General features: G+C 47.0%; 4 protein-coding genes across 4 annotated transcripts; 1 reads left to right on the top strand and 3 right to left on the bottom strand.

Annotated features, from left to right (window-relative positions):
* Positions 1-17,402: 17,402 nt before the first annotated feature.
* On the bottom strand, positions 17,403-26,294 carry LOC127313601 (sulfite exporter TauE/SafE family protein 3-like). The gene is made up of 12 exons (XM_051344091.1): positions 26,118-26,294; positions 25,746-25,905; positions 24,230-24,430; positions 24,079-24,143; positions 23,950-23,977; positions 23,799-23,875; positions 23,622-23,708; positions 19,160-19,210; positions 18,212-18,433; positions 17,966-18,059; positions 17,744-17,884; positions 17,403-17,645 (listed from the first exon to the last, which is right to left on the bottom strand). Exons 1-12 carry the CDS (start codon positions 26,292-26,294, stop codon positions 17,560-17,562), a joined length of 1,389 nt encoding a protein of 462 aa, XP_051200051.1. The 3' UTR covers positions 17,403-17,559.
* Positions 26,295-28,461: 2,167 nt separating this feature from the next.
* LOC127316183 (uncharacterized acetyltransferase At3g50280-like) lies at positions 28,462-29,865 on the top strand. The gene has a single exon (XM_051346594.1). The coding sequence runs from the start codon at positions 28,462-28,464 to the stop codon at positions 29,851-29,853; it is 1,392 nt and encodes a 463-aa protein (XP_051202554.1). The 3' UTR covers positions 29,854-29,865.
* Positions 29,866-30,565: 700 nt separating this feature from the next.
* On the bottom strand, positions 30,566-31,909 carry LOC127318086 (uncharacterized). The gene is made up of 2 exons (XM_051348709.2): positions 31,604-31,909; positions 30,566-31,523 (listed from the first exon to the last, which is right to left on the bottom strand). Exons 1-2 carry the CDS (start codon positions 31,686-31,688, stop codon positions 30,763-30,765), a joined length of 846 nt encoding a protein of 281 aa, XP_051204669.1. The 5' UTR covers positions 31,689-31,909; the 3' UTR covers positions 30,566-30,762.
* Positions 31,910-32,129: 220 nt separating this feature from the next.
* LOC139833535 (uncharacterized) lies at positions 32,130-67,997 on the bottom strand. The gene is made up of 3 exons (XM_071823833.1): positions 67,896-67,997; positions 67,499-67,813; positions 32,130-32,146 (listed from the first exon to the last, which is right to left on the bottom strand). Exons 1-3 carry the CDS (start codon positions 67,993-67,995, stop codon positions 32,130-32,132), a joined length of 432 nt encoding a protein of 143 aa, XP_071679934.1. The 5' UTR covers positions 67,996-67,997.
* Positions 67,998-71,707: the final 3,710 nt, after the last annotated feature.

The following is a 71,707-nucleotide window of genomic DNA, read 5'->3' as shown; positions in this document are numbered from 1 at the left end:
GATTACACCAAACACCACTGCGTAAATGGGTGGCTATAAAGGTGGGATTAAGTATCCGGAAAGTATGAGTTGAGGCATATGGATCAACAGTGGGATTTGTCCATCCCGATGACGGATAGATATACTCTGGGCCCTCTCGGTGGAATGTCGTCTAATGTCTTGCAAGCATATGAATGAGTTCATAAGAGACCACATACCACGGTACGAGTAAAGAGTACTTGTCAGGAGACGAGGTTGAACAAGGTATAGAGTGATACCGAAGATCAAACCTCGGACAAGTAAAATATCGCGAGACAAAGGGAATTGGTAATATATGTGTATGGTTCATTCGATCACTAAAGTCATCGTTGAATATGTGGGAGCCATTATGGATCTCCAGATCCCGCTATTGGTTATTGGTCGGAGTGAGTACTCAACCATGTCCGCATAGTTCTCGAACCGTAGGGTGACACACTTAAAGTTGGATGTTGAAATGGTAGCACTTGAATTATGGAATGGAGTTCGAATATTTGTTCGGAGTCCCGGATGAGATCCCGGACATCACGAGGAGTTCCGGAATGGTCCGGAGAATAAGATTCATATATAGGATGTCATTTTATGTGAAATAAAATGTCGCGGAAGGTTCTATGGAAGGTTCTAGAAGGTTCTAGAAAAGTCCGGAAGAAACCACCAAGGAAGGTGGAGTCCACAAGGGACTCCACCTCCATGGCCGGCCAGCCCTAGATGGGGTGGAGTCCCAAGTGGACTCCACCATAGGGGCCGGCCACCCCCACATGGGAGGTGGGAATCCCACCTTTGGGTGGGAGTCCTAGTTGGGCTAGGTTTCCCCCTCCTATGGAAGGTTTTGGTTTCGGGTCTTATTCGAAGACTTGGACACCAACACTTGGGATCCACCTATATAATGAGGGGCCAAGGGAGGGGGCCGGCCACCCTAAGACCATAAGCTGGCCGCCCCCCATAGAGTGGCCGGCCACCCCCTCCCAAACCCTAGCCAAGCTCCTCCACTCCATATTGCCCGCATTGCTTAGCGAAGCTCCGCCGGACTTCTACACCGCCACCGACACCACGCCGTCGTGCTGTCGGATTCAAGAGGAGCTACTACTTCCGCTGCCCGCTGGAACGGGGAGGTGGACGTCGTCTTCATCAACAACCGAACGTGTGACCGAGTACGGAGGTGCTGCCCGTTCGTGGCGCCGGAACCGATCGTGATCAAGATCTTCTACGCGCTTTTGCAAGCGGCAAGTGATCGTCTACCGCAGCAACAAGAGCCTCATCTTGTAGGCTTTGGAATCTCTTCAAGGGTGAGACTCGATACCCCTCGTTGCTACCGTCTTCTAGATTGCATCTTGGCTTGGATTGCGTGTTCGCCGTAGGAAATTTTTTGTTTTCTATGCAATGTTATCCTACAGTGGTATCAGAGCCGTGTCTATGCATAGATGGTTGCACGAGTAGAACACAATGGTTTGTGGGCGTTGATGCTCTTGTTATCTTTAGTTTGAGTACTTTGCATCTTTATGGCATAGTGGGATGAAGCGGCTCGGACTAACTTTACATGACCGCGTTCATGAGACTTGTTCCTCGTTCGACATGCAACTTGTATTGCATAAGAGGCTTTGCGGGTGTCTGTCTCTCCTACTATAGTAAAGATTCAATTTACTCTTCTATTGAAAACATTAGTATCAACGTTGTGGTTCATGTTCGTAGGTAGATTAGATCTCTCTCGAAAACCCTAAACCACGTAAAATATGCAAACCAAATTAGAGACGTCTAACTTGTTTTTGCAGGGTTTGGTGATGTGATATGGCCATAATGTGATGATGAATATGTATGAGATGATCATTATTGTATTGTGGCAACCGGCAGGAGCCTTATGGTTGTCTTTAAATTTCATGTTGAGTAGTATTTCAAAGTAGTTGTAATAGTTGCTACATGGAGGACAATCATGAAGACGGCGCCATTGACCTTGACGCTACGCCGACGATGATGGAGATCATGCCCGAAGATGATGGAGATCATATCCGTGCTTTGGAGATGAAGATCAAAGGCGCAAGAACAAAAGGGCCATATCATATCACATATGAACTGCATGTGATGTTAATCCTTTTTATGCATCTTATTTTGCTTAGATCGCGACGGTAGCATTATAAGATGATCCCTCACTAAAATCTCAAGATAATAAAGTGTTCATCCTTAGTAGCACCGTTGCCAAGTCTTGTCGTTTGAAGCACCTCGTGATGATCGGGTGTGATAGATTCAATAAGTACATATAACGGGTGCAAGACAGTTTTGCACATGCGGATACTAAGGTGGCCTTGACGAGCCTAGCATGTACGGACATGGTCTCGGAACACGTGATACCGAAAGGTAGAGCATGAATCATATGGTTGATATGATGAACACTTTGAGTGTTCGCCATTGAAATCACACCTTTTCTCGTGATGATCGGGTTTAGGTGCGGTGGATTTGGTTCGTGTGATCACTAAGACAATGCGAGGGATATTGTTTTGAGTGGGAGTTCACTTAGGTTTTTAATTATGTTGAATTAAAATTTGAACTCAATTTGTCATAAACTTAGTCTAAACTATTGCAAATATATGTTGTAGAGATGGCGTCCCCAATCAATTTTAATCGGTTCCTAGAGAAAGAGAAACTTAAGAGCAACGGTAGCAACTTCACCGGGGTTCCGTCATGTGAGGATCTTCCTCTGCGGCGGAAATCTGCAATTTGTGCTTGATGCACCGCTAGGTGACCCTCTGCAGAAGATGAATCCGATGAAGTAAAAGCTGTTTACGCGACTCGGAAAACTCGGTACTCTCAAGTTCGGTGTGCCATCTGTGCGATCTGGAATCCGATCTTCAAAAACGTTTTGAGCACCATGATCCTCATGAGTTGATGAATGAGCTGAAAGCTATATTCGAGACTCATGCGGCCATGGAATGCTATGAAGCATCGAAACATTTCTTCAGCTGTATGATGGAAGAAGGCAGCTCCGTTAGTGAGCACATGCTCGCCATGACCGGGCATGCGAAGAAACTCAGTGACTTGGGAATAGTGATTCCTAACAGACTCGGGATTAATCGTGTCCTTCAATCACTGCCACCAAGTTACAAGAACTTTGTGATGAACTACAATATGCAGAACATGAACAAGGAGTTACCTGAACTTTTTGGCATGCTAAAAGCTGCTGAGATTGAGATCAAGAAAGAGCACCAAGTGTTGATGGTCAACAAGACCACCAGTTTCAAGAAACAGGGCAAGTCTAAGGGAAAATTCAAGAAGGGTGGCAAGAAAGCTGCCACGCCTCCTATGAAACCTAAGAACGGCCCTAAGCATGATGCTGAGTGCTATTAATGCAAGGAGAAGGGACACCGGAAGCGTAATTGCTCCAAGTATCCGGCTGATCTGAAGAAGCGGCCTTGTCAAGAAGAAGAAAGAAGGTATATTTGATATACATGTTATAGATGTTCATTTCACCGGTTCTCGTTCTAGTACCTGGGTATTTGATCTTTGGTTCGGTTGCTCATATTTGTAACTCAAACAGGAACTAAAGAATAAACGACAACCGCTGAAAGATGAAGTGACGATGCGTTGGAAACGGATCCAAGGTCAATGTGATCGCAATGGCACACTTCCTCTACATCTACCTTCGGGATTAGTTTTAAGCCTAAATAATTGCTATTATGTACTGTGTTGAGCATGAACATTATATCTGGATCTTGTTTAATGCAAGACGGTTATTCATTCAAGTCTGAGAATAATGGTTGTTCTATTTTTATGAATAATATCTTTTATGGTCGAGCACCACAAAAGAATGGCTTATTTCTATTAGATCTCGATAGTAGTGATACGCATATACATAACATTGATGCTAAGCGAATTAAACTTAATGATAATTCTACTTATATGTGGCACTGTCGTCTTGGTCTTATGTGAGTGAATCGCATGGGGAAACTCCATCTTGATGGATTACTTGAATCACTTGACTTTGAGTCACTTGATAGATGCGAAGCATGTCTAATGGGTAAAATGACAAAGACTCCATTTTCTGGTATGATGGAGCGAGCTCGACTTATTGGAAATCATACATACAGATGTATGTGGACCAATGAGCGTAGCATCGCGCGGTGGTTATCGTATGTTCTAACCTTCACGATGATCTGAGTAGATATGGGTATATCTATTTCATGAAACATAAATCCGAAACTTTCGAGAAGTTTAAGGAATTTCAAAGTGAAGTAGAAAATCAACGTAACAAGAAGATCAAATTTCTACGATCTGATCGTGGAGGTGAATATCTGAGTTATGAGTTTGGCATGCATTTAAAGAAATGCGGAATACTTTCACAATTGACACCGCCGGGAACACCTCAACGAAACGGTGTGTCCGAACGTCGTAATCGAACTCTCTTAGATATGGTTCGTAGTATGATGTCTCTTACTGATTTGCCGTTATCATTTTGGAGTTATGCATTAGAGACAGCCGCATTCACTTTAAATAGAGCACCATCAAAATCCGTAGAAACGACACCGTATGAATTATGGTTTAATAAGAAACCTAAGCTGTCGTTCTGAAAGTTTGGGGTTGCGAAGCCTATGTAAAGAAGTTACAACCGGACAAGCTAGAACCCAAAGCGGAGAAATGCGTCTTCATAGGATACCCTAAGGAAACTATAGGGTACACTTTCTATCACAAATCCGAAGGCAAAATCTTTGTTGCTAAGAACGGAACCTTTCTTGAGAAAGAATTTCTCACTAAAGAAGTGACTGGAAGAAAAGTAGAACTCGATGAGATTGATGAATCTATACTCGTTGATCGAGTAGCGCGATCGGAAGTTGTGCCTGTACCGCCTACACCGGCAACAGAGGAAGCTAATGATAATGATCATGAAACTTCGAACGAGGAAACTATCGAACCTCGCAGATCGACAAGGAACGTGCCACTCCTGATTGGTATGATCCTTGTCTAAATGTCATGATTGTAGATAACAATGATGAGGACCCTGCGACGTATGAAGAAGCGATGATGAGCCCAGATTCCAACAAATGGCAAGAAGCCATGAAATCCGAAATGGGATCCATGTATGATAACAAAGTATGGACTTTGGTAGACTTACCTGATAGCCGAAAGGCTGTCGAGAATAAATGGATCTTCAAGAGAAAAACAGATGCTGATGGTAATATTATCGTCTATAAAGCTCGACTTGTCGCAAAGGGTTTCGACAAATTCAAGGAGTTGACTACGATGAGACTTTCTCACCTGTAGCGAAGCTAAAATCTGTGAGGATTTTGTTAGCAATAGCTGCATTTTTCGATTATGAGATTTGGCGGATGGATGTCAAAACGGCGTTCCTTAATGGAGATATTGAGGAAGAGTTGTATATGGTACAACCCAAAGGTTTTGTCGATCCTAAAAATGCTGACAAAGTATGCAAACTTCAGCGTTCAATCTATGGACTGAAGCAAGCATCAAGAAGTTGGAACCGACGCTTTGATAAGGTGATCAAAGACTTCGGGTTTATACAAAGGTCATGGAGAGGCCTGTATTTACAAGAAAGTGAGTGGGAGCTCCGTAGCATTCCCGATATTATATGTAGATGACATATTATTGATCGGGAATGATATAGAACTATTAAGCAGTGTTAAGGGTTATTTGAATAATAGTTTTTCAATGAAAGACCTTGGTGAAGCATCGTATATATTAGGCATCAAGATTTATAGAGATAGATCAAGACGCCTAATAGGGCTATCACAGAGTACATATCTGGACAAGATTCTAAAGAAGTTTAGAATGGACGAAAGTAAGAAAGGGTTCTTACCTATGTTACTGTGCAAGGTATTGAGTAAAACTCAAGGACCGGCTACGGCGAGAAGAAAGAGAAAGGATGTGTAACATCCCCTATGCCTCGGCAGTAGGATCTATCATGTATGCCATGCTATGTACTAGACCGGATATAGCACATGGCCGTTAGTTTGACTAGCAGATATCAAAGTGATCCAGGAATGGAACACTCGGACAGCGATCAAGAATATCCTGAAGTACTTGAAAAGAACTAAGGATATGTTTCTTTGTTATGGAGGTGACCAAGAGCTCGTAGTATACGGTTACACCGATGCAAGTTGGAACACTGATCCTGATTACTCTAAGTCACATCTGGGTACGTGTTTATATTGAATGGTGCTGCAGAAGCTGGGCAAGCTCGAAGCGGTGCACGGTGGCGAAGTCTTCAACGTAATCGAGTACATAGCGGCTTCAGAGGCTTCATCGAAGCGGTATGGATGAAGAGGTTCATTGTAGAGCTCGGTGTGGTTCCTAGTGCATTGGACCCATTAATCATTTATCGTGATAACATGGGTGCCATCGCCAATGCACAAGAGCCAAGGTCACACAAGAGGCGAAGCATATCAAGCTGCGTTACCACTCGATTCGCGAGTACATCGAAGATGGAGAAGTAAAGATTTGCAAAGTACACACTGATCTGAATGTAGCAGATCCGTTGACTAAAGCTCTCCCTAGGGCAAAGCATGACCAACACCAGAATGCCATGGGTGTTAGGTATATTACAATGTAATCTAGATTATTGACTCTAGTGCAAGTGGGAGACTGAAGGAGATATGCCCTAGAGGCAATAATAAAGTGGTTATTATTTATATCTTTATGTTTATGATAAATGTTTATATATCATGCTAGAATTGTATTAACCGAAACATTAGTACATGTGTGATATGTAGACAAACAAGAAGTCCCTAGTATGCCTCTTAAACTAGCTTGTTGATTAATGGATGATTAGTTTCATAATCATGAACATTGGATGTTATTAATAACAAGGTTATGTCATTGTGTGAATGATATAATGGACACACCCAATTAAGCGTAGCATAAGATCTCGTCATTAAGTTATTTGCTATAAGCTTTCGATACATAGTTACCTAGTCCTTATGACCATGAGATCATGTAAATCACTTATACCGGAAAGGTACTTTGATTACACCAAACACCACTGCGTAAATGGGTGGCTATAAAGGTGGGATTAAGTATCCGGAAAGTATGAGTTGAGGCATATGGATCAACGGTGGGATTTGTCCATCCCGATGACGGATAGATATACTCGGGCCCTCTCGGTGGAATGTCGTCTAATGTCTTGCAAGCATATGAATGAGTTCATAAGAGACCACATACCACGGTACGAGTAAAGAGTACTTGTCAGGAGACGAGGTTGAACAAGGTATAGAGTGATACCGAAGATCAAACCTCGGACAAGTAAAATATCGCGAGACAAAGGGAATTGGTAATATATGTGTATGGTTCATTCGATCACTAAAGTCATCGTTGAATATGTGGGAGCCATTATGGATCTCCAGATCCCGCTATTGGTTATTGGTCGGAGTGAGTACTCAACCATGTCCGCATAGTTCTCGAACCGTAGGGTGACACACTTAAAGTTGGATGTTGAAATGGTAGCACTTGAATTATGGAATGGAGTTCGAATATTTGTTCGGAGTCCCGGATGAGATCCCGGACATCACGAGGAGTTCCGGAATGGTCCGGAGAATAAGATTCATATATAGGATGTCATTTTATGTGAAATAAAATGTCGCGGAAGGTTCTATGGAAGGTTCTAGAAGGTTCTAGAAAAGTCCGGAAGAAACCACCAAGGAAGGTGGAGTCCACAAGGGACTCCACCTCCATGGCCGGCCAGCCCTAGATGGGGTGGAGTCCCAAGTGGACTCCACCATAGGGGGCCGGCCACCCCCCACATGGGAGGTGGGAATCCCACCTTTGGGTGGGAGTCCTAGTTGGGCTAGGTTTCCCCCTCCTATGGAAGGTTTTGGTTTCGGGTCTTATTCGAAGACTTGGACACCAACACTTGGGATCCACCTATATAATGAGGGGCCAAGGGAGGGGGCCGGCCACCCTAAGACCATAAGCTGGCCGCCCCCCATAGAGTGGCCGGCCACCCCCTCCCAAACCCTAGCCAAGCTCCTCCACTCCATATTGCCCGCATTGCTTAGCGAAGCTCCGCCGGACTTCTACACCGCCACCGACACCACGCCGTCGTGCTGTCGGATTCAAGAGGAGCTACTACTTCCGCTGCCCGCTGGAACGGGGAGGTGGACGTCGTCTTCATCAACAACCGAACGTGTGACCGAGTACGGAGGTGCTGCCCGTTCGTGGCGCCGGAACCGATCGTGATCAAGATCTTCTACGCGCTTTTGCAAGCGGCAAGTGATCGTCTACCGCAGCAACAAGAGCCTCATCTTGTAGGCTTTGGAATCTCTTCAAGGGTGAGACTCGATACCCCCTCGTTGCTACCGTCTTCTAGATTGCATCTTGGCTTGGATTGCGTGTTCGCCGTAGGAAAATTTTTGTTTTCTATGCAACGTTATCCTACACCTGTCGATCGGGGTGGGCCTCGACAAGACCTTCTTCTTCGACCTACAGGAAATCGATGTGAGCTCCTCGCCAGGCCGCTAGATGGCGGAGCAAGAACCAGGGACGGATACTTACCTCACCGTCGGGATCGCCCTTACACCTGGGCCGACTCGGGCCCCGGCCTCGAGGGCGTCCTTCAGGGGGTGCTGAAGCTCGGTGGGGCCCTCGAGGATGGTCTGACGCGGCCGCTTAGACCGCGGCTCGTCGCCCCCCTTTGCGGGCCCTTTTCCCTCAGGGGGCGAGGTCGCCTCCTCTTCCTCGTCATCTTCCGGGGGGCTCGCTCCCGGCGCGCCCTGTGATGAGGAGGTCGCCCCTCTCTTCGTACCGCGTGGGAGTCGGACGAAGTCCCTCACGTCGGAGTCCGACTCGGTGCGGTCCCCTTCATCCTCGGCCTCGTCGTCCTCGCCCTCGGTCATCTCCGGAGGCTCTTTCCCCGTGAGCGGGGGGAGATGGTTGGCGACCTTCTGCCACCGCTGCATTCCGGCAGAGGTGCGCGTCAGCAAACTCTAAACTTCAACCAAGCATCCGAAGTTATTGACAAAGACAATAAGATACCTGGGGTGCCGGCTTGTCCTCGGAGAAGGGCTGCAACCCATCGTCGAAGGAAGTGAAGGCGACCGTGGTGACTTTGGCGAGCGCCTTCCGGTACTCGGCTTCGTCCCATTCAGTCGCCGTCGACCGGGTGCAATCGTTTTGCCCCCGATACTCCCACATGAAGTGGCCTCGGCAGCGCAGGGGAATCAAACGGCGGCCGAGCCAGCAATTGTACATGTTGGCCGCTGTCAGGCCATCGTCCTTCAGCGCCTAGATCGCCAGGCGCATCTCCTTTACCACTTCCTCCTGGTCGTGCGGCAGCGACTGCACGTTGAGGCGCCGAGGGACGCTTGGCTCGGATGTGTAATGGGGAATGCGAACCCCACCCGGAGGCGTGTACTCCAGCGCGTAGAACCAGAACCGGCGCCACTGCGACTGCGCCTTCTTGGGAAGTGCCATGTCGATGAAGCTCTCCCCCGACTTCACCTGGAAGGTGATTCCGCCATTCGGGATGAGCGCCGGGTTGCCCTTGCTGGCCCTGGTTGCCCGCCCATGAAAGATCGATACCCACAAGGGGAAATATGGCGGGCAGCCCAGGTAGCACTCGCACAGTGCCACGAACAGTGAAATCTGTTGGACAATGTGCGGCCCGAGGTCGGATCCCTTGATGTTGTAGAAGGCCAACAACTGCTGGAGGAAATCGGAGGTGGGGAGAGCGAACCCGCGGTCGAGGAAGCTCAAGAAGATTACGAACTCCCCGGGCCGCGGGAGGGGTTCCACCTAGTTCGCCGCCGGGACTCGCCACCGCTCTTGCTTGAACTCCGGGATGTTCCCGGAGGCGATGTACGAGAGGAGAGATTCCCGTGTGACCTTCGACTTGCCCCAGCCTTTCGCCGCCATGAACGCGCGTGGAGCTCGAAGTAAAGTGGAGATGAAGGGGAGAGAGGTGCGCGGTGGAATGGCTAGCCCTAACCTCAGGGACTGCCCTTTATACCCCCGCACTCGCCCGGATTAAGGATGAGATCTGTCCGCTAAACCGTTCCGAGATCGGCGCCCCGTAATCAATGGTCGAGATTGGCACCGGCTCCGGCTGAATAGCCGTTAAACTAGCCGTTAGCGGTCACGTCAAGCCCAACGGTCAGCAGCATGCAAATGATCAGTGCCTTGGTCAACGTGAAACTTAGCCGTTGGTTCTTCCACGTGGCTCCGTAAAGGATATGCGCCGACTGGCAAACGGCGACTGGCCAAAATGCCGACTGTCATACGCCGACTGGCTGATCACGCTATGGCGACTGGAGACTGGTGCTAAACCTGCAACTTTATCTCTGGGAGCCCGATGGCGATTCATCCCGATCCATCGCCGCGCCTCTACAAGACTCGCCTTGATTCCACGCTTCGTCACCACCGCGCTCGGGGACTACTGATGGGGATATACCCATAGGGGGTGGGTCGCCAGTCCCACTCGCCATGAAGATGAAGACCTGGGTGGACCGCCAGTCGCCCAAGCGACTGGGCCTTAGGGACGACTGGGCCGTGAACCCGGGGTGAAGATCTGTGCGACTGGATAAGGAGTTTGCTTGCGGGAGGGGTGGCAAATCCCGGATTAGTAGCAGTTGTTATGATTCGGAGTTATCTCCATGTAACCCTAGATCGGGGGTGCCTATATAAACCCCTGACCTTAAACCCTAGAGGACACATTACTCAAGATTCAATCTCCCCCTGTAAGCTCTTGGCGTAGCCGCCGACTGACCCCCCCCCCCCCCCATTGTAATTCTCCACTGAGCAATAAGATCTAGCAGGACGTAGGCCTTTTACTCTCCGGAGGGGCTGAACCTAGGTAAACCCTTGCGTCTTGTGCACCTCGACCCGCAGATGGCCGTGTCTCCTTGCCCCCGTATCAACGAAGTGCTACCCCCGGTAGTACCTGCCGTGGTCACATCCACGACATCCATCATTGTAATCATCATAAATTGGAGGCATAGAATAATCATAATGAACTTTATCCTCCATAGTAGGTGGCACCAAAATACCACTATCATTATAATCATCATAAATGGGAGGCAAAGTATCATCAAAGAAAATTTTCTCCTCAAAACTTGGGGGACTAAAAACATCACAACCAGCTTCCCCAAGCTTAGACTTTTCCATAGCATTAAAAATAATAGTGTTCAAAAAATTCATGCTAAAAACATTGCTACAACTATTTTGCAAACAAAGTTCCATGGGTTTTTTTAATTCTCTCTTCAAACACATCATGTCCTAATTCAAGATAAAGTTCATAAAGATCTCTAATTTTTGTTGTTGTTTTCCATTAAGCCTAACTAGTGAAAATAAAAATAAGAGACAAAAAGATAAAATTGCAGAATCTAAAGGAGATACCTTCGAGCACTCACACACCGGCAACAGTGCTAGAAAATAGCTTAGTAGTCGGAGGATGTGAATACCTTTTACCTTACCTCCCCGGCAACGGCGCCAGAAAATAGCTTGATGTCTACGCACGCTTCTATTCCTGTAGACAATGCTGGGCCTCCAAGAGCAGAGGTTCGTAGAACAACAGCAAGTTTCCCTTAAGTGAGTCACCCAAGGTTTATCGAACTCAGGGAGGTAGAGGTCAAAGATATCCCTCTCAGGCAACCCTGCAATTAAGATACAAGAAGTCTCTTGTGTCCCCAACACACCTAATACACTTGTCAGATGTATAGGTGCACTAGTTCGGCGAAGAGATAGTGAAATACAAGTAATATGGATGATTATAAGTAGTAATTGCAATCTGAAATAAAAATGGCAGCAAGCGAACATGTAGCAGAACTTGTTGGAAACGGTGTTTCAATGCTTAGAAACAAGGCCTAGGGATCATACTTTCACTAGTGGACACTCTCAACAATGATCACATAATTGAATAAATAAATGCTACTCTCAAACACTCTCTTGTTGGATAACAAACACCATTCATTGTGTAGGGCTGCAAAAGCACACCTCAAGCCGGAGTAAACAAGCTCCACAACGTCATAAAGGAATCACACACGATGCGCACACTGTCACCATCACACCGTGGAGAGTGACTTCGGAGTTCATATTAAAGTAACCTCTAGAGTGCATAATAGACAAGAGTAACATCTACATATTCAACTAGATTACAAAGCTCATGATCACATAAAGATCACACCATGGGAGAGAGAGATGAACCACATAGCTACCGGTAGAGCCCTCAACCTCGGGGGAGAACTACTCCCTCCTCATCATGGGAGACATCAACGGCGATGGAGATGGCTCCGGGGGCAATTCCCCATCCCGGCAGGGTGCCGAAACAGAGACTTCTGTCCCCAGAAACTTGTCGTCGATGGCGGCGGCGCTGCGGAACTCTTCATGGAAATTGGCAGGACGATCTAGGGTTTTCGCGTCTGGGGCAATATATAGGCGAAGGGGCGGCGTCGGTGGAGTCCCGAGGGGCCCACCTCACCTGGCGGCGCGGCAGAAGGTGGGGCCGCGCCACCCTATGAGGTGGCCAGCTCGTGGCCCCCCTTCGTCTCTCCTTCAGACTCCGTGAAGCTTCTGGAAAAATAGGGACGTGGCCTTTTGTTTCGCGCAATTCCGAGAATATTCGCAGAAGTAATTTTCTGGAACCAAAAACAGCAGAAAACAGGACTGGCACTTCGGCATCTTGTTAATAGGATAGTCCCTGAAAATGCATAAAAATGATATAAAGTGTATATAAAACATGTAGCAATTGGTATAATATAAGCATGGAACATCAGAAATTATAGATACGTTGGAGACGTATCAGTCATCTTCCATGGTGGCCAAGTTGGTCAGCATGATCCTTCTGTCCTCTGCCCGAATCTTGGCCTCGGCATCGAGCCTTCTGGCCTCAGCGTCCATCTTTTTGGCCTCGGCGTCGAGCCTTCTGGCCTCAACGTCCCTCTTTTTGGCCTCTAAGTCCATCATTTGGACCTTAATGGCCTCTTTGGCGAGGTTGAGGTAGATGGCAGTATAGGCCTCTTTTTTTAGGCGCATCTTCTCGTTCCTTCTTGCCTGGGCGACTTGAGAATGGCCACGGTCTTCTACAAGGCATGGCTCAACGCGAGGGCTAATGCCTCCCGAGCAAGATCGGCTTTGGTAAACTTATGGCCCTGGGGACGAGGTGGAAGAGCATTATGCCCAGGTTCATCATCTTCGACGTCAACGACCACCGTGGTTGTGCCATTCTTGATTGCTTCTTGGTAGGCCGCATAGCTAACAATCCACTTCATCGCCTCCTTCAACTTATCCCAACAATGGACCATATGAAATCCCTTCTTATGTGTTGCCTTGAACTTCTCCAAGGCCCTGGGTACCTAAAATTGCTAAAAGTTAGGCTTATGGTATGCTAAATTTGCCGCCAACAAAAATCAAGCAAACGCAAACAAGGATAACTTTTGCGTAGGGACTCCGATATTATAAAACTTGGGCTTTATGAAAAGTTAAGAACAAGATCTATCTAATAGAGACTATAAACCCCAATAAGGATCAAGATATTAAATACCAAAAGTGGGGAGATATGAAACCTCCCAAAGCAAAGAACCGATAAAACCTCCAACTTCGAAAACACAATAGAAGATGCATGTGAATTAAGTTTTCGATGAACTTGGGCTTGTTGAGAAGCTACAAACAAGATTAAGAATCTTGCAAAGATAAACATCCAGCATAAAGGATTGAGCTTCCTATGACGATGATGTGATCAAGTTACTCACCGAAAACCCCTCTTGATAGTGAGGCTATCTATACTATAACCCGGTCTCCCAACAACCGCCTTGAGACCGGTTAAAGGAAAACCCTAGAAAAGCTATATCTTTACCTTGCGCATCCCACTCGACCTTGATGACGAGGCATCACGCTTTATTCAAGCCTGAATGGTTCACTTGTTCATCGTTGTTTCGTGAAGACGAATAATTTGCTTGCCCATACACTACTATGGGATAGCTTTATTAAGGCACATCTTCACATGTCCATTATCACCAAATGGACGGCAAGATTCAAGCATGATCTTGTCTATATGCTTATCTTGAATTTTATCTTATCAACCTTGACGACGATCACTATTTGATGCCATCCTCTCACGGGCTATAGGAAATCTTTACTTTTGGTACATGCCCATGGAAAAATACCTAACCCACATAGGAAAAAAAATGCATATATATAATGGGTTAGTTCATGAAGTATAATTGAAAAAGCTTACCCTACCAAAAGATCACATGATCCAATGTGGTACATTCTTTATGCTTCATTTGTTGACCAACTTGAATAAAATCTTCACTCTTAGTATTTGTCAACCTTGCATCTCCTCATGATCTATTACAATATCTTGAGGTACATAAAGAACTATTCATTTGATTGCATGCTCTAAATCTTGGTCAACCATATCTCAACTTATGAGTCTATCAAGACGCCTACTTAGAGCCATATCTTAAATTTTTCTCTTGAAATGGAACTCTCAAGATCTTGATCATCCATTACTTAACACATAAGCTAGAGCATGGCTAAATTGAGTTCCACACTACAACTCCATCATCATTTCTTGTTCTTTATTATATCATATTCTTTTCTTCAAATCGGTGATCTTGATGATAATACTCAAGGTATATCTTTATATTCACGGCATCCACATTTGAGTCTAACACATGGACTACAAGCGTTACCTATTGAATATTCCTTTATATAAACTCAAGGAAAACATTAGTCCATAGGGATTATCATTAATTACCAAAACCACACATAGGGGCAATATACCCTTACACATGTGAAGAAGGATCTGAGATCAGAGCTACAGAGACACTGAAAAGCCACGAAACCTCACCTCCGAAAGGGATTTGGAGGGGGAACCCACCAAAGGGGATCCATCATGCAATTGATTGGATCTTGTAGGCTTGGCAATCATCTCCATCAACACCATTACAACCATCATTTTATCCACGAGGAAGGGTACCAACAGATACCATATCCGAATGGGCAATGGTATGGACACATTTTTATAAACATAGGTATTACCCAAACTCTACCCATTAATTCACACGAAGGGCACATGTATAGACTTGTACCTATGGGTATACCAATACACTATCCATTTATTCTGACTTTTGGACATATGTAGTCAAATAGCCTAGTTATTGAGTTTGTGAATGTTATTTTGATCCAAATTCATAAGGCTAACTTCTGACGAGCGGAGCAAGACCCGTCGTCGGGAGGCTTGGTCCGAAGTGGAGCCGAGTCTGAAGTTAGCCCACAATGTGCCCAACAGTATGGATTTTCGCCACCGTCTATATATACCTATTGTAAACGTTTGGGGGTGTGGGGTGGGGGGCGAAGCATCCCCACGGTATGGATTTTCGCCACCGTCTATATATACCTATTGTAAACCATCGGCTAGGGTTTATCGCTTTATAAGATAACCCACAATGTTTGTGAACACTACTCGATATAGTGAATTGTTGGTGGTTGACGTCCTTGGTTTTTTTCCTTCTATGTTGGTGGAGTTTTCCATGTGAAATCGTCTCCTGCTGTGATTTCCTTTTTTTTCTTCGTTATTGCTTATCACGTTTTTCATAGTGAACCTATCTAAGTTGACATCAATTGTCAGTATGTCAGTATGTCGTGTGAGTTGTGTACTCTTGTTGACTTATGAGTTATGGGTATATGATTGTAGTTTTTAAATTTTGATAGTTGGCATATACTCAATTATGGATTATTGAGTTAAGATATCAAATATGCCATCGATGAATGTACAATTGTGAATAAATTGTATACTATTTAATCTAATTGTTGGGTATTGGGTATGGATGTAGGTAAAGTATCATACCCGCGGGTACGGGGATAGGTAGAATTTTCTACCCGCTAACTATACATGTATGAGTATGGTATTGCTCTACCGTACACTAGTAGAAAAATGGCCTTTAGTCCCGGTTCACAACGGGCTTTAGTCCCGGTTGTGCAACCGGGACTAAAGGGCCGCGACTAAAGCCCCCCCTTTAGTCGCGGTTGCTTACGAACCGCGACTAAAGGTCCGTCCACGTGGGTGGCTAGCGTGCACCTAGGCGAAGGACCTTTAGTCCCGGTTTGTGTCCCCAACCGGGACTAAAGGCTATTTCGTTAATTTTTTTTAATTCATTTGGGTTTCTAATTTTTTTTCACTCGGTTTTTTTTTCTATTTTTTTCCAGAATTTCTATTATTTCAGTTATTTGCATAGCTTAGTCTCTATCTCTAAATACACTTATCTCTAGTCAAATTACTTACTCGTGGTCAAACTTCCCGTTCGGTCACCCATCCTCCCACTACTCCACCTCTAGCACGCTTAACTTCCGAGTTTCATTCCGTCCCGCATCCAAGTGCTATGCGCACATGTATGTGATACTAGTATCATATCAATCCTATTAACATGTTGGTCGATGTCACATTTTTTTATTGTTTGAATTTCAAATAATTTTTTTCATAAACAAAAATAATGATGTAATAATAATCGTGAATAAATAAATAAACATTAACTTTTAAATTTTTATTATTCTTAATTTTTTTTATTTTTTAAATATTTTTTTGCCAAACCTAAAACCTAAAAATTTGAAAATCTAAAAATTGGGTAAAAGTAATAGTAATCTTTATGCTGGATGCAATTATTAATTTTATTTTTTTGAAACATTTAAAAAATATAAAATCCATAATTTATAGCAAAAACTAAAATCTTCCTGTTTTTGTATTTTTATTTGGAATTTTGAAAATCTAAAAATTTGCTAACCGGGTATACCCCGGTGAATTCGGATGTAACTTTTTCCCAGGATTTTTTTGATATATTATACGTTTTTTTCCGACGTCGTATGCAAAAGTTATTGCGGTTTTACCATTTTTTAAAAAAAATTTGCAAAAAAAGTGAAAATTCGAATTTCTTAATTTCTCCGAATAGTAGGTTGCATAACATACAACTATCTGAAAACATTTTTTTTTTGAATTGTCTATCATTTTCTTTTGTATTTTACAAACCAAAAAAGGCGATCCACGGGGGGGGGGGGTGGGTGTGCAGGGTGCGTGGGAGTAAAAAAACTCGGAAAAACCTTTAGTCCCGATTGGGGACACCAACCGGGACTAAAGGGGTACCCTTTAGTCGCGGTTGGTGTCCCCAACCGGGACTAAAGATTTTTCCGCCGGCCGCATCCCTCCATAGCCCTTTAGTCCCGGTTGGTGTTACCAACCGCGACTAAAGGGGTACCCTTTCGTCTCGGATGGAGCATTAGTCGCGGGTCGCCTCCCGAACCGCGACTAAAGCCCCTGTAGTCGCGGTTCGAATATTTCCGGGACTAATGGGGGTGGAGGGAAGCCTCTTTTTCTACTAGTGGTATCTATACCTTACCAATTGCCATCCTTAATCAAGAACCATATTAGTTCGATATTTGCATATCCGTCTACAATTATATGACATCTAATCATCGATTACATTGGTTAATTGCCACTTCCTGAAATTCTGATCTCGTAGCCCTCTGGTAACCGGCCATCTGCAAATCCGTGTTCGATCCACTGAAACTGCAAAATACGGTTACGCGGTAGTTGTATGTGTGCAGGCTAGCTGCATCTTTCTAAGCATCATATTCACAAATGTTGCCGAATCCCATGTACTTGTGCTGCGCCATCTTGTGAATGATGTTGGAGATGCCGACTTCACCTACACAGAGAGCAGATTTAAGAGGTTGTGCTGGGTTTGAAACCACATGACGCCGCAAATTTGTTGCAGTGAGGGTACCAAGGACAGAGAAACGGTACCTAGAGAAATCGCGCTGACAAAGATCATGAAGGACAATATAAAGATGATAAATGATGCCCGCCCTAATAAATTAATCACCTTCCTCGCAACCCGCTGGCCAACAATCGCAGCAAAAAATGCCAGACTGCTGAAGAAGAGAGCTGCACAAAATTCAGACAAAAATCATTAGTCCCACGTGGTTACCGTAGGAGAAGAAGAGAGAAAAAAGAGAGAGACAGTACCGTATGGTACAGGGAACCGTTTCAGGAGGTAGTATTCTACGACGGCTATGGAGGAAGAGTACATCATTACATAGGTGGCTGTAGCACTTGAGACCTGCAGCAGTTTAAGGGAATACAAACAGGTTAAATATGGGATGGAGATATGCAAGTAAAAAAAAGGAATACAATCAAATCATTGGCCAGTTAAAGAGTGAGAAACCAAGATTGAAGCATTTGATTCTTGCAATGAACAAACAAAGATTTTACCTGCGGAGGGATACCGAGCTCCAGGAAGAGAGGCCCCATGACGGTGCCACCACCGACGCCAAGCAGACCAGCGAGGATACCAGCAGTGACGCCAAAGAAGCAGTATACCATTAGCTGATGAGCTTTGGGGCTGCCTTGCTTATTTTCCCTTGATGATATCACTCTCTTCCCCTTCAGCAGACCTACTGCTTGGTACATGGACACTCCAACTGAGACTGGGATCTGCTTACATTCGAACAGGTATAGAAATTGTGTTAGTGATGATAGTAATATGGACTATTGATAATACTGGAAGGTCGAATCTCAGTTCTTGATGGTTCAAGATGGTAATGTTGAATATAATTGCCTATCTCTCCCCCATAAGATCGGTCTTTTGATTGAACTGGCTAGAGCATACAATTTCACAAGGTATCAGATCACAAGGTTCTGGGTTCAAATCCTAGCCAACGCAGTACTTAAAAACAAATATTTGCGGCCTCCCTAAAAAACAAATCCAAGGATACACGTCTAAGGACCGTGAGAGATCTAAAAAAAGGCCCACCGACCTAGACGTGAGGGAAGGTGTTGAATATAATTGCCAAGCTCTTCTTCATAAGATCGGTCTTTTGATTAAACTAGCTAGAGCATGCAATTCCACAGGCAACACTATGTGTGTTTTTGTTCCAGCCAAAATGCAAATTGAAAGAAACTGAAGACAAAAGGGCCCAAATTTATTTTGTTACAAACAGGGGATATGTAGTTAAGCTATAATAGAACATGGTATGTTCCCTTCACAAAAAAAAAGATAATGGTATGTTCAGGCAGTTCAGTCAGTGGCGTGGAAATTTCCTTGAACCATAACAATCTCAAATTCGTAACTACAGATCATTTTTTTGCACAAATATTCTGGTTAAATAAAGAGTTGACTTGTTCCAGCAAAATTAAGGGTGAAGAAAGGAAGTAAAGTACCTGGAGTAAGCTCAATACCCAGTACCAGGTGGAGCAAATTGCATTATAGTTCTGCAAACATGAATATCGACATAAGCCAGATGTTACTGTCAGTGTTATAGTTTATAGGGATGTCAGGGTATCATTCTATCAACGTGATAATTTGGGTTCTAAGTAAATGTATTGTAAAAGTGTGGACTAGAATTTTTTGGTGATCTTTCTTGACAAAATTTATTATTAATTACCTTATTATATGAACTATACGCTCTCTAGAAAATGAGGCGCTAGCTGGAGAAGGCAGAAGCCATTCTTCTCAGTAGACCGAATTATAAAGTAAAATGATCCAACTCCTCCTGAGCATAACACAACGCCATCCTCTACCTCATCTTCTCACCGTCTATCCTGCACCTCTCATTCTCTTTCCATCTATGCCCCTTTCTTCTTCAATCTCTTTTCCTACGTGTCTGAAATGGCTTACTTCGACCAAATCATGCCGCCGCTCTACCATCTCCACCTCCGGTCGCCGCAAGCCAGCGTCACCGTGGACGGGGTGGTGGAGCTCCAAACAATGGCCTATGAGGATTACAAGCTGACGCGACGGCCGCATGGATGCGGAGCCCCAGTGGTCGATGCTACAACAAGGGGAGGACGTGGTGTGAGGCGGAAGCCGGCGTTGCTGCAATTAGTTGTTGGGAAAGATGCATACATTGTGAGGGGTTCTACAAAAGAATGGTGACTCTGCTACTGTCCGTCATCGGTGGTGCTACCGGGCTTCAACCGTTGTGCTACCAACAGATTTTGCTGGATGGTGCAACCAATGATGGTGATGCTACTACCGGCGGTGGTTGGTGCTATCAGCTGAACACTGGGATGCTGCAAGGGTTGTGGTGGTGCTGCAAGTTTGTGAGCTGTAGCCGGAGCTCTCTATCGGTGCTACGGGTCGACGGGAGCTGTCAATGGTTTTGTGTTGTGCTAGAAGTAGCAGATACCTACTGCCAGTGGTTGTTGCCGATGCTTCGACGACTCAGCACCGGGGCAGCAAGCGGCTCGGTTAGAAGCGTTACTGGTGGCACTACCGGCGGTGGAGGCGTGGCCAGGGTGGAGACCGGGTTGGGGTTCTTGGCGCTTTCAGGAGAGAGAGCGATGTGCTTGCAGGAGAGAGCTAGGAGAAGGTAAAATAGAACAATGTGGCGGGGAAACAAACAAGCTCAACACTCACATCTATGAACGCATATGGGCACGACCGGCCCCATCGACGAAAATATCACCTCTCGTTGAAGAGTATTTCGCATTTATGAGACACCAAAGTGGCAAACCTAGAGTTTGATCTCTCATAACCATCAAAGTGGGTCCCTTCTAACCAACCAATCACATGTTGGCTCTCACAAAAGTTTTACCTTCTTATTAAAAAAAAACAAAGCATACCCCTCTCATCAAGTTTGTAACAGATGTCGGTAGTGAGGTGGCTTCAGATTGATCTTTTAATTTTCTTTGTAAAACTCAGAAATTCCTTTCGGCTTCCGGGTGTAAAAAAGACAAAACATGTCTCACAAAAGCTTAACATCTAATTTTGTTACTTTAACACAGCCTATACGACAAGTTGATTCTTCATGGAAAAACTTCATGTGCACGTAGCATGTAAAACTGCAAACATAAACATTTTTGTTTAGATTTTTTGATATTTCAAAATGTATTAAATATGCATTTTAAAATAAAAGAAACATGTTTACCCAAGAGCCAATACATCACTTCCTCTGTTAGGAAATCCAAAATATAAAAAGGTTACGCACATCATCATTTTGATGTAGAGGCAACCTCCTTTTGGAAAAAAAAACGATCTAAATTAGGAAATAAAAGTATCAAATCGTACGAATGACAAACTAACCTGTGGCGGAACAATACCCTCACCATTACATTATTATTATTGTTTTTGCCCGACAAAACAAAGAGCCGCAGCAATCTCCACTCTCTAATCTCTTTTTCCCTAAATCTTTGTACTCTTAGTTTCATGAAAGATGTCAGAGACTTTGTTAAAATTCAGATGTATATGGATACTATTTGGTGTTTAAATACATTTAAATCAAACAAAAATCTCAGATATATTTTATAGAATGAAAGGAATAAGTACACATTGATCCCACTAATACATCATGGCCTCCCACTCGCCCAAAACCGTCCATCGCGTAGGGGCATCGGTCTGTTCCACGCAAGCAACAAAAGGACATGTGACGTGCTAGTTCTTGCGGTAGGTTTTTTATTTGGTTTTGCCGGTTCTTGGCAAGTAATAATTAACTTACACTTGGAGCTACTGTTGATTTTCTTGCGCATGATATTGCTAGTGTAACCGAAAATTTTCAGTTGCACATAACTTGCAACTAAAATTAAGTGATGTTATTTAATTGAAAATTAAGTTAATTTTTGCCCGGATCGAGAATAAGTTAATCCTCGTGTCCTTTCTAGTTAATCTATTTGGGATTTTGTTCTCATGTTTGTTCCAATTTGATTCAATTTTCCGAGTAAAACAAATGTACGTTCGATAAAAAACAATTGTCAAGCATATTGTTGGGGTGGTGTCATAAGAGTCCACTAGCACCCACAAAATGCCCCCAGCGTATCCACAGGAATCAACATTTACATAGGTACACCGAGGATGACTATCAACATACATAATAGAAATGGAAAATAAAAAAATTTATGCAAAGGAGATGAAATCTTTCCGAATGAACATTGTTTTTCATCTCAATATGCACACATATGCACAATATAGGGTCATTTAAACAATCTATGTTATGATAGTGCTCATGACCCAGCTCATTTGGCTTTAAAGCCATAAAACTTGGTACATGGCATCTCGTTTGTGAGGAGGATTTTATATCGTATTAGAAGTTTGTATTTTTTCCATTCAACTAGGTCACATAAAAGACATTATGCGAAGGTTTTTCTTTTTTTTTTTAAAATTCTCATGCTCTACAATTATTGTCAAAATGGAGGGCTTGACCGTCTTTAGCTAAGGGTTGCGTCTTGTAGAATTGTTAGCGTATCTCTGATGAAATGATATCTTGTGTACCTAAAAATTATTGTAGAAAAAAAACATGATCAAGCTATGAATCATCTATAGTTTAAATTTGACTCACTTCATGTTGAATAAAAAAAATATCTTTTTGATAAGAGATGGATGGGAAGCTTTTGAGATTCAACCAGTTGGCGACTTGTCATAAAATATGGTCTACAATTATTTTTTAAATTAGGGTGGTACAATTTTGGAATGGATTCTTGGTAGGTTATTCACGAAAATACCCAGTTTTGGCACTTAAAAGATTGGAAAATGAGTTTTTTGTGCAAAGTAAATAAAAACATCCAAAACGAATGTTGTTTGCTATCCCAAGATGCACACAAGTGTAAAAATATGGGGTCATTTGAACAAACTATGACATATTCATCTAAAAAAAACTATGCCATGGTTGTGGTGACCTAGCTCATCTGACTTCAAAGCCATAAAACTTCGTACATGGTAGCTCATTTCTGAGGGGGATTTTGAGAATAAATACCATATTTAAGATTTTTATTTTTCCTGGAAACTAGGTCACATAAAACGACATAGTGTGAAGGTTTTCTCTTTTTGGGGTTTTTTTTTTTGAATTTCTTACACTTTTCTCAAATTATGGCCAAAACAGTGGGCTTGACCTTAGCTAAGGGTTGCATCTTTCAGAGGGTAACCCTCGGCATACAACTATCGCCAAGAGTCACCTAATGGTGCCACATGTTCGTGTATGTCAAGGGTAGCCATCAACAAACAACCATAGGTATGGCGGCCGTAGCCCTCGGCATACCAACGCCATTGGGAGGCGCCAGGCAACGCTACATGTCCTTGCTAAGTTGAGGGTGGCCCTTGGCATACGCACCGAGGGCAACCGTCGGCATATACGTATGCTGAGGGCTCCCTCTAGTGACTATCTTTTTTCGTATAAATCTTCTAGTTGCTAACCCGAAGTATTGATGGCGTGTTGGACGGACAAAGTTATGGCCATGCACGCGGTTTTCACGATAAACTTTTGGATTCCCACATAACCTATCCATACAAAAATAAAGGTCTAAGTTTACCTTTCTAAGATCATGTAAAATCCAAAGCAACATGGGCCCTATAAAAGCTACCCTTTTTTCGATGAAGATAAGGGTAAGACATTAGAAACTTTGACTACTAATATATTTGGAAAATAACATGTGTAATTATATTCCAATTTTATTCACAAAATTCATACATTTTTTTATTTTTATAAATGTATAGTAGCACAAATAAATGATTAATATTGTATTCTGAAGATCATGTGAATGTCTGTTGAGCTTTGTGTTACAAAAACAATATAGCATGGAAGTTGACAAATCTAAAATTCTAGAAAAAACAACTGATCTACGGAAGCTCAAAGGGTACTGGATAATTGTACACGATTGCATTTATATTTTGAAACTGTAAGTGTTTTCTCACCTTAGTGACCTGAAGCACAAGGAATGCTACCCAAACAAAGGCAAGAAGGCCAAACTCCTTCCAGTAAATGTTCTTCCAAATGGATACCTACATCATAAACCGAATTCAAGTCTTACAGCTGGAGATGATTTCCACTACCGCTAGGGAATGTAGAAATGTTCATGATTTTTAGTTCACCGCTTCGTCTGAGGATTTTGTTTTCTCAGCTGCAGCATCATGTTCTGTAGGCGGTAGCGTATAGCCATTTTCTTCACCTGTCAAATAAACACAATATAAACAACATTTTCTGCATTTTGTGGATGATTAATAATAGGTTTATTGAAGTTACTTGATTGCTCTGATTGTCTTGCCGCTGCCTCCTGAAATTAGAAACCAGATTAAGGAGCCTATCACACATCATTAACGATATGTACTGCAGAAAAAGCGTAATGATAAAAAAGGACCAGAGAATTATTACCTTTTTTATTAGGTTCTCTTTCTTCCATGTTTCAACACCCTTTCGAAGAGTTTTAGTAGCAGTACCTAAAATTTAAGATGGAATTCATTCTGAGGTCAGCTACAGGCTAGAAGAGGGTAAACCGTCACATTTTCAAGGCAAGTCTGAGAACCTATAAAGAGGATGATCAAGAGAACTGTGACAAGCCAGTCAGGGAATATGACATTGCAAATAACCCCAATGCTGACCCCCAGCATGAGCATGGGCTGTAAGAGAAGGGCTAGATCATAGTCTATCACTGGCATGTCCAAAGTTGGGTGCTTCTGCTTGAGGTTGCAGTACACGGTTGAAATAGCACCTCCCGTGATCATACCTGTGGAAGAGATTCTCAGAAACAATCACAAAACTAACATATCTTGGATATGTGCGTTATTTTGTGATGATTTTCCCATTTCTACTCTTTTTATTCTATGATAGATGTCAAATTAAAATATATGTTAAGTAATCAATGCAATACATTTCAAATGTATCTTGCATTTCAAAAAAAATGTGGTAGGGAAAACCCCTATATCGTTTTTAATAAGAAACCAAATCTGCGTCCGTCAGGACTCAATACTGGTTGGCAGGGTTGTACCTCCACTTCCCAAACCAAGCTCACTTCTTTCTTGCATTTAAAATTAAATGAGTGAAATTTTAGGATGCTCCTGAACTTGTGTGGATATTCCAATTACTTTGATCTGACTGCTAGGATAATCTAGTGCCTTGCAAAAGGCAACAGATAACTTTGATCTTCTCAAGACTGATGATGTCTTCGCACATCATCTTCACTGTATTGTCAAAAGCTGAGCTGTTTCACTTGAGTTCGTTCAAAAGATTTTTTTTGAGCTGAAGCTTCTAGTCAAATTTGGAAAGTGTCTCAAGCCATCATGTAGAGGTCTTTTGTGCTCTTTCTTATGGTTGATTCATGTAGCCACTTTGCGTGATCATTGAAACCTAATTATGATACTTGAAACTTCGCAATAAATTTAAGGCTGAGTCAGAGTCATACCCCCATTTCGGAAAAAAAAATCCCAGGTCATCAATACAAGTTACTACTCTTAATAAATAGACAGTGCTTCTGTCAGGGTTGTTTAGAAAAAAAAAAGTGTTTGTAAATACCTGACTTATTAGAAAGAGCTCTACCATTTTTTTTTTGCTTTGACTACTCCCTCTATTCACACGCTTTTCAAGACTTGTCTTTGACAATGTACATGGATTAATTCTTGATGTTACTCATTTCTTCCGGTCAATGTTCTTCTAGGAATGCACCTTATTCATAGGAACATAGGTAGTAATGAAAATGTTGTTAAAGCGCCGTGCCCTCGTTGTTTCTCGGAAAAGTCTCATTAGATTTTTCGTGGAAAATATTTTCATATTAAAAAATCCATACAGATATGTGCAGGAAGCAACATTCAAATATACAGTGAAGATTGCTTGGTTAGCTAAAACATCATCTACTTGACTTTTGCCCATCTACTTAGAAACGTGGATAGTAGTAATTAATGTCACAATGTGCAGAAGAACATTATAAATGGACGTGGATGGATTCATTGCAAATATTACAAAGTAAGTATAAAGACAAGGACCGGATTCTTTATAAGTTGAAACGTAAAAAATGAAATAGTAAAGCAAATGAACGGAACCCTCACATTTTGACATGGCCGCCGATGACTTTGGATCAAAGCCAATGATCAAGGTGAGCATCGGCACGAAGATCCCACCGCCACCTACGCCACCAATGCTCCCTAACATTGCCCCGAGTAATCCAACAAATGACCCCAGCACTATACGCCATCCAAATTTCATGGGCTACGAAGAAAGCAAACCAACAAAATACACCAAAGTTTAACATGGCATATCAATAAAGTATTCATGTGTTAGAAGATACGATGTTTTAACTACCCTACAATGTAATCCTGCAACTTGGACATATCAGTACTAAGACTAACATAGTCGAACAAACTGGGCAAATACAAGTAGAATCTCAAACAACAGAAGGGGTTCCTATTTTTTATCATTACCGGCCACACGTGGTGATAAGTTATTCCGCCTAAGCTTGCGACCTTGCCCAGGGAGCTCGCTTTCTCCGGTGCTGCAACGGTGCCGGACAACGAGAGGCCCTTGTCATCGACGGCGACAGCAGCGGCAACAATGTAGGCCATGCCCAGCGTCAGGACGGCGATCCATTTCCTTCCCATTTCTTGCCCCCTCGAAATTAAGAAGAATCAGCGAGGGATGAAGCATAGAGATTGCGATGGAGTTTGATGATTTTTTTCCTAACCTTTGCGTTTTATCTTGAAAGGAATAGGACCCAAGGGGGTTTTGAAGCCGTTTGAGGTTGGGCAGAGGGAGTGGGAGGTGGAGCTGCATGAACTCGGGTTACAAAATGATGGGAAAACGAAATTAATTTGCACAAGCAGGCATCGGATACGCACCTTCCAGCTGCCGACTGGTGGAATGCAAATTTGTCGAGTTCATGGGCCACCACCTTACAAGATCTTAGTACCTTACAGAATGATTACCACAATACAATTATTATAATCGTTCCAAATTATGTTTTCAAGAAACTAAAAGAAAACAGGAAAAGACAAATCTTGTTATGAAGCGTGGATCACATGTTGGATTGACAAAAGCACATCACTACTACACGGTAAAGATTTAGGAACACTTGTGCTACGAGCAGTTTTTAAAGTGTCCCTAAAACCTCCCAAATAGAAGCATTTTTAAACTGCCTCTAAGGGCATCTCCAAAATGCGCTATATAACGCGCTCGCACTGAAAAAACCGCCGATTAAGTGCCTGAGAGGCGAAATTTGCATTACATCAGATCTCTATGACCCCAACGCTGCTCGCACTGTAAAATTGCGCGCGGCATATCACGGCATTGCGCGCATTAAATTTGGTGCACCGGCTCCACCTCGTTCGAAAACGCGAGTCTGCGTGCGAACAACACACTGCCCACCCGCCTCGCGTGCCCGTCTACCTCCCGCCTTGCGCCGCCGCTGACGAAAAACAGGCAATGGTCGGCTACTCCGGCAATCCCCGTCTCCTCCCTTCTCGTATGACCACACCGTTGCCGGCGGGGGAGTTCCACCGCCGCTCGCAACGCCATCTGCCACCGCCGCAGCTAACCCTTGTGCCAGCCTCATCCGCGGGCTCTTCCTACCTCCATGACCAATGACTGGGCATGCCGACATCATGCCGCTGCCCGCCTACCGTGAAGGTGCGGAACGCTGTCCCAAAGTGGTCGGCAGCTGCGGCGGCGGTAGCCCCAAAGAGGGCCGACGGGCACGGGCGGCACTGCGTCTCGCCGTGTGCTCGCTCAATTCCAATGTTCTCCGCTGCAGCCGCCAGCGGCTGCAGACTTGGGCGCGCCAGCTGCTGCGCCCAACGTTACCGAGTAAATGACCGCAATGTATGAACTTGAATTTTGTGTGTGTTAATTTTGAAATATATGAATAGAATCGATGTAGTTAAATGACGTTGCAACTATTCCACCTTGCTGCAAGGTCTAGCAAGGTCTCCCACGAGGACGGTTTAGCTTGAATATCACAATTTTTTGCTAAGAAGTCGCCGACGAGTCTCCAGCGGGTTCCGAGTCAGCTGGTCTTTTTTTTTTATTTCTAGACGAATCATTTTTTGCTTTAATAAAATAAAAGCGATTTTTCTTTTATCTAAGACGAAGCAAAGTTTGGTTTTAGGGTAAAAATGAACCCGTGTCACACAGCCAAGCCAGAGGAGGATCCTCAGCATTCACCAAACCACAACCTTCTCAAGATGATTTGAGATGGAGTATGGAATCTCAACTTGTTGTGATTGTATGGATTGTATCGAGATATGTGCAGATAGTGCGTCGTGGGAGGGATCAATCTCGTTTCGTGGTCCTGTTGTACCTGTCGATAACTGTCATATATGTAATGCAGAGATGTCCGGCGCCGTTATGTTTAATCTCGCTTGTAATGTGTTCACATAATCGTATCGCTGTGTGTTCACAGATTACCCAACACTGGATCGGGCATCAACTTACGATGACCATAAGCAACCAGCTGTGCTGATACGGTATTGTAATGATTCTCTTATTTAAATACAGTATGCGGCAAATAATTTGGATTGGAGGGATAATATACAATTTCGTTTACCCTTTCAGAAAAAAAGCTGTGCTGATACGATATCCTCTCCAGCTACCTGTGAATCTTGTGCCTGTAATGAAAATGTTGGCACACGGGCACGTCGTAATTATGTTTTCCTATGGAAGCCTACATCGTACTAGTTAAAAAGCGGCGAGATCAGACCAGCTTGGGTAGTTGAGTTGAAGCAAGCTGATCTGCTCATTACAACAACTTCCACGAAAAGAAAGCAGACCGAGATGGTCAATGAGCAGAGGGAAGCAGGCGCCACTGAAACAGTCCGGATCGTGTCCCGGCGCATGGTCCAGCCGCCCTCGGAGGAGGCCGTGGTGGACATCCACCTCAAGCCCTGGGACCTCCGCCTCATCACCATAGACTACATACAGAAGGGCATACTGCTGCCCAAGCCTCTAGCCGGCGGAGTCGTCGACACCCTCGCCTTCTCCTTCGCTCGTGCTCTGGCCGGCAGGTTCTATCCATTGGCCGGCCGGCTTACCGTGGAGCATCATGCTGACGAGACCATGGCCGTCCTGTTGCGTTGCACGGGGGATGGCGCCGAGTTCGTCCACGCGGTTGCACCAGATGTCACCGTCGAGGACATTGTCGCCTCAGTCTTCACCCCTTCGGTGGTCCGGGACTTCTACCCGCTCAACCATGTGCTCGGCGCCGACGCCGCCATCAAGTCGCTGCCCGTGCTGTCGGCTCAGGTCACCGAGCTCAACGACGGCATCTTCATCGGCTTGTCAATGAACCACTGCGTCGGCGACGGCACCACTTTCTGGGAATTCTTCAACGCCTGGTCGGAGATAAGCCGAGGTGGTGCCAAAAACGAGGACCTAGGCGAGATATCCTTCAACTCCAAGCCGGTGCCGGCGCTCCAGGAATGGTTCGTTGACCATGCCATCCCTGTTTCAATCCGTCTGCCGTTCAGCAAGCTGCAGCACGTCCTCCGGCGATTCGAGCGCCCCACGGTGAAGGAATGCTTCTTCACCTTCTCCACTGCGAGTCTGAGGAAGCTGAAGGCTAGGGCCAACAATGAAATGGCTGGCACGGCCACCGCTACCATCTCCTCGCTCCAGGTCCTCCTTGCTCATGTTTGGCTGGCCGTGTCCCGCGCGCGGCGCCTCCCACCGCAGCATGAGACATCTTACTCCTTGTTCATCGGATGCCGGGGGAGAGTGAAAGGCATACCGCAAGGTTATCTCGGAAACGCTGTAGTGTTTGGCAAGACAAGCTCCACCATCGGCGAGATCCTAAACAAGGGTTTAGGCTGGACGGCATGGCAGCTAAACCGCTCGGTGGCATCCTTTGACGAGACTACCATGAAAGAGTGGTTGGATCGCTGGATCCGTGAGCCTGACTTTGAGTACATGGGGAACCTATCATCGGGAGGGGCGGCGATGATGACGGGGAGTTCACCACGGTTCGACGTATTCGGGAATGACTTCGGGTGGGGGAAACCAGTTGTCGTGCGAAGCGGTCCTGGTGACAAGATGGACGGGAAGGCGACAGTGTTCGAGGGGCCAGAGAGAGGAGGGAGCATGTCACTTGAGGTGTGCATTGCGCCGGATGCGTTGGCAAGGCTTGTGGCCGACGAGGAGTTCATGGAGACCGTGAGCATGCCAATGTGATCAGATTGGGGATTATTGTGTGATGCATTTATGAAATTGTGCATTTGTGTTCTCGACGTTGAGCAGACTTATATATCTCTTGTATTTTCATTAAATAGTGGCTCTGTAGAAAACTAGGGTTTCCCTCCATTATATGAACTCTCTAGAAAATCATGATCATTTTCGCTAAAGCTATCAATGTGAGGAATAACTTTAATGTTTTTGTTTTTTTAGTTTGACTCTGTATTATGAGATGAATGCGACGAACTCTAAATCATGTCTTCTAGTGTCTACCTGAACCTACAAAGTAAAGAGGAGGCATACTAAGGTTATCATAAGCCATTTGGTTTTATGAGTGATATATGTCTTGGCAAGCTCCCCATTGGGGTCGCTTCTACACGTGGTTGAACTGGCGTGAGATCATATCCCAACTCTTGTTCAACTCGATAGGTTTCTCATTAACAACGGCTAGAATGATTGCTTCCCTGCTTCCTCTCTGTTCTCGCCCGCGACACCTCTGATCTTGTTCCGATTGTCGACTTCTATCCCGTGATTATCCATTTTCTGTTATGACAAACATTGTAGGAGAGTAGATTTTTAGGGGCACTTTGCCAGCGGCACTTTTTAGAAAATCATCTCAAAATATAAATTTTAGGGGCATTTCAGTCGTCTCATTGTATAGTCTCTAATTTAGCATGTTGGAACTAAAATCTTTGTATGAACAAGTATAAAATGATGGGAAAACTATTTTCAATATGTTCCGTGCCAAATATGTACAATGTGCATGCAACAAATATATATGTAGATTTTTGTTAATTAGTTGTCACTGATAGACAGTTGCGGGCTTGTTGTGGCTGCACGTTTTCTTAATTACAATGCCACCCCGAGACAGTAATAATAACAAAATGAAAATGACGTGTACAAGTCAAGTCACCAGACCCTCCTCTTTCCGACGAGCTCCTGCACCTCCTCCCAGAGCCCGCCCTTGACGACGCTGGTGAGCCTGAGCACGGCGGGGCTGCAGGCGGCGACGCGCCACAACCCGGCGTTCACCTCGTCCCGCAGCTGCTCCCGCTCCCACCCGCAGAACCCGTCGAAGAAGCGGAAGTCCCGGACGCTGGCCACCCCGCGCTTCACAAGCTCCGCGGCGCACCCCACGCTCTCCCGCGTGCCGTAGTGCAGGCCCGGCATCACCTCGTCGAACAGCCCCGTCCTGCCGACCACGTCGTCGGCGCCGGCCTCCCGCGGTCCCAGCAGGAAGAAGCACTCCTCCAGCGGCCCGCCGAAGAAGAGCGGGCGGCCCGAGAAGGCGCCGGCGATGTCCGTCTCCGCGAAGATGGACTGCGCCTCCTTGATGGACATGAGCGACGGGCGGTTCAGGATCACGCCCACGGGGCCCAGCACCCCGGCGGAGAGTAGGAGGATCACCGTGCGCTCGAAGATGTGCGACCCGTCCAGCTTCTCCGTCGCGATCAGCAGGCACCCCTTCTCCGGCTCCATCAGCGGGTGCGCCCACTTGTCTGCGATCTTCGGCGGCGGTTGCGACGGCATGGCCGCGGCCGCCGGGTTGACGCTCTTCGCGTACTGCTCTTTAAGAACGAGCTTCGCTCGGAACGACCGCCAGTCGGCGGCGTCCGTGGACGGCGCCGCTCCGTCCTCGGGCTCAGATGACCGCCCGTTGTAGCTGCAGCCTGGAAAGAAGCGAAGAGCAAGTGAGCAAGAACTTCCACGTACACAGGCGGAGCTACAAAGTGATCGAGCGGTCACTCACAAGTGACGGACGAGCTAGCGCGTCTGTGGTTGAATAGCAGGTGAACCCTGGGCTTCGCGATGCCGGCCGGCGACGGGAGGGCCATTTTTTCCTGAGGATCGAAGCTCCGGAGACCTGGCTGGAAGCAAGAGCTTCCACTCCGGTTCCTCGGCTTCACCACCAAATCAATCAAACTCTGAAAGCACTATGATCGATGATCGCTAGTAGTGACAGGAGGATGGATTCAGGGAAGATGCAGCTAAATAGGAGGAATGGGTGGATGGAATCGGCCCGCCGGAGCATCTGCTCCACAGGTTTTCAGGCCGCGATCCGAAGTGGATATAGCTGGCTTTTTGCGGTGCTTTTTTCTGGTGATCCTGGCCTATGGTGACGCGGGAAGTGGTGTGACGGCATGGGCAACGCCGACGTGAGTGTGGACCAGCCCCGGTTTGTGGCTACGGCTTGGCACGGGAAGGTTGGGGGATAAGAGCACGAGGAGCGGCTACTTCATCGCCTCGCTACATGGTGTGGTGCTTGGAGTTTAGCATTATTGGCTAGTCATCGCTGTAGTCACAGCAGGTCACAACTTACTAAGTTTGATCAAATATGTAGAAGGGGATGTCGATAATTATAGAGAATAATAACTCAAAAGCACAACTTGAAAAGTTTGAATTTTGACAAAAATTTACATGTCATGTATGTGAACGGAGGAAGTACAAAAGTATGTTGATACGGTGCATCCAAGCCGATCCACCTAGGTTGATGCCCGATCTTTCACAGCGAGAATCTGGGGTAGAGAATCCTCCCAACAACGCGATGAACGCAGCCTGGAAAAGAGGGAACGAATCCAGCAAGCAACGGATCGATGAACGATACGCCTCAAACCAAGAGCTAGATAATCCTTGATGAACACAAGAACCTTCGCAGCGGATAATATAGATAAACGGCAACGCCGTACCCCCGGAGGGATGATACACGTGAACACACGCAATGGGGAAAACCCTAATCTTTAGACTAAACTTGTTCTGTCCTAAACCCTAGCCGTGCCATCTCCTTATATGAGAGGGAGAGCTGGCCGGCCGGCCCCCTTATTGGGCCTAACCTAGTTCGACTTGGACAAGCCCAAGTCAAACAGACTCTATTAAAACCCTAGATGGCCCACAGCATGACCTGGCTACATTATTATCTCATAATAACAAGATTATAATAAACTACTGGTACAACCTTAGACCCAAATATCATATCAATGGCTGTCCTAGAGTACCAGACCCGGATATCCATATCATCTCTCCCCTTCTTCAAGAAGCGTTGTCCCCAACGCGTGAGGGTCTTCTGGAAAAGGTGACGTGATATGAACATGACACGTCCTCACCGTCCTCAAGTCTTGCTTGCCTTCCACACCACATCCTCCCTCGCGGCCTTCTTGACTTGATACAGCACTTGGCGCCTCCTTTCTTCTCCACATGAGCTTGGACTTCGGCGCCAATTCCTTCTTCTTGCGAGGTTTTGATGGACCCTTGTGTCGCTGCACATGACCCTGCACAAGATGTGTAATTCCTGGGCCACATAGATGTCTCACACGTCCATCCTTGCCTCGATGCATCCGCGGTGTCGCGGAAAACTGGACAGTACTCATAGCACGGTAGTGCCGCTGCCCACCATCTCAACTGACGCGCTCCGCCACAGCCGGTCTAGACGCCGGTTGACCGGGTATGCGACCGGTCGGTCCGGTTATGACCGGGTCTGGGACCGGATCCTGACCGGGACGTCGCGACGTCTCACAGAATATGCTCCGGTCGGCATCAGCGCATAAGCCGGTCTGAACCGGGCTCACCCGGCGCCTGGTCCGGTTGGACCGGCCCTGTGACCGGGCTGAAACACCATCAGCACTGGCTTCGCTAACCTTCTCGCCTCCCACTCCTCCCACGCGCATCTGCGCCATATGTACTGGAACATCATCAGCACAAACATCATCAGTCTGTATACTAGCACAAACTGGAACTGTAGCACATACTTGAAAGTGCATGGAGCCCCCATGTGTGGTTTTGGTAATTAATGACAATCCCTATGGACTAATGTTTGCATTGAGTTATATTTGTAGGAGTTGTCCATAGGCAATTCTTGAACCATATGTTGGCTTCAAGGTTGCAATAAGAAGAAATTGATGAAGGATATCAAGTGTCAAGTATGTCTTGAAGATGAAGATGAAGTGAGCCCTCAAGTTACTTCAAGACATCAACATGATGAAGAATGAAGAAATGATGTGCAAGTTCAAGATGAGCCATCTCGAAGAGATCCTTTGCTTGAGTCTTGTCATCCATATGGTGATCATGGATATGTGAAGATGCGCCGAAGAAGAAGCTCTCCCATGGTGGATTATGGGGGAGCAATCCACATGGTGGTCATGTTTATGTGAAGATGCACCGAAGAAGAAGCTCTCCCATGGTGGTTTATGGGGGAGCAATCTACAAGACTTCGTCAAGCAAGCACAAGCAAGAAAGGCGTTCCATCTTGTTGGGGTCAAGATCGTCGTCATCAAGCTCAAGTGGAATGCGCAAGTATAAGGTTTGCTCTTGATAGGGTTTCTTTCTCACCGGTCTCATAGTGTAGTTGGAGACCGGTTTATAGTTTAGTTGCCGTACTATGAAGAGGGCTCTCGAGTGAGTAACTCGATCGTATCGTTCGGAGAGAGCTCAAACCTTTGCATCCTTGCATCATCTTTCTTGGTTGTTATTTGGACCTTATCCATGTGATGTTTTAGAGCTTGTGCTTATTCTCATGACAAGCTCTAGTTCATCGAAAACGGATTTTGCATAGATCACTTGTTGCGTTTTCGAGTTTGGTTCATCATCTTTCTTGGTTATTATTTGAATCTTATCCATGTGATGATTTAGATCTTGTGCTTATTCTCATGACAAGCTCTAGTTCATCAAGAATGGTTTTTGCACGGGCAACTTGTTGCATTTTCAAGATTGGAGGTTTTACCGGTATGTCTTTTTTAGATAGGTCAAACCTTTCATCATTTGTTTCTATCCTCCCTTGTTGGACTATGATGGTTTCCTGCATGATCTTGTAGATCTTGTTCCTAGCTTTAAAACAAGTCCAAGATCATCAAAATCGGAGTCCGGATGCTAAAGTTATGCCCGTTTCAGTTTGATGTTTCTGCCAGTTTTCAGGGGGGCGGATATTCCGGCCCAAGTTTGGGGCGGATAATCCGGCCCCCCGGAAAAATCCGGTTTTTGGACAAATCCGGGCAAATATCCGGGCAAATATCCGGCCCCCATCCTGGGGCACGTTTTTTCTGGTCCTTAGCCATTTTTCGGGGCCCGGATATTTTGCAAATATCCGGCCCGAAAAATCCGGCCTGAGCTGACCCAAACGGTCATATTTCGATGGGAGGGGGTATTTAAGCCCCCCTTCTTCCCCCTTGGGCAGCTACCTCTTCTCCTTTGTGCTCTCCACCATTGTTGACCTTGAGAGCTTCCCTTTCCCTCTACTCCTCCTATGCTTCTTGAATCTTTTTGAGGGAAAAGGAAGAGGAGATCTAGATCTACATTCCTACCAATCAAATCCCTCTCTTTGTGAGGGGAATCCACTAGATCTAGATCTTGGAGAAATTTGGTGTTCCTCCTCTTATTTGTTCTTCCTCTCTTATTCCCCCAATAGCTTTTGTAGCTTTGTTGGAATTTGAGAGAGAAGGACTTGAGCATCTTTGTGGTGTTCTTGCCATTGCATTTGGTGCATCGGTTTGAGTTCTCCACGGTGATTCGTGGAGGTGAAAGCAAGAAGGTTGTTACTCTTGGGTTCTTGGAACCCTAGACGGATTCTAGGCCTTTGTGGCATCTTAGTGGTGTTCTTGGGGACTCCAATTAAGTTGTGGAGAATCTTCAAGGGCAAGGCCTTTGTGGCATCTTTGTGGTGTTCTTGGGGACTCCAATTAAGTTGTGGAGAATCTTCAAGGGCAAGGCCTTTCTGGCATCTTTGTGGTGTTCTTGGGGACTCCAATTAAGTTGTGGAGAATCTTCAAGGGCAAGGCCTTTGTGGCAATTTGTTGGGAGCCTCCAATTAAGTTGTGGAGATAGCCCCAAGCTTTGTGCAGGTTCGGTGACCTTCCTAAGGTCCCATAGTGGATCGAGGACATCCCTTTTGGTGGGAATTCTCGAGGAGAATACGGTGGCCCTCGTGCATTTGGAGTGACTTGTCCTCCACACCGCTCCAACGGAGAGTAGCACTCGCAAGAGTGTGAACTTCGGGCTACATCGTTGTCTCCACGTCACTTCGGTTATTCCTATACCCGAGCTCTTTACTTATGCACTTTACTTTGTGATAGCCATCGTGCTTGAAGTTATATATATATCGTGCTATCACATAAGTTGCTTGTCTTGCTTAGCATAAGTTGTTGGTACACATAGGTGAACCATTGCTTAGAATAAGTTGTTGGTGCACATAGGTGAACCATAGTTTATAGGCTTTGGGCTTGACAAAGTAAACGCTAGTTTTATTCCGCATTTGTTAAGCCCATCTCGTAAAAGTTTTAAATCGCCTATTCACCCCCCCCCCCCTCTAGGCGACATCCGTGTCCTTTCAATTGGTATCAGAGCAAGGTCTCTCATTCTTAGGCTTCACCGCTGATACGCGTACAGCACGCGTCCGTTGGGAACCCCAAGAGGAAGGTGTGATGCGTACAGCGGCAAGTTTTCCCTCAGTATGAAACCAAGGTTTATCGAACCAGTAGGAGCCAAGAAGCACGTTGAAGGTTGATGGCGGCGGGATGTAGTGCGGCGCAACACCAGAGATTCCGGCGCCAACGTGGAACCTGCACAACACAACCAAAGTACTTTGCCCCAACGAAACAGTGAGGTTGTCAATCTCACCGGCTTGCTGTAACAAAGGATTAGATGTATAGTGTGGATGATGATTGTTTGCAGAAAAACAAGAGAACAAGATTGCAAGAGATTGTATTTCAGTATAGAGAATTGGACCGGGGTCCACAGTTCACTAGAGGTGTCTCTCCCATAAGATAAACAGCATGTTGGGTGAACAAATTACAGTTGGGCAATTGACAAATAAAGAGGGCATGACCATGCACATACATATTATGATGAGTATTGTGAGATTTAATTGGGCATTACGACAAAGTACATAGACCGCTATCCAGCATGCATCTATGCCTAAAAAGTCCACCTTCAGGTTATCATCCGAACCCCCTCCAGTATTAAGTTGCTAACAACAGACAATTGCATTAAGTATTGCGCGTAATGTAATCAGTAACTACGTCCTCGAACATAGCACCAATGTTTTATCCCTAGTGGCAACAGCACATCCATAATCTTAGAGATTTCTGTCACTTCCCCAGATTCACGGAGACATGAACCCACTATCGAGCATAAATACTCCCTCTTGGAGTTACAAGCATCTACTTGGCCAGAGCATCTACTAGTAACGGAGAGCATGCAAGATCATAAACAACACATAGACATAACTTTGATAATCAACATAACAAGTATTCTCTATTCATCGGATCCCAACAAACGCAACATATAGAATTACAGATAGATGATCTTGATCATGTTAGGCAGCTCACAAGATCCGACAATTAAGCACAATGGGGAGAAGACAACCATCTAGCTACTGCTATGGACCCATAGTCCAGGGGTAGACTACTCACACATCACTCCGGAGGCGACCATGGCGGCGTAGAGTCCTCCGGGAGATGATTCCCCTCTCCGGCAGGGTGCCGGAGGCGATCTCCTGAATCCCCCGAGATGGGATTGGCGGCGGCGGCGTCTCAGTAAGGTTTTCCGTATCGTGGCTCTCGGTACTGGGGGTTTAGCGACGGAGGCTTTAAGTAGGCGGAAGGGCAGGTCAGGAGGCGGCACGAGGGCCCCACACCACAGGTCGGCGCGGCCAAGGGGCAGGCCGCGCCGCCCTAGGGTTTGGGCGCCTCGTGGCCCCACTTCGTCTCCTCTTCGGTCTGCTGGAAGCTTCGTGGCAAAATAGGACCCTGGGCGTTGATTTCGTCCAATTCCGAGAATATTTCCTTACTAGGATTTCTGAAACCAAAAATAGCAGAAAACAAAGAATCGTCACTTCGGCATCTTGTTAATAGGTTAGTTCCAGAAAATGCACGAATATGACATAAAGTGTGCATAAAACATGTAGATATCATCAATAATGTGGCATGGAACACAAGAAATTATCGATACGTCGGAGACGTATCAGCATCCCCAAGCTTAGTTCTGCTCGTCCCGAGCAGGTAAAACGATAACAAAGATAATTTCTGGAGTGACATGCCATCATAACCTTGATCATACTATTTGTAAAGCATATGTAGTGAATGCAGCGATCAAAACAATGTATATGACATGAGTAAACAAGTGAATCATATAGCAAAGACTTTTCATGAATAGTACTTCAAGACAAGCATCAATAAGTCTTGCATAAGAGTTAACTCATAAAGCAATAATTCATAGTAAAAGTATTGAAGCAACACAAAGGAAGATTAAGTTTCAGCGGTTGCTTTCAACTTGTAACATGTATATCTCATGGATATTGTCAACATAGAGTAATATAATAAGTGCAATATGCAAGTATGTAGGAATCAATGCACAGTTCACACAAGTGTTTGCTTCTTGAGGTGGAGAGAAATAGGTGAACTGACTCAACAAAAAGGTAAAAGAATGATCCTCCATAGAGGAAAAGCATCGATTGCTATATTTGTGCTAGAGCTTTGATTTTGAAAACATGAAACAATTTTGTCAACGGTAGTAATAAAGCATATGTATCATGTAAATTATATCTTACAAGTTGCAAGCCTCATGCATAGTATACTAATAGTGTCCGTACCTTGTCCTAATTAGCTTGGACTACCGGATCATCGCAATGCACATGTTTTAACCAAGTGTCACAAAGGGGTACCTCTATGCCGCCTGTACAAAGGTCTAAGGAGAAAGCTCGCATTGGATTTCTCGCTATTGATTATTCTCAACTTAGACATCCATACCGGGACAACATAGACAACAGATAATGGACTCCTCTTTTATGCATAAGCATGTGGCAACAATTAATAATTTTCTCATATGAGATTGAGGATATTGTCCAAAACTGAAACTTCCACCATGGATCATGGCTTTAGTTAGCAGCCCAATGTTCTTCTCTAACAATATGCATGCTTAACCATAAGGTGGTAGATCTCCCTTACTTCAGACAAGACGAACATGCATAGCAACTCACATGATATTCAACAAAGAATAGTTGATGGCGTCCCCAGAAACATGGTTATCGCACAACGAGCAACTTAATAAGAGATAAAGTGCATAAGTACATATTCAATACCACAATAGTTTTTAAGCTATTTGTCCCATGAGCTATATATTGCAAAGGTGAATGATGGAATTTTAAAGGTAGCACTCAAGCAATTTACTTTGGAATGGCGGAGAAATACCATGTAGTAGGTAGGTATGGTGGACACAAATGGCATAGTGGTTGGCTCAAGGATTTTGGATGCATGAGAAGTATTCCCTCTCGATACAAGGTTTAGGCTAGCAAGGCTATTTGAAACAAACACAAGGATGAACCGGTGCAGCAAAACTCACATAAAAGACATATTGAAAACATTATAAGACTCTACACCGTCTTCCTTGTTGTTCAAACTCAATACTAGAAATTATCTAGACCTTAGAGAGACCAAATATGCAAACCAAATTTTAGCATGCTCTATGTATTTCTTCATTAATGGGTGCAAAGTATATGATGCAAGAGCTTAAACATGAGCACAACAATTGCCAAGTATCACATTACCCAAGACATTTATAGCAATTACTACATGTATCATTTTCCAATTCCAACCATATAACAATTTAACGAAGAAGAAACTTCGCCATGAATACTATGAGTAGAGCCTAAGGACATACTTGTCCATATGCTACAGCGGAGCGTGTCTCTCTCCCATAAAGTGAATGCTAGGATCCATTTTATTCAAACAAAACAAAAAACAAAAACAAACCGACGCTCCAAGAAAAGCACATAAGATGTGATGGAATAAAAATATAGTTTCAGGGGAGGAACCTGATAATGTTGTCGATGAAGAAGGGGATGCCTTGGGCATCCCCAAGCTTAGACGCTTGAGTCTTCTTAGAATATGCAGGGGTGAACCACCGGGGCATCCCCAAGCTTAGAGCTTTCACTCTCCTTGATCATATTGTATCATCTCCTCTCTTGATCCTTGAAAACTTCCTCCACACCAAACTTAGAACAACTCATTAGAGGATTAGTGGACAATAAAAATTAACATGTTCAGAGGTGACATAATCATTCTTAACACTTCTGGACATTGCATAAAGCTACTGGACATTCATGGATCAAAGAAATTCATCCAACATAGCAAAAGAGGCAATGCGAAATAAAAGGCAGAATCTGTCAAAACAGAACAGTTCGTATTGACGAATTTTATCGAGGCACCAGACTTGCTCAAATGAAAATGCTCAAATTGAATGAAAGTTGCGTACATATCTGAGGATCACTCACGTAAATTGGCATAATTTTCTGAGTTATCTACAGAGAAAACAGCCCAGATTCGTGACAGCAAAGAAATCTGTTTCTGCGCAGTAATCCAAATCTAGTATGAACTTTACTATCAACGACTTTACTTGGCACAACAAAACACTAAACTAAGATAAGGAGAGGTTGCTACAGTAGTAAACAACTTCCAAGACACAAAATAAAAACAAAGTACTGTAGTAAAAACCATGGGTTGTCTCCCATAAGCGCTTTTCTTTAACGCCTTTCAGCTAGGCGCAGAAAGTGTGTATCAAGTATTATCAAAGGGTGGTGCATCTTCAGCGGGGTGTGGAGTTTTCTCAACCAGGCATAGTATATTAGATATATAAGTTTTAGCGTCCCCCTTTTTATTAGTCTTGGGCTTGCTACTCTCATCAAACAAATTTTCAGGAACAAGCCAAGCATAATTATTTTCTAGTGCATCATTCATCGCTAGGAGCTTACATGGTATTGGTGCTTTGATCTCCCCACCATCATTAATATTATTAGTGTACTTTATTCTATCCATATCCATCTTTTCAAGGAGACTAACAAAATTTGTATAAGAACCAAGCATATTATATTTAGCAAAGACCTTTCTAGCCTCTCTTGCTATACCACCAAATTCTCTAAGAAGGGTCTCTAAAACAAAGTCTTTCTTTTCCCCTTCTTCCATATCACCGAGTGTAAGAAACATGTGTTGGATTATAGGATTGAGGTTAACAAATTTAGTTTCCATCATACGAACTAAAGCAGCAGCGGCAATTTCATAGGTAGGAGCAAGTTCTACCAAGTGTCTATCTTCAAAATCTTCAACGGTACTGACATGATTGAAAAATTCTTCTATATTATTTCTCCCAATTATAGACCCGCGTCCTACCGGTATGTCTTTCGTGGTAAAATTAAAAGGAAACATGATGAATCAAGTAAAGTAAATGCAAGTAAATTTTTTTTTTTGTGTTTTTGATATGGCAAACAAGGTAGCAAATAAAGTAAAACTAGCAACTAATTTTTTTCTGTGTTTTGATTTAGTGCAGCAAACAAAGTAGTAAATAAAACTAAGCAAGACAAAAACAAAGTAAAGAGATTGGGAAGTGGAGACTCCCCTTGCAGTGTGTCTTGATCTCCCCGGCAACGGCGCCAGAAAAAGAGCTTGATACGCGTACAACACGCGTCCGTTGGGAACCCCAAGAGGAAGGTGTGATGCGTACAGCGGCAAGTTTTCCCTCAGTATGAAACCAAGGTTTATCGAACCAGTAGGAGCCAAGAAGCACGTTGAAGGTTGATGGCGGCGGGATGTAGTGCGGCGCAACACCAGAGATTCCGGCGCCAACGTGGAACCTGCACAACACAACCAAAGTACTTTGCCCCAACGAAACAGTGAGGTTGTCAATCTCACCGGCTTGCTGTAACAAAGGATTAGATGTATAGTGTGGATGATGATTGTTTGCAAAAACAAAGAGAACAAAGATTGCAAGAGATTGTATTTCAGTATAGAGAATTGGACCGGGGTCCACAGTTCACTAGAGGTGTCTCTCCCATAAGATAAACAGCATGTTGGGTGAACAAATTACAGTTGGGCAATTGACAAATAAAGAGGGCATGACCATGCACATACATATTATGATGAGTATTGTGAGATTTAATTGGGCATTACGACAAAGTACATAGACCGCTATCCAGCATGCATCTATGCCTAAAAAGTCCACCTTCAGGTTATCATCCGAACCCCCTCCAGTATTAAGTTGCTAACAACAGACAATTGCATTAAGTATTGCGCGTAATGTAATCAATAACTACGTCCTCGAACATAGCACCAATGTTTTATCCCTAGTGGCAACAGCACATCCATAATCTTAGAGATTTCTGTCACTTCCCCAGATTCACGGAGACATGAACCCACTATCGAGCATAAATACTCCCTCTTGGAGTTACAAGCATCTACTTGGCCAGAGCATCTACTAGTAACGGAGAGCATGCAAGATCATAAACAACACATAGACATAACTTTGATAATCAACATAACAAGTATTCTCTATTCATCGGATCCCAACAAATGCAACATATAGAATTACAGATAGATGATCTTGATCATGTTAGGCAGCTCACAAGATCCGACAATTAAGCACAATGGGGAGAAGACAACCATCTAGCTACTGCTATGGACCCATAGTCCAGGGGTAGACTACTCACACATCACTCCGGAGGCGACCATGGCGGCGTAGAGTCCTCCGGGAGATGATTCCCCTCTCCGGCAGGGTGCCGGAGGCGATCTCCTGAATCCCCCGAGATGGGATTGGCGGCGGCGGCGTCTCAGTAAGGTTTTCCGTATCGTGGCTCTCGGTACTGGGGGTTTCGCGACGGAGGCTTTAAGTAGGCGGAAGGGCAGGTCAGGAGGCGGCACGAGGGCCCCACACCACAGGTCGGCGCGGCCAAGGGGCAGGCCGCGCCGCCCTAGGGTTTGGGCGCCTCGTGGCCCCACTTCGTCTCCTCTTCGGTCTTCTGGAAGCTTCGTGGCAAAATAGGACCCTGGGCGTTGATTTCGTCCAATTCCGAGAATATTTCCTTACTAGGATTTCTGAAACCAAAAACAGCAGAACAAAGAATCGGCACTTCGGCATCTTGTTAATAGGTTAGTTCCAGAAAATGCACGAATATGACATAAAGTGTGCATAAAACATGTAGATATCATCAATAATGTGGCATGGAACACAAGAAATTATCGATACGTCGGAGACGTATCAGCCGCCTTGAGAGTAAAGATGTCGGTTAGGGGATTAGATCACAATAACTTGTTTATATTTGATGGCACAAATTATGATCTATGGAAAATTTATGTGCTTAATATTTTGTGGGGTATTTCCCCGAACATGGAGCGATTTCTTGACATGGGTTTTTCTTCTCCTAAGGATCCCCAAAATTTATCTTATGAGGAGAAGAAAAACTCTTGTCTCGATGCTCTTGCTTCTCATGTGATTTCCAATGTTGTGAGCAATGTAGTTACTTCTTCAATCATGCCTTTTGGGAGCGCTCATGAATTATGGACAAAGCTTCGAGATAAATATGATGTGTCCAATATCATTGAGGATGATTGTATTGCTTCCACTTCCGGCCGTGATGAGTTCTCATCTTCATCCACTTCACCAAAGTGTTTCAAGACACAAGGTAATGATATGGTGAGTGGTGATGGAAATTGCAATGTTGGTATTGAGCTTACTACTGATGATCCTTCATCTATATCTCATTGCAATGGTTGATCTTTGGACTTAAACACATCTAGCACTAGAAATGATTTACATGCTTGTGTTGATAGTCCTTGCATATCATGTGTAAGTTGCTTGAATAAATCTAATGATGATATGCTTGCTTTGTCTTGTGGCCATGATAAAAATGCTTCTATTTCCTCTAGTTGTTGTGTGACTAACATTGTAGAGGAAACCAAAGATTCTATTGGTCAAGACAAGATCTTGAAAGGAGCCTCAAGTAGCTCCTCATCTTTATCTCACGGTCCTCATATATGCCTTATGGCCAAGGGTTCCACGGTACCTCCTACCATGGAACCTAATGTGTCTCGTGGTGATAAGGATGAGGATGAATATGAAGAAGAGGATTGGGTTGTCTCTCTACGCGATAAGGGTAAGAGCGTATTCAAGGTTATTTGCAAAGATAAAATTGCTAGCACTCACTTCTTTGAAATCTTGACTACTGCTATTGAGAGCCAAAAACTTATTTGGATGCATGAGAACACCATTGATAAAAAGGGTGCTCTTGAACGAGAGTATGCCAATGATGTAGCATCCCTAAAGAATTATCTTGAAGAAGAACAAGAGACCATAGCCTCTCTTGAAGAGCAACTTGAAACCCTTGAAGTGTCTCAAAATGAAATAGTTTCTAAACTCACTAAGGAAAGAGACCATGCTAAAGCTCAAGTAAAAATGCTTAAAAAGGAAAATCCCAAAGTTGGTGTTGGTCATAATAAACTTGTTAAGGATCTAGATGATCTAGACAAGGCCCACAAGGTCTTGGAGAGCGAACACTCTATCCTCACCAAGTCCCATGAGCAACTTCAAGCTTACTATTTAAAAGAGCATGCTATGTTACCTTCTCTTCTTAATATGTCTTGTGATGATGCTTGTGCTACTAACTCTACTTCTTGTGAAGCATCTATCTTGAAGGAGAATGTTGAGCTAAGGGCTCAACTTGAATTGCTAACTAGCAATTATGGGAAATTGGAAGAAAATCATGGAAAGCTTTCTAGCTCCCATGAGGATCTTCTAGCCTCCCATGATAGGCTAAAGTTAGCTCATGAGGCTATCATATCGAAGGCAACACCTTGTGAGCCTCATGTGGATACTAGCACTACTACCCAAAATGCTATATTGCCATGTGCTAGTCCTAGTAATTCATCCACTCATAGTATTGCTAAATCTTGTGATGAATTATCTTCCTTGCCTTGTTGCTCTAACAATGAAGGTTCTACTTCCTCTAGTACTTGTGTTGTTACTAACCATGTAGAGGAAATCAAAGAGCTCAAGGCCCAAGTCACTTCTTTGAAGACCGACTTGGTAAAGAGTCATGAAGGGAAATGCAAACTTGACACGATGTTAAGTGTGCAACAATCCCCCAATGACAAGAGTGGACTTGGATTCAAATCCAACAACAAGAACAAGTCCAAGAACAACAACAACAAGAAGGGCCAAGTACAAGTCAAAGACCCGGCCAAGATTGTTTGCTTCAAGTGCAAAATTGAAGGGCACCATGTTAGATCTTGCCCTTTGAAGAAGAAGCAAAAAGGGAAGTGGCCTCAAGCTCAAACTCATATTCGCTCCCATTGTGGAGAAATCTAGTGAGAAGAAGGAGAAGAAAAGAACTTGCTACATATGCCGTGAGAAGGGCCACATCTCCTCTTTTTGCACTATTGGTACCTCATCCAACTCTATCTCCATTGATGATGTTTATTCTCTTTGTAAGGATGAGGGTGGCAATGTGTTTGCCAAATATGTTGGTGCTCAAAGTGGTGTCAAGAAAAGAACCATTTGGGTTGCCAAGCCTATTGTGACTAACCTCTTAGGACCCAACTTAGTTGGGGACCAACAATCCAAAACTTGATCAATAGGTGCTTTTTGGAGGGCATTGGAGACTTGGCTACATCATGAAGAATTAAGGGATCTTCATCATTTATATTATCTCAAGCCAAGTCTTGGTTATCTTTCTTCTATCATATATTCAATGTTCCTCCTTGCGGTAACATGTGCTCAACTCATTTATATTGAAAGTTACTCGCCCCTTTGCATGTGTTAGTTTTGTTCCTAACATGTGTTTGTATATGTTGTGCTTCCTACTTGCTTTTTCTTGAGAAATCAAGTCTATGCATGTTGGGTTGCACACCATGTATTTGTGTTTGTGTTGGAGCCTCTTTGCATCTTGTTGTATCTTATATGGCTCTTATGAGCGATTAATGGACAATCCCATTTTGGGGGAGTGATATTCCTTTGGGAATTTCATTATCCTAAACAATGTGTGTACATGAGGAATATCACTTAGAATTGATATTGCGAGATTATCTAGTCGCTATGTGGTATGTCATCTTCATGAGAAATTCAAATTCTAATGTCCATTAATATCTCTACTTGGATCTTATTTGCCTCTTGTGAAAATAAATTCCTTATCACATTATGGGGGAGTAATAAGCTTTGTGCATATTACAAGCCTAGAAAATGTGAACATTTGAGGTTGTGTCACATAGAATTGATACCGTAAATTATCTCTCTCCTATATGGCATGTTTGCTCAAACAAGCTCCAATTTGCTTAAATGGCTTCATTGCTAATATCTTTGTGGATCTTATTTGTGAAAGTTTTTCTTGGCATGGTTTTTCCCAACGTGTCCCTCAATACATTTTTGGAAAACCATGTGCTTCAAGTCATACTATTAATTGCTTTGCATGTTGGTATGAATACTATTAATTGCTTTGCATGTTGGTATGAATACTATTAATTGCCTTGCATGTTGGTATGACTAAATGAAGCTATCAAGAAACTATCTTTGCATGATGGTTAACTCTTATCTTTTACCATATGCTTTATTTGTTGTAAATATGATCTTATGTATACTTACAAACTACCACCGGAAAATATTTCATAATACCTCTTGTCCTAGGACAAGTAGTAATCAATTATGAGGTAGATATTTATTGATCATATCTACATTGGCTCTTGTGTTTAAATTGCCTTATTTATTGCCATGAATTTGTTGTGCTTTGACTCCCATGTATCTTCCTTGTATCTTATGGATCTAATTTGTCTATTCAAACTTTCTTAGCATTTTAGTAGATATAGGTAGCGTGATGATCCTAGTTTTGTGCATTTTGTATTCATATGCCAAATCCTAGATAATGCACTAATCTTGGGGGAGCTCTCCTATATTTGTTAGAATGCTTAACATCTCTTGATCATTATAAAAAAATTGGTTTTGGGAGACATAAAATTTTCTTTTTGGTACCTGTGCCATCATAAAAAGTGTCGAGGGTTTGGTTTATTTGTTGGAACCTTGCTCTCTTGGGAGTTGGTTATCTCATTCCATTGTGTTTAGGCTTAATTAGCTTCTTATTATGAGATAAGTCTTTAGAGTAAATCTTGTGTTGATTTGATTCTTTGATATAATTTGGGCAACCATTGTCTCTTGATTTATTTTGTGTTTTGTCCAAATTGTATCTTCCTTTGGTTCTTGAAAGTATTGTGCATGCATATTTAATATATGTATATCTTATGGCATGTGTTACTTTCTTTGATCCAATATATAGGGTAAACTCCATCAAATCCTAATTTGATTAAGATGTGCATGAAATTCAATTTCATATCTATATGCACATAGTATTGTGGAGTTCGTCCTATATGTTGTAGTGTGTCTAACTACTTCGGACCCAATTAGTTTGGGGACCATTTTGTACTTACCTTTGTGTTAGGTACAATGGATATGCATTGGATGCTTGTCTCTCTCTTGGAAAGAAGTGGTGACTCAATGGTAACTTGAGGCAAGCTAGGATGGTCAACGAACACATATCTACTACATCCACACCAATGCTATCTCAGTAACAAGTATCTTCTCATGCATATTTTTCTAGCATCCAACCACGTGGTTGCATCTTGGCATGAATCTCTTGATTTGCAAATATTGTGCTTCTTGCAAAAAGTCTTAATGAAACCTCTTTATTGTGAATGTGAGTAATTTGAGATGAGCACATATGTTGGGAAGTATATAAAATCATGCTCATGATTCATCCATCCCGACTATGCCTATCTAGCAATTTTATTGCATATCAATTCCTCAAACTTATCACTTGTGCAATATCGATGAAAGTGCAATTTGAGTTATTTGTTTTGGTATTCTTTCTTTGCGATACTTGTTGCCTTTCTCAAATGCATCCCAACTATCTTCTATCCCTTGTTGATATTTGTGATGTATTTTAGATGTTTGTGGTTGAAGTTCATGAATGTACAATAAGATAAAATTGAGCCTTTGGCCATGCTATTAAGCAAAAATTCTTATTGGTATATTGCATGACTTCATTTTGGATATCATGCTATATTTCTTGGGTATCTATTTTGTGTGTGCATGTTTCTTTGTGGATAAATATCTTTGTGATATTGCCCACTTAGAGAAACTTATACACATAAGATATGATACATCTCCATTTGATATCTTATTTATTTATTGTGTGTTGATTGGTCATGCTAAGCAATATAATTCATTGAAGACTATGATGATGCTTTTTGCTCATCCTTGTAATAGTCTTACAATATGTTTTATCATGCCTTTCACATATCCTCTTGGTTGAGACTTTTATTATGGTGCCTCTTACTTGTTGCTCAACCATTTGTTTGTTGCAAGTGTTAAGCTTATTTTCCTTTCTATGATCTATTGCAAATATTTGTATTTTTAATGATAATGAGGGAGTGAGGATTCCATGTTATGCATATTGTATTCAAATGCAACATTTTAATTTATGCATGTACCTTGGGGAGCTTCCTCATTTGATTTAGATAATTATCTTGTGGTGATCATTAGAGTTTGATTCACTTGGTATCTTTTGTTTTTGAATGATATTATGGGAGTGATGATTCCATGTTTGTGCACTTTATACTCCAATGCAAATTGTCTAGTTTTGTGCACAAACCTTGGGGAGCTTCCTCATATTATTTAGAGCAATCTTCTTGATCTTATCATAATATCTATCTTTCTTTTGGTATCTTCTTTGTGGTTCATTTGGTTGCTTGCTTCATTTGTTGAAGCTTCTTGACTTTGTTATCTTTTTGCAATCTTTGATCCTATCTATGGTGTGATTCCTTCCGAATATTCATAATTGGATATGTGCATTTGATTCCACTCAAATTATGAGAAATGCACACGTTGTGGAGGAACTCTCACTATATTGGCCTTCTAAATTTTTCACCCATTTCGGCAATTGGTGCCAATGGGGGAGAAGTTTGGAGGGTTTAAGGGAATTTGGTTATGTCTTTGCTTTGTGCTTAAGCATGTGCCTTTATTGCATTGCATCTTGTTGCTTTGCATAGTTGAATATTTAGAGGAAACTCCACTAGGCTTTGAATGCCAATATATGCAATGAAAGTCAAGATCATTCACACATGCATATATTATGGGGGAGTTTGCTCTATAGATTCAACTTATTTGTTACTTAAATTCCTTATATAAACCCTCTCAAAGAGATTGTCATCAATTACCAAAATGGGGGAGATTGAAAGTGCATGGAGCCCCCATGTGTGGTTTTGGTAATTAATGACAATCCCTATGGACTAATGTTTGCATTGAGTTATATTTGTAGGAGTTGTCCATAGGCAATTCTTGAACCATATGTTGGCTTCAAGGTTGCAATAAGAAGAAATTGATGAAGGATATCAAGTGTCAAGTATGTCTTGAAGATGAAGATGAAGTGAGCCCTCAAGTTACTTCAAGACATCAACATGATGAAGAATGAAGAAATGATGTGCAAGTTCAAGATGAGCCATCTCGAAGAGATCCTTTGCTTGAGTCTTGCCATCCATATGGTGATCATGGATATGTGAAGATGCGCCGAAGAAGAAGCTCTCCCATGGTGGATTATGGGGGAGCAATCCACATGGTGGTCATGTTTATGTGAAGATGCGCCGAAGAAGAAGCTCTCCCATGGTGGTTTATGGGGGAGCAATCTACAAGACTTCGTCAAGCAAGCACAAGCAAGAAAGGCGTTCCATCTTGTTGAGGTCAAGATCGTCGTCATCAAGCTCAAGTGGAATGCGCAAGTATAAGGTTTGCTCTTGATAGGGTTTCTTTCTCACCGGTCTCATAGTGTAGTTGGAGACCGGTTTATAGTTTAGTTGCCGTACTATGAAGAGGGCTCTCGAGTGAGTAACTCGATCGTATCGTTCGGAGAGAGCTCAAACCTTTGCATCCTTGCATCATCTTTCTTGGTTGTTATTTGGACCTTATCCATGTGATGTTTTAGAGCTTGTGCTTATTCTCATGACAAGCTCTAGTTCATCGAAAACGGATTTTGTATAGATCACTTGTTGCGTTTTCGAATTTGGTTCATCATCTTTCTTGGTTATTATTTGAATCTTATCCATGTGATGATTTAGATCTTGTGCTTATTCTCATGACAAGCTCTAGTTCATCAAGAATGGTTTTTGCACGGGCAACTTGTTGCATTTTCAAGATTGGAGGTTTTACCGGTATGTCTTTTTTAGATAGGTCAAACCTTTCATCCTTTGTTTCTATCCTCCCTTGTTGGACTATGATGGTTTCCTGCATGATCTTGTAGAGCTTGTTCCTAGCTTTAAAACAAGCCCAAGATCATCAAAATCAGAGTCCGGATGCTAAAGTTATGCCCGTTTCAGTTTGATGTTTCTGCCAGTTTTCAGGGGGGCGGATATTCCGGCCCAAGTTTGGGGCGGATAATCCGCCCCCCCGGAAAAATCCGGTTTTTGGACAAATCCGGGCAAATATCCGGCCAAATATCCGGCCCCCATCCTGGGGCACGTTTTTTCTGGTCCTTAGCCGTTTTTCGGGGCCCGGATATTTTGCAAATATCCGGCCCGGAAAATCCGGCCTGAGCTGACCCAAACGGTCATATTTCGATGGGAGGGGGAATTTAAGCCCCCCTTCTTCCTCCTTGGGCAGCTACCTCTTCTCCTTTGTGCTCTCCACCATTGTTGACCTTGAGAGCTTCCCTTTCCCTCTACTCCTCCTATGCTTCTTGAATCTTTTTGAGGGAAAAGGAAGAGGAGATCTAGATCTACATTCCTACCAATCAAATCCCTCTCTTTGTGAGGGGAATCCACTAGATCTAGATCTTGGAGAAATTTGGTGTTCCTCCTCTTATTTGTTCTTCCTCTCTTATTCCCCCAATAGCTTTTGTAGCTTTGTTGGAATTTGAGAGAGAAGGACTTGAGCATCTTTGTGGTGTTCTTGCCATTGCATTTGGTGCATCGGTTTGAGTTCTCCACGGTGATTCGTGGAGGTGAAAGCAAGAAGGTTGTTACTCTTGGGTTCTTGGAACCCTAGACGGATTCTAGGCCTTTGTGGCATCTTAGTGGTGTTCTTGGGGACTCCAATTAAGTTGTGGAGAATCTTCAAGGGCAAGGCCTTTGTGGCATCTTTGTGGTGTTCTTGGGGACTCCAATTAAGTTGTGGAGAATCTTCAAGGGCAAGGCCTTTGTGGCATCTTTGTGGTGTTCTTGGGGACTCCAATTAAGTTGTGGAGAATCTTCAAGGGCAAGGCCTTTGTGGCAATTTGTTGGGAGCCTCCAATTAAGTTGTGGAGATAGCCCCAAGCTTTGTGCGGGTTCGGTGACCTTCCTAAGGTCCCATAGTGGATCGAGGACATCCCTTTTGGTGGGAATTCTCGAGGAGAATACGGTGGCCCTCGTGCATTTGGAGTGACTTGTCCTCACCGCTCCAATGGAGAGTAGCACTCGCAAGAGTGTGAACTTCGGGCTACATCGTTGTCTCCGCGTCACTTCGGTTATTCCTATACCCGAGCTCTTTACTTATGCACTTTACTTTGTGATAGCCATCGTGCTTGAAGTTATATATATATCGTGCTATCACATAAGTTGCTTGTCTTGCTTAGCATAAGTTGTTGGTACACATAGGTGAACCATTGCTTAGAATAAGTTGTTGGTGCACATAGGTGAACCATAGTTTATAGGCTTTGGGCTTGACAAAGTAAACGCTAGTTTTATTCCGCATTTGTTAAGCCCATCTCGTAAAAGTTTTAAATCGCCTATTCACCCCCCCCCCCTCTAGGCGACATCCGTGTCCTTTCAATACTGCAACATCCACATCAACAACAAGTGTAGCTTCATCTGGCTTGTCACCAACAAGAACTGTCTTGTCATCTACAGGCTTGGCTGAAACATCACCAACGTCAATGCTCGGAACATCATGCACTTCTTGCTGCACTTTAGGCTTGTGCAACTTCTTTTTACGCACCACTAACTCCACATCGGACTTGATATGATCATCACCCATAGACTTCAAAGTCCGCTGTTTGCCACCATGCATAAAAGAATATGTATTTGCTCGCCCAGCATGTGTCACATTGCGATCATACTGCCAAGGACGCCCAAGTAGCAATCCACACACCTCCAATGGCAACACATCGCAATCGATCTCATCAACATAATCACCAACTGCAAATGGCACACGCACCTTGTGAGTAATCTTCAGCATACCACAGCTATTAAACCACTCAAGACGCTTAGGTTCAGGAAGACGCCATGTAGACAACCCCAACGCTGTCACCATCGCCTTGCTAATGCCATTAGTACAGCTACCACCATCAACCATCAACTTGCAAGCCTTGCCCTTGATAATGCACTGAGTCTGAAACAAACTCCATCGCTGACCCTTGTCAACTGTCTTGCAAGCATCACCTTGTACCCTCTTGAGTTGCATATTCAGCCCTCTCAATGGTACATCCTCTTCAACAGTCACAGTAGTGCTCTTGGTATCAGAGCCAGGTTTCCTCTCCTCAGAAGATATCACCTTGTCCTCGGTGACTGTTGGTAGTGGAGCAACCTTCTTAATAGGAACTACGCACTTGTCCACTGCCTGTCTTACCTCTGCCAGACACTTGTTCACTTCCTCCAATGCATGCCCAACTCCGGATGACTGCTTACGATCCTTCAATGGTAACCCGAAACCACCACGAAGAAAATTATTGAAGTCCGCCCAAGTATAAGCATACTCGCCTCTATCAACGGCATTACACCAATATATGTCCAACTCCTCATCCACACGCCGGTGAGCGAGAATACAAGCATCATAACCGGTGAACTTTCCTTTGTAGCGACGACATCGTTGGAAACCTAATTCCATGTACTTCTCCCAATCCTCGTACTGCTCAATTGTCGCGTAACGGCGTAAATACCACGTCAGTTCTGACACGGGACGATGTACTCCCTTCCGGATGTCAAGGAAATCATTGAATATATCACCGGATTTCGTACCACGCGAACACCGTATGCCATGTACATCGTCGGAAAACGAAGCAACAACAGTAGTAGCATCAAGTAGCATCGCCGGAGATGAAACAGGAGCAGCAGTAGCTAGTATTGCCGAAGAAGCAAGCGCAGTAACAGGAGAAACCGCCCGAGGAAAAACCGCAGCAGTCTGAGCCAGTCCGGCCCAGGGCCCGGTTAGACCGGCCTCCAGACCGGCCAGTCCGGTCCCTGGTCCGGTTGACCGGTCGCCAACCGGATGCATCGTACCGGAACACAACCGGACGAATTTTTGCGAACTTCCCGGTTTGCCGCCCGGTTGACCGGATTTCACGCCAGGCTGCCCGGTCACAGGCCCGGTTGACCGGATTTCAGACCAGATTTTTCCTGGTCGCGAAATTTCGTCTTCTTCCCGATTCTGGTCGTGATTTTTCGTGATTTTGACCTCCGAAACAGCCATGGATGACCTCCAAACTGCACCAAACAACACCAAACTTCCTCCAACCAACCTCCTTCGACCGAGAGCCAAACTCCTCCGATCTTAGAGCTAATCTTCTCCGTAGCAAACCGATCCAAAGAGATCGATCAACAAAACCTCGCCATGAGCAACCCAGAAAGCTGATACCACATGATACGGTGCATCGAAGCCGATCCACCTAGGTTGATGCCCGATCTTTCACAGTGATGTCTACGGGTGCTTCTATTCTTGTAGACAGTGTTGGGCCTCCAAGAGCAGAGGTTTGTAGAACAGCAGCAAGTTTCCCTTAAGTGGATCACCCAAGGTTTATCGAACTCAGGGAGGAAGAGGTCAAAGATATCCCTCTCATGCAACCCTGCAACCACAAAGCAAGAAGTCTCTTGTGTCCCCAACACACCTAATAGGTGCACTAGTTCGGCGAAGAGATAGTGAAATACAAGTGGTATGAATGAATATGAGCAGTAGTACGGCGCCAGAAAAGTTCTTGCTGGCGTGCAGTTGATGGTAGTAATATTGCAGGAAGTAAAGATGCAGTAAAACAGTAAACAAGCAGCGATAGCAGTATTTAGGAACAAGGCCTAGGGATCATACTTTCACTAGTGGACACTCTCAACATTGATCACATAACAGAATAAATAGATAGATGCTAGACTCTACACCCTCTTGTTGGATGATGAACACCACTAACTGTGTAGGATTACACGAACCCTCAATGCCGGAGTTAACAAGCTCCACAATATTCAATGTTCATATTTAAATAACCTTAGAGTGCATGACAGATCAACATAACCAAACCAAGTACTAACATAGCATGCACACTGTCACCTTCACACTACGAAAGGAGGAATAGATCACATCAATACTATCATAGCAATAGTTAACTTCATAATCTACAAGAGATCACAATCATAGCCTACGCCAAGTACTACACGATGCACACACTGTCACCATTACACCGTGCAGGAGGAATAAACTACTTTAATAACATCACTAGAGTAGCACACAGATAAATTGTGATACAAAACACATTGCAATCATAAAGAGATATAAATAAGCACTTCACTATGCCATTCATAACAGTGAATAAGTATTCTGTGAAATATAGCCTAAGAGACCCACACGGTGCACACACTGTCACCTTTACACACGTGGGACAAGGAGTCTCCGGAGATCACATAAGTAAAATCCACTTGACTAGCATAATGACATCTAGATTACAAGCATCATCATATGAATCTCAATCATGTAAGGCAGCTCATGAGATTATTGTATTGAAGCACATAGGAGAGAGATGAACCACATAGCTACCGGTACAGCCCCGAGCCTCGATGGAGAAGCCTTCCGGGGGCACTTCCCTGTCCCGGCGGCGTGCCGGAACAGAGACTCCTGTCCCCCAGATCTTGGCTTCGCGATGGCGGCGGCTCTGGAAGGTTTTCTCTGGTTTCGTCGAACGTGGTAGGGTTTTCGCAACGGAGACTTTAAGTAGGCGGAAGGGCAAGGTCGGTGGAGTCCTGGTGGGGCCACACACTAGGCCGGCGCGGCCAGGGCTTGGGCCGCGCCGCCTGCGTGTCCCCACCTCGTGGCCCCACTTCGTTTCCCCTTCGGACTTCCGGAAGCTTCGTGGAAAAATAGGACCCCGGGCGTTGATTTCGTCCGATTCCGAGAATATTTCCTTACTAGGATTTCTGAAACCAAAAACAGCAGAAACAAGAACTGCCCTTCGGCATCTCGTCAATAGGTTAGTTCCGGAAAATGCATAAATATGACATAAAGTATGCATAAAACATGTAGATATCATCAATAATGTGGCATGGAACATAAGAAATTATCGATACGTCGGAGACGTATCAGCATCCCCAAGCTTAGTTCCTGCTCGTCCCAAGCAGGTAAACGATAACAAAGATAATTTCTGGAGTGACATGCCATCATAACCTTGATCATACTATTGTAAGCATATATAATGAATGCAGCGATCAAAACAATGGTAATGACATGAGTAAACAAATGAATCATAAAGCAAAGACTTTTCATGAATAGTACTTCAAGACAAGCATCAATAAGTCTTGCATAAGAGTTAACTCATAAAGCAATAAATCAAAGTAAAGGTATTGAAGCAACACAAAGGAAGATTAAGTTTCAGCGGTTGCTTTCAACTTATAACATGTATATCTCATGGATATTGTCAATGTAAAGTAATATAACAAGTGCAATATGCAAGTATGTAGGAATCAATGCACAGTTCACACAAGTGTTTGCTTCTTGAGGTGGAGAGAAATAGGTGAACTGACTCAACACAAAAGTAAAAGAAAGGTCCTTCAAAGAGGAAAGCATCGATTGCTATATTTGTGCTAGAGCTTTTATTTTGAAAACATGAAACAATTTTGTCAACGGTAGTAATAAAGCATATGTATCATGTAAATTATATCTTACAAGTTGCAAGCCTCATGCATAGTATACTAGTAGTGCCCGCACCTTGTCCTAATTAGCTTGGGTTAACACTGATTATCATTGCATAACATATGTTTCAACCAAGTGTCACAAAGGGGTACCTCTATGCCGCCTGTACAAGGGTCTAAGGAGAAAGTTCGCATTGGATTTCTTGCTTTTGATCATTCTTCAACTTAGACACCCATACCGGGACAACATAGACAACAGATAATGGACTCCTCTTTTAATGCTTAAGCATTCAACAACAGTTAATATTCTCATAAGAGATTGAGGTTTTATGTCCAAACTGAAACTTCCACCATGATTCATGGCTTTAGTTAGCGGCCCAATGTTCTTCTCTAACAGTATGCATACTCAAACCATTTGATTGTGAAAACCGCCCTTACTTCAGACAAGACGAACATGCATAGCAACTCACATGATATTCAACAAAGGTGAAAGAGTTGATGGCGTCCCCAGAAAACATGGTTACCGCACAACAAGCAACTTAATAAGAGATAAAGTGCGTAAGTACATATTCAATACCACAATAGTTTTTAAGCTATTTGTCCCATGAGCTATATATTGCAAAGGTAAAGAATGGAAATTTTAAAGGTAGCACTCAAGCAATTTACTTTGGAATGGCGGAGAAATACCATGTAGTAGGTAGGTATGGTGGACACAAATGGCATAGTGGTTGGCTCAAGGATTTTGGATGCATGAGAAGTATTCCCTCTCGATACAAGGTTTAGGCTAGCAAGGTTATTTGAAACAAACACAAGGATGAACCGGTGCAGAAAAACTCACATAAAAGACATATTGTAAACATTATAAGACTCTACACCGTCTTCCTTGTTGTTCAAAACTCAATACTAGAAATTATCTAGACTTTAGAGAGACCAAATATGCAAACCAAATTTTAGCAAGCTCTATGTATTTCTTCATTAATGGGTGCAAAGTATATGATGCAAGAGCTTAAACATGAGCACAACAATTGCCAAGTATCAAATTATTCAAGACATTTTATCAATTACTACATGTAGCATTTCCCGTTTCCAACCATATAACAATGAACGAAGCAGTTTCAACCTTCGCCATGAACATTAAAAGCTAAGAACACATGTGTTCATATGAACCAGCGGAGCGTGTCTCTCTCCCACACAAGGATGAACTTATTCAAACATAAACAAAAACAAAAGCAAACAGACGCTCCAAGTAAAGTACATAAGATGTGACCGAATAAAAATATAGTTTCAAGAGAAGAAACCTGATAAGTTGTCTATGAAGAAGGGGATGCCTTGGGCATCCCCAAGCTTAGATGCTTGGGTCTTCTTGAAATATGCAGGGATGAACCACGGGGGCATCCCCAAGCTTAGACTCTTCACTCTTCTTGATCATAGTATATCATCCTCCTCTCTTGACCCTTGAAAACTTCCTCCACACCAAACTCGAAACAACTCATTAGAGGGTTAGTGCATAATCAAAAATTCACATGTTCAGAGGTGACACAATCATTCTTAACACTTCTGGACATTGCACAAAGCTTCTGAAAGTTAATGGAACAAAGAAATCCATCCAACACAGCAAAAGAGGCAATGCGAAATAAAAGGCAGAATCTGTCAAAACAGAACAGTCCGTAAAGACGAATTTTAAAGTGGCACCAGACTTGCTCAGATGAAAATGCTCAAATTGAGTGAAAGTTGCGTACATATCTGAGGATCACGCACGTAAATTGGCAGATTTTTCTGAGTTACCTACAGAGAATTCTGCCCAGATTCGTGACAGACAGAAATCTGTTTCTGCGCAGTAATCCAAATCTAGTATCAACCTTACTATCAAAGACTTTACTTGGCACAACAATGCAATAAAATAAAGATAAGGAGAGGTTGCTACAGTAGTAACAACTCCCAAGACTCAAATATAAAACAAAAGTGCTGTAGTAAAATAAACACATGGGTTATCTCCCAAGAAGTTCTTTCTTTATAGCCATTAAGATGGGCTCAGCAGTTTTAATGATGCACTCGCAAGAAATAGGAGTTGAAGCAAAAGAGAGCATCAAAAATCAAATTCAAAACACATTTAAGTCTAACATGCTTCCTATGCATAGGAATCTTGTAAATAAACAAGTTCATGAAGAGCAAAGTAACAAGCATAGGAAGATAAAACAAGTGTAACTTCAAAAATTTCAGCATATAGAGAGGTGTTTTAGTAACATGAAAAATTTTACAACCATATTTTCCTCTCTCATAATAATTTTCAGAGGCATCATGAACAAACTCAACAATATAAGTATCACATAAAGCATTCTTATTCACATGCATAAAAGTATCATTACTCTCCACATAAGCATAATCAATTTTATTAGTTGTAGTGGGAGCAAATTCAACAAAGTAGCTATCATTATTATTCTCATCATCAAATATAGGAGGCATAACATAATCAACATAAACTTTCTCCTCAATACCCGGAGGACTAAAGAGATCATTTTCATCAAAACCGACCTCCCCAAGCTTAAATTCTTCCATAGCATTAGCAGCAATGGTGTTCAAAGCATTCATACTAATAACATTCCCATTAGCATGCATAAGTTCCATGGGTTTTTTAATTTTCTCTTCAAACACATCATGTCCTAATTCAAGATAAAGTTCATAAAGATCTCTCATTTTGTTGTTGTCTTCCATTAAGCCTTACTAGTGTAACAAGAAACAAAAAGATGCAATTGCAGGATCTAAAGGAAATAGCTTCGAGCACACACACAACGGCGCCAGAAAAGTACTTTACCTGGGACCGGAGTATGAGAGCCTTTTACCTTTCCTCCCCGGCAACGGCGCCAGAAAAGTGCTTGATGTCTACGGGTGCTTCTATTCTTGTAGACAGTGTTGGGCCTCCAAGAGCAGAGGTTTGTAGAACAGCAGCAAGTTTCCCTTAAGTGGATCACCCAAGGTTTATTGAACTCAGGGAGGAAGAGGTCAAAGATATCCCTCTCATGCAACCCTGCAACCACAAAGCAAGAAGTCTCTTGTGTCCCCAACACACCTAATAGGTGCACTAGTTCGGCGAAGAGATAGTGAAATACAAGTGGTATGAATGAATATGAGCGGTAGTACGGCGCCAGAAAAGTTCTTGCTGGCGTGCAGTTGATGGTAGTAATATTGCAGGAAGTAAAGATGCAGTAAAACAGTAAACAAGGCAATGGACGCGGAGCAGCCGGCTGGCCACTGGCCGGCTCGCGGCAAAGGCCGGCTGAGGAGCAGCCGGCTGGCGCCGTGGCCGGCTGGTCCGGAAGCCGGCTGGCTCTGGGTCCTAGTCGGCCTGGCTACGGCCACCAATGCTGTAGCTGGGCCGGCTTCTACAAGCCATATCCGACTGGGGGTTTGTACCTCAGACCGACTCGAGGCTGGCGAGTCTTGCACTGGAAGGAACCGGGTTGGTGATCCGGGTTCCCAAAGTCCACGCTGACTTCATCCTCCGTAAAGCGCGGGGCACTGTGGAGCAATAGTGCCACGCGCCGGACAGGCCATCATGGTCTACGTCGAGCCGTACCGGCTACAGTGGCTGACGGCGACATGGACACCTCCTCTCCATACCGCTGACCTTGGCAGCCGGATGGGACAGGCCATGATGCCTCAACGGCTCCTGACGTCACCGCCTCGGGAAGGAGCGGAAGCCGGAGCCGGCCAAGCCGGCCAGTAGACTATAGGGTCCTATATGTAAAGTGCCAGTGCCTATATAAGCCGCACTACCCCCTCTCGTGCAGGGGATCGATCATTCTCACTTCATTCTACCCTTAGTGCTGCCCTGTGAGAGAGACCATCGTCTCCCTTAGCCTCCCAGGAGCAGCCGGACACAGCTCTAGGAGCACCATTGTATTGTGTGATCATCATATACACTCTAGCAGGAGTAGAGGTTTTACCTCCATCGGAGGGCCTCGAACCTGGGTACGTCGCCGTGTCGCTCGCCCCCATACCCGCATCCGGATACCGCCGTGAGATCCCTCAGGAACCACTTCGATTAGCCACCCTATGGCATATGCCGTGACGATACCACGACATTTGGCGCCCACCGTGGGGCTTTCAGCATCCTCGGCCGGTGTCTTCATCCGGACGGGCCTCACCATCACCACCGGCGAGCGAGTCGCTTCAGGCTTGATCTGGAGATTTGGCTCCCTCGACTGCGTCAGCGACAACGCTGGCTGCTTCGCCGACCGGCCCTTCCTAGCCGGCGGCAGCGTCATCTCCTTCGGCGGCCACGACGTCTACGTCGCCACCGTCGCACCGCCGCGCTACCCGCAGCAGGTGCTGCGCTGCGCAAGCCCTCCTCCGCGAGCCGGCAGCAGCGCTCCCGTCAGCCCCGCCGTCGTGCAAGTCATGATGGCTGGCGACGAGCTCCCCACCAAGAACCCGCGCACCCGCGGCCCCAACCTGGAGCGCAACATCGACCCCAACGCCTCCGGCTCGGGCGCGAAGGCGCCACCACCACCGTCCCGGCTGGACGAAGTCCGGGCGAAACTGAGCACCCCGCTCACGCCTGGCGGCGACCCCACCGCCATCGAGGCGGATTTGGAAGCGCACCGCCAGCTCCTCCTCAAGCAAACAGAAGAACTGGCTGCTGCTAAGCGCCAGATGGAGATCACCCAGCGCGAGTACAACCGCGCCCACGGCCTCACTCCAGGCGGCGACGAGCCAAGCCGAGCCGGCCACATCCGCCGCAGGGGCCGCGATCTTGGCGCCGAGATCGCCCGCGACGGCGCTCCTTCGCCGGCTCCGTCCGCGGAGCTACCCGTCTACAACACCCCCGACAAGAACATGCGCGCGGCACAAGCCGCCGCAGAAGAGCTGAACCGCCTCGAAGGCGAAGAGTTACGCCGCCAGACCAAGCGGGTGACTGAGTTGCTCAACGCAGCCACCAGGCAGGCGGCCGACCCCAGGTATGTCAATGCCCCCAGAGCTTCCCACGCTCGTGGAGCCGCAGGCAACGACAGGGAAGGCGCCAGGGACACGGCCGAGTCCGCCTCCCCAGTACCAAGCCGGCACCGTGACTCCCGGGCCACGCACGCAAGCTCGAGCCGGCCGAGCCACCAGCCAGGCGGCAGCAGCCGGCCTCCTCCAAGCCGGAACCAGGAGCAAGACTCCGAGCCCCGCCGCCAGCACCGGCCGGCTCCAGAAGCAAGCGGCGCGCGCCAGCCGGCACGCTCCCGGCTGGGCCCGCGCATCGAGCCCGCCGACGCCCGAGAACGCCTCGACCGGCTGGTCGAATCCCGCATTGCGGAAGAAGAAGCTCCAGCCGGCCCAAAGTGCTTCGGGCCCCGCATCGCCAACGAGCCCACGCTCGAGGGCTTCGTGCTCCCCCGCGACACCCCCAAGTATGACGGCACTGCCAAGCCGGAGGACTGGCTGCAGGACTACTCCACCGCAGTCGGCATCGCCAAAGGCAACAAGCGCTGGGCTGTGCGCTACTCCCCCCTCATGCTGGTCGGCTCCGCCCGCACATGGCTCAACAACCTGCCAGCCGGCAGCATAAACGGCTGGCTGGACTTCGAAGCAGCCTTCATCAGCAACTTCACCGGCACTTACCGCCGGCCGGGTCGGCCCCAACAGCTGGAGATGTGTAAGCAGGGCCCCGACGAGACGGATCGCGCGTACCTTACGCGCTGGTACGAGATGCGCAACTCCTGCGAGGGCGTGCACGAGATCCAGGCCATCAGCTTCTTCATGGGAGGCTGTCGGCCCAACACCATGCTGTGGCACAAGTTGCGCCGCAGCGACCCCAAGTCGATGGCCGCCTTGATGGCCATCGCCGACAAGTACGCGCTGGCTGAGGAAGCCGGCAAGGCGCCGGCTGACATTTCGCCGGCCCCCGCCAGGCGGGACAACAACAAGCCGGCCGAGGGCGCCTCTCATGGCAGCCGGCGGGACAACTACCGCGGCAAGCGTCACAGCGACCAGCCGGACCGCCGGTACGGCTCCGCCCACGTAGCCGCCGTGGCAGACAACGCGGCAGGCGGTAGCCGCCGCCAGAAGCAAGACCGGCAGTGGAAGCCGAAGTACACCTTCGAGCAGATGCTCGACTCGCCGTGCAAGTACCACAGCGGCAAGAACCCCTCCAACCACACCACCCGCGACTGCCACTTCATGAAGCGGCTGACAAGCGGTGAACCTCTCCCACCTCCACCCCCGCCTCCACCAGCCGGCGGGCCGGGTGGCCAAGCCGACGCAAAGAACGCCAACCTCGAGCACCACGAGGCTAACCAGGTGCACCATGGCCGATATCTGGCCGAAGATGCTACCTACATCATCTTCACCTCCGAGCCCGAGGACAAGACGAGCCAGCAGAGCCGTTCCCTCGAGGTCAACGCGGTCATACCGCCGGTCCCCCAGTACCTAAACTGGTCAGAGCAGGCCATCACTTTTGATCGCCGCGACACACCGGCTGTCCTACCGAAGCCGGGCAGCTACGCCATGGTCCTCGACCCAACCATCGGCACAACCCGGCGCAGCGTGCGTTTTTCGCGCGTCCTCATCGACGGCGGCAGCAGCATCAACATCCTCTACCGCGACACCGCCCGCAAGCTGGGCATCCAGGAGGCCGAGTTGCGCCCCACCCCCACCGTCTTCCATGGCATCGTGCCAGGCCACTGCTGCCAACCGATCGGCCGGATCACGCTGGAGGTGATGTTCGGGAAGCCGGACCACTTCCGCACCGAGAGAATCGAGTTCGAGGTGGTGGACCTCGTGAGTCCCTACCACGCGCTCCTAGGCAGGCCGGCCCTGACCAAGTTCATGGCGGTGCCCCACTACGGGTACCTGAAGATGAAGCTGCCTGGCCCCAAGGGGGTCATCACCATAGCCGGCGACTATCGCCGCTCCATGGACTGCGCCACGCAGAGCTCCAAGATGGCCCAGACGCTGGTCATCGCCACCGAGAAGCAGCTCATCCACGACGCCGTCGCCCTCGCCAAGGCCGCGCAGACAGACATGCCGGCTGTAGGCAACCCGGCTGGGACGACTCATTTCCAGCCGGCCGACAACACCAAGAAGATCCTGCTGGACCCGGCGCAGCCGGACAAGCACGTCACCATCGGTGCCGGCTTGAGCAAGAAATAGGAAAGCGAGCTCACCAGCTTCCTCCGTGAGAATCGGGACATCTTCGCATGGACTCCAAGATACATGCCGGGTGTGCCGAGGGAGTTGGCTGAGCACCACCTCCACGTCCGGCCTGAAGCCAAGCCGGTGAAGCAGCCTCTCAGGCGCTTCGCCGAAGAACGAAGGAAGGCCATCGGTGAAGAAATCGCCCGGCTGCTGGCAGCCGGCTTCATCATGGAAGTGCTGCACCCGGACTGGTTGGCGAACCCGGTCCTGGTTTTGAAGAAGAACGGCTCCTGGCGCATGTGTATCGACTACACCAGCCTCAACAAGGCGTGCCCGAAGGACCCCTTCCCCCTGCCGCGCATAGATCAAGTTATAGACTCGACTGCCGGCTGTGAACTGTTGTCTTTTCTAGATGCCTATTCAGGCTACCACCAGATTCCTTTGAATCCGGCTGATCAAATAAAGACTTCGTTCATTACCCCGTACGGGGCTTATTGCTACACGACTATGTCGTTCGGCTTGAAAAATGCAGGCGCCACCTACCAAAGGTGCATGCAAAAATGCTTGCAGGATCAAATCGGCAGAAACGTTCACGCATACGTGGATGATGTCGTTGTAAAGACCAAGGAGACGACTACCCTCCTTGATGACCTGAGAGAAACCTTCACCAATCTGAGAAGATTTCGGATGAAGCTCAACCCGGCCAAGTGCACATTCGGCGTGCCGTCTGGCCAGCTCCTTGGCTACCTCGTCTCTCAGCGAGGGATCGAAGCCAACCCGGAGAAGATCAGTGCCCTGGAGAAGATGGAACTGCCGCAGTGCCTCAAGGACGTCGAGAAGTTCGCTGGCTGCCTGGCTTCCTTGAGCCGCTTCGTCAGCCGGCTGGGGGAGAAGGCACTGCCCCTGTATCAATTAATGAAGAAGGCAGACAAATTCGTCTGGTCACCGCAGGCGGATGAAGCCTTCCGTGACTTGAAGCGCGTGCTCTCAACCGCGCCAATCCTTTCAACGCCGGCTTCAATGGAGCCGATGTTGTTGTACATCGCAGCCACCAATCGAGTGGTTAGCGTTGTCCTGGTGGTGGAGCGCGAAGAAGACGGCAGGGAGCAGCTGGTCCAGTGCCCAGTCTATTACCTTAGCGAAGTGCTCTCCCAGTCGAAGCAAAACTACCCCCACTACCAGAAGGTCACCTACGGCGTCTACATGGCGGCCAAGAAGCTCAAGCACTACTTCCAAGAGCACCCCATCAAGGTGGTTGCCACAGCGCCCCTGGCGGAAATCATCGGCAGCAAGGATGCCAACGGCCGGGTTGCCAAGTGGGCCCTGGAGCTAGCCGCCCACACCATCCTCTACGAGCCACGCACAGCCATCAAGTCGCAGATCCTCGCGGACTTCTTCGTCGACTGGGCTGAGATGCAGTACCTGCCGCCGGTGCCGGATTCCACACACTGGAAGATGCACTTTGACGGCTCGAAGATGCGCAACGGCTTGGGAGCCGGCATCGTCATCACCTCTCCCAAGGGAGACCGGCTGGACTACGTCCTGCAGATCCACTTCGCCGCATCCAACAATGTGGCGGAATATGAAGCGCTCATCCATGGGCTGAAGCTGGCCAAGGAAATTGGCGTGCGTCGCATACTCTGCTTCGGCGACTCCGACTTGGTCATACAACAAGCATCTGGCGACTGGGACACGAAGGACGCCAACATGGCCTCATACCGCTTCCATGTCCAGCAGCTATCCGGCTTCTTCGACGGCTGCGAATTCCACCACGTGCCACGAGCAAACAACGAGGCGGCTGACGCCTTGTCCAAGATTGGCTCAACCCGGCAAGCCATTCCGCCGGGCATCGCCTTGGCGGTTCTCAAGAAGCCGTCCATCATACCGTCACCGGACTCGGATTCAATATTCGTGCCGGCTGACCCGGGGCTGCTCAGTCGAACCCGGGGGCTTCATCGCCCAAGTCGGGGGCTTCAAAGCCAAACCCGCCGGCTACCATGCCGAACCCGGGGACTTCTCAGTCCAACCCGGGGGCTTCATTGCCAAACTCGGGGGCTAGCAAGCCGAACCCGCCGGCTAGCAAGCCGAACCCGGCGACCACGCAGTCGAATCCGGAAGCTCCCACGCAGGAGGCCCTGTTGGTCAGCGTATTCGAGATAAGATGCGTACCTTCATGGGCACAAGAATTCCTCTCCTACCTCACCGACGGTGTGCTGCCTGATGATAGAGTCCAGGCCAGGCAGATTGAGAGAAGGGCCAAGGCCTATACAATCATCAACCACCAGCTGTACAAACGCAGCGTAAGTGGGGTGTTCCAGCGGTGCGTCGAGCCGGCTGAAGGGATTGAGCTCCTACGGGAAATCCACCAAGGAGAGTGCGGACATCACGCCTCATCCAGAGCCATAGTGGCCAAAGCCTTCCGGCACGGTTTCTACTGGCCGACTGCGCTCAGAGACGCAGAAGAGTTGGTGAAGAAGTGCAACGGCTGTCAACGCTTCGCAAAGAAGAGACACCAGCCGGCTTCCGCCTTGAAGACCATCCCCATCACATGGCCATTTGCCGTATGGGGTTTGGATATCGTAGGCCCATTCAGAACAGCGCGAGGCGGCATGACACATCTCTTGGTGATGATTGACAAATTCACCAAGTGGATCGAAGCCAAGCCAATCAAGAAGCTGGACGGCTCCACAGCCGTCACATTCCTCAAGGAAATCATTGTGAGATTCGGCTACCCCCACAGCATCATCACCGACAACGGTAGCAACTTCTCCCAAGGCATCTTCTCTCGCTATTGCGGGGAAATGGGGATCCGGATGGCCCTATCTTCTGTGGCGCACCCAGAGTCCAACGGACAAGTGGAAAAGGCTAACGGCTTAGTCCTAGCCGGCATCCAGCCCCGGCTGGTGGAGCCGCTTGAGCGAGCAGCCGGCTGCTGGATTGAAGAACTGCCCAATGTGCTGTGGAGCCTGCGCACAACGACAAACCGCTCAGTCGGCTTCACACCATTTTTCCTCGTATACGGGGCCGAAGCCGTCTTGCCGACTGATATCGAGCACGACGCGCCAAGGATCAAGCTCTACACAGAAGCCGAAGCCAAAGAAGCTCGCGAAGATGGAGTTGACCTGGTCGAAGAGGCCCGGCTGCTGGCTGCGTCCAGATCTACTATCTACCAGCAAAGCCTCCGACGCTATCACAGCCGGAAGGTCCAGCCCTTAGCATTCCGAGAAGGAGACCTAGTGCTCCGGCTGATCCAGCGGACAGCCGGACAGCATAAGCTGTCATCCCCATGGGAGGGTCCCTTCATCGTGAGCAAGGCAGTAGGCAATGATTCCTACTATCTCATAGATGCCCAAGAGGCTAAGAAAAACAAGCCGGACAAGGCTGACGAGGAGACTAAACGTCCCTAGAATGTCAACTTACTCCGCCCATTTTACACAAGAGAGCAGGAATGTATGTATCCCTTGTATCCCTTTTGTAAGCTATGAAAAAGCACGCGCCAAGAGCGCCGTTTCCGACAAGTTTTTCGCGTACTCTACTTTGTTTCGCCAATTGGCTTGAACCCTCTCACGCGGTTGGCTCAGTAACGTGATCCGGTTTCCGACAGCCGGCTTCCGATCCAGCTACAGACCGCAACCCGGCTGTCCGGCTGGCGGGAGTAAGGCCTAGGGAGCCGGCACGCGAAAAACGACTAAGGGAAAGAGTAAAAGCGAGTTGACTTGCAACTTTTCATAAAAGTGCCGGATTGCCGAATTCAGCTCGTTCGACTGAAATACTGTCGGCCTCACCCCGCGGCCCGCTCTTGATCTGGCGACGGATCGCAAGTCGGACGTACGACCGGCAAGAGCACAGCCAAAGAGTGGGGCGGATGGGAAAAAGCGAACGAGTCGAAAGAAAGCAACTCGGCACACAAATGATTAACAAACACATTAAAATGTGACATAATTAAAGGATGATAATATTCATACATGTGCACCCGACATCCCGGGGATTTAATAAATTGTCTTGGCAAAAGAACAACTGAAAGACAGGTAAACTAAGCAGCGGCTGGAGAAGGACCAGCCGGAGGAGCGTCAGCGGAGCCGGCTGCCGGGTCGTCTTCGGGCGCGTCTTCCGCCTCCTCATCTTCCATATAGTCCTCATCGGATGGAGGGTTTGGGTCCGCGACGAAGACGCCCTTGTCGACGAAGTCGGCGATGGCGCTGGCTCGGGCAAGACGGGCGGTCTTGTGTTCGGCTGGGAGCTTGTCCTCCACGCCGGCTCGCCGGAACTCGAGCTGCCCCAGGTCCATCTCGTTGTACCAAGAGAGGACGAAGGACAGCGCCATGTCGGCACCAGCGCGCGTGGCCGACTCCTTCCAGTCGAGGAAGCGATCCGGCGCCTGTTCCATCAAGGAGGTGAGGCTAGAGATATCTTGCGGCACCGCCTCCGCGGGCCACAGCATCGGCACCAGCTCCTCAGCCGCCTTCCGGAGCTCCCAGCCAAGCTTGGTGATGGGCTCGACGCGGGCAGCCATGGACGCCATATAGTCCTCCATGGTGAAGTACTCAGAGCTGCCCTCGCCAGTCGTCCGCCTCCTGGCATCGCGTGCAACGCCAACGGCTGCTAGCGCCGCATCCTGCGTCTCCGGGAAGGCCGCTGCAAGAAGAAGCAAGTCAGAAATCATCGAAGCCGAAATAAGCTGAAAAATGCAAATTTTCGAAGTCCTAAGACAAAAGGAAAAGCCTGGCGGCAGCCGGCAAGAACCGACTGCCCCCAGCCCAAAGATGGAGATAGCGAAGAAATCAGAGTTTCTGCTGCCGGCTGCCAACGATAGTCGGCAGCCGAAAGCCGGCAAAGGGAAAGGAGCAAAGAGATGCACTCACCCGACAAGCCGCGATCAAGCGCGCCAATCTCGTCCGTCCAGCGCTTGGCGGTAGCCGTCAGCTCCATGGACTTGGTGGTGACCTCCTCCTGCAGCGCAAGCCGCTGCTTCTCCACCTCAGTCAGCCGCCGGCTCAGATCCTCCACCTTCTCCTTCTCCGCCGTCCGAAGGGAGGCAAGCTCGGTGAGGTGGTTCTGTTCAAGCAGGCGCAGCCGCGTCAGCTCCTGCTCAGCCAGCTTGAGCTTGGCGGTGGCAGATCGGCCCGCCTCCTCGCTCTCGGCGCACTGGGCGCGAGCAGCCCGGAGATCCGCCTCCAGCCGCGGGACCTTGGCGGCTTCAACTGCGAGGCAGCCGGAAAGAAACGTCAGCCAACGAGGACTAAAAAGAGAGAAGACATCGAGTTGGAAGAAGCAAGAGCTTACCCTTGGCGGCCTCCAGCTCGCGAGCCAAGTCGGCCCGGTCCAGCTTGGCCTTGTGATAGTGGGTCACGGCGCGATTGTACAGAGTGGTGCGCCGATCCATCACAGCCTAAGGAAAAAAGAAAATCAGTCAGCTAGGTGAAACCCGGGCCGGCTCCAAGCAGCCGGCCCATGCCTCGGAGGGCTACCAGGATGATAAGCAAATCAAAAAACAGATGAAGCTTACCTTGCCGGCTTCCTCCACCTTACCAACGTTGGCCGCGGCCTCGGCAGCCCTGGCCTTGAGGTTGGCCTGCAGGCTAGAGAAGAACATCTCCACCGATGCTTGGCCAGGGTTCCCCTCCCGGCTGGTCACCTCGTAGGAGTCGGCGCGGAGCCACGCCTGCTCCATAGTGCCAGCCGAGCCAAGGCTGGAGTCGGAGGCGGACGGCACGTGCAGCAGCAGAGCGCCCTTGGCCACGTGCAGGCCTTGCTGCGGCGCTGATGGGGCTCCCGTCCTCACCAGCGCGCGCGAGTTGGCGCCCTCCGTACGCGCCGGCTCATCCCTTGCCGGCTCCTGCCTGGCCGGCTCCTCTGTCGTCGGCTCCGGTGGTGGCGACGCTCCGGGTACAGCAGATGGCCCAGCCGGCGCAGCCGTCTCCGGCGCCTGAGGTGCCCCCTCCGGCTCTCATCCAGCACCACCACGCCTGGCCTGGCTCCGGCTCCGGTCGCGGGCGGCGCAGCCCTGCCGGCCCGGCTCCGGTCGCGGGCGGTGCAGCTCCGCCGGCTCCGGTTCCGGTTGAAGGCGGCATGCCCCGGCCGGCCCCAGCGGCTGGGTCCGTAAGACGAGTCCGGCGCGGGAACATGTCATCCAGCGTCGGCTGCCGCGTCGGCTCGGCCCGCGTGCCACGATTAGGCGCTGAGGCCAGCGGCACGGCGAAGGAAGGCGCCCCTGCGGAAGGCGGAGTACCCGCAGGCGGCGGTGGCGTAGGAGCGCGCGATGGAGGCTGCGGCGTCGGCTCCCTCCTTTGACGCGGAGGCGGCGACACAACGCGCGGAGTCTGCCGGGAGCCGCCGCCCTGGGCAAACTTGATGGGGGCCCTAGCCGGACAAACAAGGAGAAGATAAGCATATAGAATAAGGAAAGAAAAGGAATCAAACAAGAAAGAGAAAGAGAGCTCACCCGGCCTGCTCCGGAACCTTCTTCGGCTACTGCCGGCGGAGCTTCTTCGCCTTCGCCTCCAAGGCGGCAGTAGAGCGGGGCTCGCTGGCCCGCTTCTTCCCTTTGGGCGCCGAAGTCGCCGTCGTGCTTGGCGGCCTCGCGCGCAGAGGCACGGCGGGGATTGGCCCCGTGGCGGACGTCGCCGGCTCCTCGTCCTCCTGCTGCTCCGGTGAAGGGGGCGGATTGTGCTCCCCCTGGCCGCCTAGATCAGGCGCCTGCAGCAGGTCGTCGTCGCCGGCCTGGTCGCCGGCTTGGTCAGCCGGATCGACGTGATCCGGCGTCCACCTCCTCGTCGCTAGGTCGCCGTCCTCGGCGTTCTGGCGCTCAAAGAGCTAGAAAAACAGAGAACATGAGCAAACAACAAGCCGGAAGTCGGCAGAAGCAAAAGAAAGTCGGCCTCGCAGCCGCAAGCCGGAAGCCGGCGAAAACACAAAGCTTACCCGCTCGGGTTGGTGGTCCCTGTCGTGGGGCGCCAGCCCGTAGTTCCAGTCGTCCGGCATGTTCGCCTTGGTGATGTTATTCACCCGGCTGGCCACCTGGGCCTTGGAGAGCAGCGCCTTGGACGTCCGGTTCGGGTCGAACCGGCCGGACATGTGCCCGATTTTGTGGGTGCGCATTTGGAGCGGCAGCACCCGGCGCTCGGCGATGGTGCAGAGGAGGTCCTCAGCGGTCAGCCCGTTCGAGACGGCCGCCCCCAGGAAGTCCCAGAGCTGATTCACTTCAGCGTCCGGGTCCGCCGTGCGGGCGTTGTAGCTCCAGTTGATCCGGCCGACTGGAGGAGCCGGGTCGATCTCCGGCAAGTTGATCCGGTCGACGAGCTGGCCCTCGTTGCGCACGTAGAAGAACGACATCTGCCAGTTCTTCACCGAGTCAACGGTGGGGATTTTGGGGAAAGGCGTACCGGGCCGAGTGTAGATCGAGGCGGCGCCGCAGGCCCGCAGGCGGCCCTCAGTGGTTTGTGCCTTCAGGTAGAACAGCCGGCTCCAGAAGTCGATGTCCGGCCACAAGCCGGCGTAGGCCTCCATGAATGCCACATAGCAGCTGAGGAGGACGCAGGCGTTGGCCGGCAGGTGGTGCGGCTGCAGGCCAAAGTTGTCGAGGAATTGGCGGAAGAAGGTTGATGCCGGCAGGCCCAGCCCGCGGTCCAGATGCGTGCCGAAGACGACGCGCTTGCCGGGCTCCGGCTCGGGCTCCGTCTCCTCGCCGGGCACCCGCGTGACCACCGACCGCGGGATCCGGCGGAGGCGCACCAGCCGCTCGATGTCGTCCTCCCACATGTACGAGCCCCTCCATGATCTGCTGGCGGAGGCCATTGTCGAGGAAGAAGAAGAAGATGACCAAGAGAGGCGAAAGGGCGAAGAAGAGCCTTGCGACGGCGGCGGCGACGACGGCGGCTGAGGACGCTCCGTTGAAACGCGGGGCCCCGTGGCGCCGGCTCGACGGAGTAGCGGCGGCAGATCGGCGGAGATTCGCTCGCCGGAGTTCGCCAGCGGGAGGCGTTCGCCGGAGCAGCAGCGAGCTCGAGCGCGAAGAAGAGAGCGAAGAGGAGCGGGAGCGTGAGGAAGACGAAGAAAGGGGCAAGTAGCCGCCTCGATGCCTCCCCCGCGGCATTTATAGCCTCCTGCCACGGGCGGTTGGCCTCCAAGTGGCAAACGTGGGCCACGTCCCCGGATTTATTGCGCCGTAACTCCGCCCACGACCGCAGCGGTTACCGAAAACGGCCACACCACGTCCCCCACTACCGCACCGGATCCGGAGAGACATTGATGTGACCAGACGAAACGACAGCCAGAGCCCAGGCGTCAGACCGGTCAAGTCGGGTGCAGAACCCGAGGCGGCGGAGACTCCGGCGCACCGCAAGCCGGAGCCGGACAATAAGTTCAACTCGGACCAAAAGTTACCCAGCAAGGCGGAAACACCACCAAACTTGCGAGAAAGCAAAAGCTGCATAAGTGTAAAAAGTGGCCGGCTAGAAACAGTCGGCCGAAGCGAGCCGGATGAGGGCGCAGCCGGCTGAATGGAAATTCTCAGTCGGCCCCTCCAAGTGCCGTCAAGTATATTCAGGAAGTCAGGAAAACCTGCCTAGGTCCTTCTAAACGCAGGACCTTGCCAGCTTCGGGGGCTAATGTCGGGGGGAAGACCCCGGGTAGGGCAATGGACGCGGAGCAGCCGGCTGGCCACTGGCCGGCTCGCGGCAAAGGCCGGCTGAGGAGCAGCCGGCTGGCGCCGTGGCCGGCTGGTCCGGAAGCCGGCTGGCTCTGGGTCCTAGTCGGCCTGGCTACGGCCACCAATGCTGTAGCTGGGCCGGCTTCTACAAGCCATATCCGACTGGAGGTTTGTACCTCAGACCGACTCGAGGCTGGCGAGTCTTGCACTGGAAGGAACCGGGTTGGTGATCCGGGTTCCCAAAGTCCACGCTGACTTCATCCTCCGTAAAGCGCGGGGCACTGTGGAGCAATAGTGCCACGCGCCGGACAGGCCATCATGGTCTACGTCGAGCCGTACCGGCTACAGTGGCTGACGGCGACAGGGACACCTCCTCTCCATACCGCTGACCTTGGCAGCCGGATGGGACAGGCCATGATGCCTCAACGGCTCCTGACGTCACCGCCTC

The sequence above is a fragment of the Lolium perenne genome, chromosome 7 (assembly GCF_019359855.2).
Source record: "Lolium perenne isolate Kyuss_39 chromosome 7, Kyuss_2.0, whole genome shotgun sequence".
In the NCBI taxonomy this organism is placed as follows: domain Eukaryota; kingdom Viridiplantae; phylum Streptophyta; class Magnoliopsida; order Poales; family Poaceae; genus Lolium; species Lolium perenne.
The sequence above is the reverse complement of the archived record's forward strand: the minus strand, read 5'-3'. Positions and strand labels throughout refer to the sequence as shown.

Excerpts from the sequence above, each read along its gene's own strand:
- LOC127316183 (XM_051346594.1), top strand. The coding sequence starts at position 28,462 with ATGGTCAATGAGCAGAGGGAAGCAGGCGCCACTGAAACAGTCCGGATC.
- LOC127318086 (XM_051348709.2), bottom strand. The coding sequence starts at position 31,688 with ATGGCCCTCCCGTCGCCGGCCGGCATCGCGAAGCCCAGGGTTCACCTG. Across the intron at positions 31,524-31,603 it reads CGCTAGCTCGTCCGTCACTT|GCTGCAGCTACAACGGGCGG; the intron begins GTGAGTGACCGC and ends GCTTCTTTCCAG.
- LOC127313601 (XM_051344091.1), bottom strand. The coding sequence starts at position 26,294 with ATGGGAAGGAAATGGATCGCCGTCCTGACGCTGGGCATGGCCTACATT. Across the intron at positions 24,431-25,745 it reads ATCGGCGGCCATGTCAAAAT|GTATGATCACGGGAGGTGCT; the intron begins GTGAGGGTTCCG and ends TCTCTTCCACAG. Across the intron at positions 24,144-24,229 it reads CTTGATCATCCTCTTTATAG|GTACTGCTACTAAAACTCTT; the intron begins GTTCTCAGACTT and ends CTTAAATTTTAG.
- LOC139833535 (XM_071823833.1), bottom strand. The coding sequence starts at position 67,995 with ATGGATCGGCGCACCACTCTGTACAATCGCGCCGTGACCCACTATCAC. Across the intron at positions 67,814-67,895 it reads CGAGCTGGAGGCCGCCAAGG|TTGAAGCCGCCAAGGTCCCG; the intron begins GTAAGCTCTTGC and ends GCTGCCTCGCAG.